Below are 72089 nucleotides of genomic sequence, written 5' to 3' on the forward strand. Positions count from 1 at the left end.
CCTTTTTTTACCCCCTCTCTCCAATTATAGAATCATAGAATCATAGAATCATAGAATTGTTGAGGTTGGAAGGGACCTTTAAGATCATCGAGTCCAACCTTTAGCCTACCCTGACAAGAGCCACTTCTAAACCATGTCCCTAAGTGCCCCATCTACCCTTTTTTTAAACACCTCCAGGGATGGTGAATCCACCACCTCCCTGGGCAGCCTATTCCAATGTTTAATAACCCTTTCAGTGAAAAAATGTTTCCTAATATCTAATCTAAACCTCCCCTGACGTAACTTGAACCCGTTTCCTCTCGTCCTATCACTTGTCACCGGGGAGAAGAGGTCAGCCCCCATCTCTCTACAGCCTCCTTTCAGGTAGTTGTAGAGGGTGATAAGGTCTCCCCTCAGCCTCCTCTTCTCCAGGCTATGTTTATACACCTTTTGGAGAAATGGATAGAGCTTGCAGGTACTTTAAAGTTCCTTCTCTCTTTAGCTGACGTAAAGTGATACTACTTTAAAAAGTCTGGAAAAGCAGAAAGCAGAAGTTCTCAGTTTAGCAGAGGAGAAATTCCTGCTCCAATGGAATGAAAAAAAACTTTCACTGGGTTGCTTCAAAGGGTTGCTGCATACTTCTATATGTCTATATAGAAGTACACGCACCTAAATGGCAGTATTTACGAGGAGAGTTTCCCAGAAGGTACCACTACGTGGGTCTCTGTGAAGTTGTTATTAGCATCCACACACTAAGATACCAAATCAGAAGAAGAAAAAGAAAAAAAGAAAAAAAAATAAAAATAGATCTTTTGTAATTTGCAGTAACGAAGTTATCAAATATGAAGATGATCCAATGACATCAGCATCCACAGGGCATGAGTGACAGGGTGTAAAGATGACACAAAAGAGAAACGCTGTCTGAGGGAGAGTAGGTAATCTGGTTGTGAGAGAAGGGAATTATCTGCATCAAAACTGACCACCATATAGATATGGGAAACATCTGAGGAGAATGGCATAAAGGTAAAAAGAAATTAAAATACCTTGTACAGAGGAATAAAAATCTGAAAAGAGACAGCAAAGGTGAAAAATCTATGTATATATCAAAGATTGCAGACTGTAGTTAAAATGTTTTTTGGATGTGGAAGGGTAATAAATGGATACAAATAAAAGGAAATGTAGTTTAAAAAGTTAGCTTTTATTTTTCCTGAAACCCTCCTCACAACTTTGTCAGAGAAGCTATGAATAACAGAAGATAAATGAATACAATTCAGGTTGAGTTTATTCCCACAAAAGAGTAGATGAACTATGTTCCTGGGAGAATAAGTAACAGAAATTATAGAAATTAATAGTATTCGGTATAGAGCATCTTTTTTTTTTCTTTTTTTTATTAAAAGCATGTCACTCTATTGATCTTATGAAGAAAGTTTATGCTTTGGAAAGAAGAGAAGCAAAACTGGTGAGGAATTTAACACTGTTTTCAAGCAGTGGAGGATCTTCCATTGCTGTGCATTGTCCATCCAGGCTGTGCCACTATCTGGGTACCCATGGCAAGTGCCTTCACCATCAATTGAGCTCTAGATAGTTAAAACACTCCCTAACGTACAGGGCTATCCCACTGCCTTTCCTTCCTGGACTATCCTTTCTGAAGAGTTTATACCCATCCATTGCAGCACTCCAGTGGTATGAGTCATCCCACCATCTTTCTGTGATGGCAATTATATCATACTTTTCCTGATGCACGATGGCTTGTTACCCATGCTGCATGCATTGGTGTAGATGCACTTCAGTTGGGCTATTGATCCCGACATATTTTTTGGGGGAAAAGCCCTAATTCACACATGGCCATTATCAAACACTTCTGTGGTTTCTAACACATCAATAACCCTTGCGTTTTTGCTACTGTATGGATCTCCATCCCCTGCCTCCACTGAGATCGCAGACCAAAGAACCTCGCTAGCACACTGTCCCTCAAATATTGCCGTGCTGCCCCCATGCTTATCTCTATCAAGTCCGGTTTTATCCCTTTCCCCCTTCAAATCTAGTTTAAAGCGCTTTCAGTGAGCCCTGCTAACTCATGTGCAGAGTTCCTTTTCCCCCTTTTAGACAGATGTACCCTGTCTGTTGCCAGCAGGCCTGGTGTCATGTAAACCGACCCACGATCAAAAAAACCCAAAATTCTGCAGGTGACACTGGGCTCAGAGCCAGGTATTGATCTTCTGGCTCTTACTGTTTCTCCCCTCATCATTTCCTGCAACTGGAATCACAGAGGAAAATATTACTTGTGCTCCTGATTCCTTAACCAGTCATCCCAATGCCCTGAAGTCTCTCTTGATTGCCCTTGGACTTCTTGTTGCAACTTCATTGCTGCCTACCCAAGAAATCAATAATCTGAGGGCTGTACCAGGGTAGGAAGCTTTCTCTTCACATCTTTAACCCAGGCCCCAGGGAGGCAGCAGACTTCTCTAAAAAATGGGTCCGGACTCCATATTGGGTTCCCTTTAGAAGGGAGTCTCTTATGACAAGGACCTGTCTTTTTTTCTTTATGGAAGCAGTTTTGATGCAGGGTGTAGGTCAACTTAACCTCAGCGACACCTCCAAGCTAGATGAAACATTGTCCTTGTTATTGCTCAGTTCCACTTGCAGAGCTTCATACCTATTATGCAAAGGCACCTGGGAAGCTGGGGTAGTCACAGAGGGGATGTGCATAGGTGAGATGTTTCCCACCTATGGCTTTTGAGTTGCGATACAGTTTGAAAGGTATTATGTTCAAACCTTTTGCTGGAGCTTTGTCATACAACCATCAAGGCTGCTTTGGTGTGAAGGTTTCATGATACGGCTGTGGGAGGAAGTGAAACAGACTCTGCAGATATAAACATCGCGACATCATCATGAGGTCCAGCTGTAGGGCTTATGTGGCTTTGTTCAGCAAGGAGCAGTATTCTTTTCTGGTATTCTGACACTGCCACAGACATCTTCTGTTTTTGAGGCACTCAGACCATCTCTTGCTCCCAGCTCAGTGAGCTGTACTGTTCTCAGGCATTACATTTTGGTATACAGCTCCAAGTGACTACACTGGGGTTAGAAGAATGGATGAAATAGATACAGTTGCTAAAAACCAGTATGCTTATTTTTGCTTATGTACATACCCAAAATAATCAAACTGATATGTAAAAGAGAAATATTTTCCACTACCTGCAAGGGGAAAAATCCTTCAGGAGATGGCTAATGCCAAATATTTTTCCATGTCTGACATAACAGCAGGATTCTGGCATTGCCCATAGGAAAAAAGACCACATGTCTGTGCACATTCAACACACCCATAGGGAGACACTGTTTTTTTGCAGACTGCCACCTCAGTTATGTTTGGCACATATGTTTTGCACTGGAAAATAGAAAATGTTGGTGGTATACAGCATACTAAACAGAAAGTAGACTTTCTATTGGGAAGGAGTGAAGAAGAGCTTCACTAGCAGCTCATGCAGCTATGGAAAGAGCTGAAGATTTTGAGAAAAGCAAAAAAAAGAAAAAGTAAAACCACCAATTCTGTGTAATTAAAATAGCAAACATGGGGAGAAATTTATATGGCGAGATCTGCAGGTAGATCACAGTAAGTATGAAGAATTTATCGACACATCTGATCCAGCAAACAAGGAGGAAATACAAAGACTCTTTGAAAAATGATGCAGAAAAAATGGTGCCAAAATTAAATCCAACTTAAAGCAGCAAGCTAAGGCTCCTACAGTGCCTAAATAGATATAGGGATATTAAAAGTTTAGATAAGACAAAATGGTACTTAAATAATGCAAATTATTTATTCACCTCCTACATGGAAATTAGCATGTCCCTCTCTGTGCTCTACTCCACATTCTCGTACAACAGTATGGTCAAGTGTAGACTCATCTGCCATGACTGCTAATAAAAGTGAATTTCAATACATTCAGTTACAGAGGAGACTTTGGATGTGATCTGGGTGGAAAAATCTCCTATCATTATGCAAGATCCTTGTCAGTCGAAACTACTGTCACCTTACTGTTGCCAGTGTCTACAAAAGAATGCAAAACAGTACTTTTAGGCTGTAGCTGCAGATGTATGGACTGCAGATTGAGCAAGACTGTAGAGACTTTTGGGTTTGCAGACATAAGTTCAAACTTTTTTGACAAAAAATGCAGTGGAGCAAGTCCACTGCTAGATTTCACAGACAAAATCAAATAAACCTGTCTTGCCTCAGATGAAAAGGGGATTCAAAATGATGGAGCTAGAGCTCTGGGTGAAATCCCACAGAAAATAAAAAAAGCTATAAGCACTGCCAAGTTGAGAAAATATATTCTCAATTTCTATTATCTGTTAAGGAGAACTCTTTATGGCATTTTCCATTACATATTTTCATGATGTTGCTATAACGGCCTGTCATATGTGTAAGGAATGCAACTGCTACAATGGTCCCCCAGTCAAACGTAAGGGACTATGTTAAAGACAGGAAAAATTTGCTTGGATGACCGAGAAATTTTCAGGTTATTTTGTTACTAACATAAAAGAAAACAGAAAAAAAAAAAAAACAAACAGAAAAAAAAGTCAAAGAATATCAAATTAACATCTCTGATGTTGAAGTCACTGGGGACTTGCTGAATTAGAGATTAAGACAGACCCAAAAACTTGTTAAAACTAGGCTCTGAGGCACTGTGTGATTTCATGAGAAGGAAGCTGTCTGCCTCTCTCCTAGGTTGTAAATGGCTGGGATGCCACATTGACTGTCTGTGGATATACGGGGTTGTCACCCTGTGGATGTATACCATGTTGGCATGGCAGATATTTTCTCAAAAATTAAAGAAAACTGGATCTCCTAGTTTACATGAGAGGTTCTCAGGCTGACAATAACCACGGTGCAATAACATAAAGGCATCCCAAACCACGGTACTACTATAACGTGGACTTGCTGCCTCCTGACAACAGTGATACCATTCTTCCATTCCTCCCGCTGAAGTCACAGTTTAGAGCACCTCATGCTATGTCTAAACTGTGGACTGTGCGACTGATATCAAGTTCACACACCTGAGATCACACACCCCAACTATATCCACTCTCCATACTGGAGTGAGAGTTGCATACACATCAGCTCCTCCATGTCCTGGCTTCCGTAGGTGAAAAATCAAGGTGTGAAGGCCTGCTGGAAACCATGATTAGAAAACTGGGAGACTGAGACGGGGCACCAGTGGGAATCTTCAGTGGTCAGTTCTGTTTCAGCCTCAGATCCAGATAAAAGGGCAACAGAGAGAAAATTAAAAAGAATATAGTGGATTGATGTGCCAATTTATATGTCAAGGAAAAGATGGGAGAGAAGCAAGACAGGAACAGAGTAAAACAAACCAAATCAAGTCCATCCAGACGTAAGAAATTTGGCACTACCACTGTTCTTTTTGTTGTAGTCCAAACAGTACTGGGCTCAGATCAGGCAGAGATGAGCAACAACACTGAATATTGTTGGCCAGCTACTGACATTTGTCATAATCCTATTGCAATTGCCCAGAGAGTGCCAACAGCTCGGGCTATATTTATTCATAATAGCACATAATATTAATCCCAAATTTCAGTGAACTTCTACATCACAAACAGGTGTGATGAAAAGCATACAATATCATTAAACAAAACAGAGCATACTAGAGAAAATGCATTGCAACATTCTGAAAGAACCTGCTCTTCCTTCTATTCTTTCCCATTTTCTGTGAGATTGTATCCTCCCAGTTGAATCTCTAAATTAATGATGTATAAAATAACTTTGTGTCATGCTGAATTATAAGAGAAGTGGGTTTTGTTGTGTCCAGTTTGTGAAGGATGAACCAAGGATTTTCACGCTGACTTTTAATAGCTTTTGTCATACCAGCTCTTAATATTTTAAAAATGCCTTCTCTTTCTCCCTCTGTTCTCCCCTGTCGTCATGTTATAGCTTCCTTTTTTCTTTTAAATATATGTTTTGGGCTTTTAATTTTCAGATGTAGCTTTTACAGCTTTGGTACCACCTTGGGAGGAAGAATTACTCAGGTACTGGAGACTTACTCTTTTCCTAACTGCAGCATTGTTTCTTCCATGGAAGAGAACTTGGCCAAACTGACAATTGTACGTCCCTGATTTTCTGTGGATGTCTCCTTTGGTCACTGTTCAGATTTTTCTTCTTGGACAGAGGCACATAAGAAAACAACCCCCGACCACTAATCCTGATGAAGAGTTCAAGTTTTCAATACCAAAAGATAGGCTTGTATCCACATAGGCGGATACATAAAGACAGCTTTCAAGTACATAATGGAGCTCAGGTGTAAAGGATATGCACTTATATAAATATATTCAAACTGAGTTTAACTTCAGTTTAGATATGTCCTTTACTGTCTCACTGAAAACTTGTCTTCTTCAGGGAACAAATCAACAAAAGAAATGACAACGATGCCTCAAAAGAACACCAAGTGTAAATACTGATAATTTTACTTATTTATTTAAATGCATAGATGTTACAAAATAGATCAAAACGATGTACACTTTTTTATAGGTTCAAAGCATTAGAAGTTGAAACAGGGATACAAATTTATATCTCAGGTATAACGTATATAGCATCATATGACAATATGAAAGAAATGTTATATTGATAAGTTCACTGCAAGACGTGTTACACAACAAGCTTTCTTCTCTGAAAAACCAGATATAACCCCACCCATATAATTATCAAAAAAATCTAAACACGAAATGATGAAAATATATAATAAGAGGGGTGAAAGGACATTTCACTGAATAAACACTGAACATTTTTTTTGGCTTGGGTTCAGATAGAAAGCATAGAAATGTCATAATCTTCCAATCCTCAACATCTTCAATCCCCAGAAAAATCTTTCCTTATTGTATACGGAAAAAAGCCACTGTAGATGGTTTGCTTCTTAAATGAACCCTGCCTTTAAGCACCATTTCAAATACGTAAGAGCACCCGACATGAAACAAAGATGTTTTAACTCCTCAGAGCTATTAGATTCCAATATTACCATTCACTCTTAAGGAACAAGTTTGTTTACCTTAAATATTGCATCTAAGCTACTTCCTGACTTACATGATGATCTATTGAAGCTGTAGCAAGCTTGCAGCACAATGAACAGCCCAGTGATTTGAATAACGATTGCTGTTGTGAGCTAAACATATAACCTGAGGGATAGTCCCTCTCTTCTGCTGGCCAAAAAACCTCCTAGCGTAATTTATATGGATTGTCAGTATGAGGGATTTTTAAAGAATTTACAACCTGATTGCCAAATGATAAGGTGCCAAAATCTTTTTCCACTCTGGATTTTGTCTTTTGGCAGAAGACAAGGAGATAATACTATATTGCAACCATTTTAGTCTGGTTTTCTCACACTTCACACTCAGGGGAGCTCAGCAGAGTGGGGATAACTATCAAAAGTTTATGTCTGTTCCACTGACTTGTGCGAATTTAAAAATGCATTGCCTTGTAATATGAGAAAAAAATATCTTTTCTAATAGAAAATAACTATATCCTGAGCAAAACTCAGTAAATGAAGTTTCAGCAGCAAGAAAGTCTTGAAATTACCAATAGTAATGAATTATTTTTTTCTTTTCTTGAATTTACCAGATGGGTCATTGCTATGTTTTTCTTGATTTTAAATTTATTTTCTATTGAAAGAAAGCAGTTTGAGAAAGCTGTGGTTATTTCAGGTTACTATTGACAGAAGTTTAATGTTCTTATGAATCCAAATGGGAAGGTTTGTGCACTTTGAGACCATCAAACCAATTATGATCTGACAACCACAGCATATGAATTTTCTATTCTGCACAGTTTTAAAAAGCACCATAAAAATACTGTGTGCTTGGATTCTAGGAGATCATTTCATTCTAGAAGAGGAAAGCAACAGTTTTTTCTTGAAAACTTAGCACTAATGGGCAAATTTCAACAGTAATTTGGATTTTAAAACTCTTATTTTATTAGGGATCATTAGAATTTTGTATCTGAGTGATGAGGCTTCCCAGCCCTGCTTTTTAAGAACTATATCTGATTTAACACCTCTAAAAGTTCTTCTGACATCTGAATACTTCTATTGTACCACATGCTCAGAAAACTTTATGATAGGTAACCAACAGCAAATACAACAATACAACTGTGATTGTTCTGTACTTACAAATCATGTAAAATTAAGAAACGGAGGAGTTATGCAATGGACATAATTTCTCAAAGAAAAAAGACAGACTAATTCATGTGCCTTTAAAATCAAGGCCAAAATTCTGAAGGAAGCAAACTCAATTTGCATACGTTTGTTTTTAAAAAATCCTAAAACCTTTTGGATTCCTAGGAAATCAAACCAATACATTGGTATTCTCAACCACAAGAGGGCATCCATGCTTGCAACCTGAGCCTTGAAGATCATATATGAACAGAGGTATCTATCTACCTATCTATCCATCTACCTATAGACACAGACAAGGATATAGACATATTTCTTGCTGTTAGGTCCCAGCTGTGGTACAGAACGCATTTGCTCTGGGAGGTTTCTTCTTTCAGAATCACATGGTATTTCCCAGTGTTGGTAGGGGATAGCACGTGAAGTCTAATTCTGCTGTCCATAAAGCTCTCATGGAATCCAACTTCCTCACTCCTGCAAAAGTTATGTTAAACCTCCCGTGGTTTCTACTGAGGCCTGATCCAACTCATTTCAAATTCAGAGGGGAACAAACTGATGTCAGAGAAGCTTCCCAAGGACAAGTGTGCAAGGTCAAGCCTAGATTTTCTGAAGTCATTTCTTACCCCGGAGAGAGAGGATTTGGGATCACTAAAACCTGCTCAGCATCAATCTGAAGTCATGACTGCCGCAGATCTTACTCTCCCCGTAATTCGTTCCACAGGCACTTCACTGTTGTGCTGAGGGGAGGGTGCTGTTTGTTTTGGTTTTGAACAGGAATACATTTTCCTCTCTGATGCACATAAAACTCTCATTAGAGCCTGAAACAACCGTAAAAAAGCAAATCTTTGAAAGCAAATGGTAGTATATGATATGCTTAGCTGAAAAAGATCTCACAAACGCTGGAGTGTCTATGGTAATATTGGAAGTAAACCTCATCTTCCACAAAAATAATGTATAACTTCAGCACCAGAACATATAGGTTAGCACCAAAAGGTATCAATTGCTACCCATCATCTCAAATGTTTAAATGAGGCAAAAAAATCACAAGTAGATATTATAAACAGCTGCACTCAATAATTATGATATCAGTTACTTCATTTTTACTCTTATGCCTCTCACAGTATTTTGACTAAAAATATTTTTAGCCTTGTTTTAATGTGTGTATATTTTCATAACTTTATATTTAGAACAGAACAAAAGTCTGAGCTAATTTCTCTGTCTTTAAAGGCACACCACTCTGCTTGGAAGGAATTAGCACAAATCTTCAGGCTAGAACAGCAGCTGGGGGTCGTTTGCCTCAGCATAACCTTGCACTCATCAAGAATTTCCCTCAGCATGGATCAGAGCAGATATACTGCCAAAGACATCTGAAGCCTTCCACACATTTCAGTACTTTTGTTCTAGCAGCGCTTGGTGTCAGGTAATCAATCAGGCAGCACTGACACTGGCAATCAAAGGAGAGCTTTACTGGCATTGCCATTACCCAACCCAAGAGAAAAAAAGATGATAGAATCTGGGGCGATTCAAATCGCTAATACAGAAAGGCCTTCACTAAACTTCTTATTAAATAAAGTGGAAGGGCAAATTTCGTGTGGTAATCAAATATCTGATGAGCTGTAAACCTCTCTGTCCACTGAAAAATATTCAGCAAGTACTTGAGCGCTTGTGGCTGGTTTTATCAGGAGCTGCTTGTATGAAATAGCTTATACCCAGATCGTTTTTTGCTGCTGTCATTACAGTGTTATTACAATAATTAATCCCTAGCACCATTATGGGATGTTGTGAAAAAACCTGCATACCTGTTTGTTAAAAGCAAAGTTTTCTATATCCACAGAAAACAAAATATTCCACAAAATCAAGGTATTTGTAGCAACTTAAAAAGTAACAGATACGATAACATATATACCCGTTATAATAATTTCAGCTGAATTACAGAATTATAAATTAATTTACAATGTCTACTCCTGTTTGGAAAGTGTACCATACAACATACGTGTTGCAAATTCCAAAGTGCATAGTCATTTACTCTTAGACCTACTGTTGTAGCTCCATGGCTTAACCTGAACTTTTGCTTATGCTCTGCTTCCATTTTTGTATTTAAAAAAAAGTAATAATGAAAATGGCTAGATGCGCTATTTTAACTTTGCAGTCTTTACTTCTGGAGAAGATTTCTTATGCAGAACAAAAATGTATTTGCCCCATGCATCCTTGTCAAAAACTGGGTTGGCTGAGGGCTAGTGACCCACCTAGTAGTATTGTCTCACTGAACTCTTTCAACGTGTAAATAGATGATGCATGGAGGTTGTGTTTCACTCCCAAAACAGGACTGGATTTTACTCAGCCAAAGTTCTTGACTGATTGAGCACTGTCCGAGTCCAAGCCCCTTTGAAACCAAAAGGAAAACCATTTATATTGTAACTGTTAGGATAACAGTTAGTAGAATATTACAAGTGTTGTTCTTTTAAAACATGGACACATTTTAAGACGATACACTTGCCTAGTTATTGTCCTGTCAGATACAGAAGTGTCACTAACCAGAAATGTCTGAAGAGTCACAGATCAGTTGCTGATGTTCTCTGAGGGATCAGATTATGGGTAGAAGGTGAGGGGCTGTTACGTTTCATATGCTGTAGAGCCCATTCCCCACACACAGCTATCTTGCTGGACAAAAAGAATAACTAACGTGAAGAATTTAAACTCTGATCTTTCTTTTTATATTGCCAATACAATACCCCATATTCTGGTGACAGACTGTCTCCAACACCCTCAAACAGGCTGAATTAGTAGTGACTTAAAGACACATACATATGTATCACTAGTGAAACTATCCTCTGTTGTTCTGCTTGCTCTACTCAGTATTGCTTTTCAAAGTTCATAAATTTCAGAGGTCTAAATGTAGCAGTGCAAGCAGACTAAACACATATATTTGAAGTGGAGTACATTCTGCCCTGTAATACAAAGCCAAAACTCGAGGCTATTTCAATGACATAGTAGTTGTGGCAGACATTTGATTTCCTCCTTTTTTCAATCTGTTTTTTTAAGAAAACTACCTGTATAATATTCTAGCTTAAAGTGTAGGTCCTCTTTCTAAACGTTTCAGTAAGCACCCATAAAGGCATTCTCTTTTTGGCAGGAAAGGTATGAATGAACAGATTTGGGGTTTACTAATTCAGGAAATAGTGCAATATATTTTAAAGGACATTGTCAATTGCTCTAGAAATTTCGAACTTTTGTCACAAATCTGTATGAAGTTTTAAAGTTGCCTCATGTCTTTTATTTGGAAATCCTCTTACCTACTTTTACGTCTGATCTCTCCTTGAAAGTTTCACCTGGCTGAGTTTCAGTCAGAGGGGATAGCACATATACTGGCAAACTTAAAGTGTAAAGGACAGTATGGATGTCATGTATTGATATAAGTTGTTTTGTAGCAATATATTTCTTTACCTTCATGTACAAGAATAAATATACTGCTGCAGAGCACCACTGTACCATTATGGCTCTGTTCGCAAACACAGAAAGGTAGAGTTAGGCTGTGTTATTATACCAGTATATTTGAAGTGACGTAGCTTTCTATCTGGTTAAGACTTTAGGCATGTGAGTTAACAGCCACTGCATCTTGGCCAGTGTTGTTCCTCATTCTCTCTAATTTTCCTGTCTGCACACAGGCATTGTTGATGATAGCAGCAGCCGTGTGCTGAACTCTTGAAATGCCATAAACGAATTGATGTTGTGCATGAGGTAGGTAATATCCTGCAGTTTCTCTTGCACATATGTTTTCCTCTGCTTGGAGTCCCGTTAACATTGCAGGTGAAAGCACAGGTGTAAATGGGAGGAACCACTGGGAGCGTGAGGACAATTTGCTGCCTCGCACGTCACACTCCATTTTGAAAGTACAGTATTAAACAATGACCCTTCTCTTTCTGGAGATATTCTTTTTTAAAGGAAGTCGTATTCTATCTTCTAATGCGCTTTTAACAGAACCTAATCTTCAGGAAGCTACACTTGCTAAGGTGAAAATTAGTTTGCTCTCCGTTAACAAAATGTTAATCTAAAAGGGTTAATGTGAGTCTTAAATCCCAAAGTGTTAAAACCAAATTATACTATACTTTGAAAGCTAATTATACAAAAGCATACAAAAAGAAAACATCAGAGTATTATTACAATATCTCTCTATATATAAAATGTGCAAATTTCAATATACAAGCTTCTTGTTACTCATCCTTTTTTTTAAAAAAATAATGTAAACCTTAACTTATTTAAACCAGTATAAGTAGTTTGATGTTACTCCTGGGAAACAAAGGTTGTCGGTACAAGAACCTCCATAGCTTGGAGGACAAGCAGAACACGGAACTCCTACTTTATATGGCGCTTCTCCAATCCAATTTCCCCTGAAAATATAAAAGGAAAAAGAATGCTTAGTAATTTCAGAGAGGAAGAAAAAAAATCATTAAATCATACTTGTTTTGAGTGACTAAAGTTAATGTCTTCAGTGATATCCTATAAATGCCCTGTTACTGAAAACTTACATTAATCATAGAATCATCTATGTTGGAAGGGACCTTAAAGATCATTGAGTCCAACCACTAACCTAACACTGACAAAATATATTAAAAAATATATTTCTGCAGGTTACTGACAAACATTGATCTACTGATTCCCAAAAACCAGCAGAACAATCATGTCACCCCAGGCCAGTGTCTGTGATGAAGTCCCAGTCCTCTCGCTTTTGCTACAGCCAAGTGCCTTTTGACGCTGCAAGCCTAGGACAGAGTATTTTTTACTGGGGGGCTCCATTATGAGAAATTAGCAACATAAACATTGGTGCAAGGTTTTCCTTGAGCACTTTTTTGTCTGGAAGTTATCTTAAAAGCTTAGGTTTGGAAGGTGGAAAAATGAACTGAGTGAAACCTTATTCTCAGGTTGCCTGAGTCCACATTGTGAAGCTCTGACACTGAATTTGGGGTTAGAGAAAAGGGAAGATGAAAACTATTTGTACCAGTGATGTATTAAAAAGAACTGTATTTGGACATTTGTAGGGGTCTCATAGGTGTTAATGGGAGGAGAAAGAGGGCTCCCATCTGGTGAACAGAGCTGAGTAATAGAGCCCCGGGGGAAAGGGGTACAAGTCTGGATAGTGATCATGTGAAAAGAGGTAACTGAAAGATCTAGGAACATCTGAAGAAATGCATCCAGACTTTTAGGTGCTTATATAAACCCCAGCCTTTTAAGGATTCATGTAACACTCGTGATGTAGGCAGAAAGGAAGTTAAAATTAGATTTTTATTTAAATGTTATGTCTCACTGAGCACAGAACTTTCCTCTAGTTTGCATGTGACGTGGTATAGCAGTGAGTAATGCAAGTATTTATGAAAAATTTTCTCATCCCCCACCTCCCAGCCAATAGTATTGGATCAAAAACCCTGGTCTGGGTTGCGCCTTGGAAGAAAGCAGGAATCTCTCAAATAATTTGCTCATTCCTACTTCTCTTCCAAATGGGTACAGCAGACTGAGTGCTCAGGAAATATATTTAGTTTGATAACAGATATGGAAATCCAGAAAGAGTTTGCTGAAAGCTGATTTCTGCTTTATTTGCTATGCAACGTGTGGCTGATTCGTGTGAGTCTGTTAGATAAACAGGTGCAGAGCCTTTCTAAATTTTGTAATTACCCTCCTTAACTTTTTTTCATTATTTCAGAAGCATAGATATTTTTCATCATTACAGCATGGCATCAGGGAAAATTACTGGAGTTCCAAATCCTAAACCTTTACTAAATTCCAATATCAATAACTCGAGTCAGGGCTGTTATATTCACCCCCTTATTCTTCAGAGGAGTTTCTGATGTGCTGGTTACTCAGAAGGATGCAGCCTTTATCAACTGGCAAAGAGACTTTTGAATGTGTGCCAAAGGACTCTAAGCCCAATGTCCTTAAATCAATTTAACTAATTCTTAGGAATATAAACTTAAGCCAGACAAGACCACTCAATATCCTTTTTGTGACTGTGCAAGAAGTAGATGTGAAACTCACGGTTCCACTACCTACGAATCAAAGGTCTACTCAAAGTTTCATCCAGAGAGGAAGCTTGTAAGTCCAGGCTTTGGTTTGCTGTTTGAGAAACAGTGGAAGTTTTAGACTGAGAAAATATAAAAATGTCATTAACACATTGTTAATGTATTAATGATACAGAAACAATGCATCAGTTTTCAATAATGCCTAATGCATTCTTTTCCTACATATGAAGATGAGACATGTATTCTAGGAAGTTTGTAAATTTTAGTATTTGTTTTCAAATGGAGATATATAAAGAACAGTATTTGGGTTTCTCTTATAAACTTTGATTTCACCTAGTCCATGTTGTGGAGCTGAAAGTCAGGTACAGTTTTTGCCGCCTGATACCCCTCACATTCATTTCTTACCACCCTTTTCTAGTAGATATTAAAGACAAAAGGACAGAGAAATCTCCTTGATTTCCAAAGGGTTTTTTTTCCAAGTTTTCTTACTAAATCCTATCTTTTTTTTAAGTTGTAAAATCTTTAAAAATTCTTTTACTCATGTAACAGCTAGGATAATGACATATTCTTGCATATTCTTTACCACAAATGGATCCGTGCCACTGAGAGTTTATGGAAAACATGCTCAATTAATTATACTTACATTCCTATACAGATCTATGGCTTTGCCTAACATTATACAGTCAGAGGAACCAGCCATTTACACTGTCCATGCTGCTTTTGAAGCACTCGTCCAAACCAGACCTCAAACCAAAGCTCTCCCAGAGCCACACTTTATTGATTCATTCTGCACCCAGACGTAAGCTTGGAATGATATCTAGGAAATGCTGGGAGAAAATTAATTTCTTAATTTCAACCTAACACAGTTCTCTGCATCGCTACCTGATTTAGGGCCCCCTGTGAGTGTCTATGACCTATACTCTGAAGGACCCTCATACGGAAGGTAAAATGAGATTTGTAGACACCGAGCTTAGGTAGATGGACTTAGTGGGAAACCTGTGCTATGGAGGCCGTTATGCAGCATGGTCACAAGCAAAGGTACGTTATGGGCAACAACATGTGTTCACAGTAAATCAAGGGCCTGAGCTACAGTGGAATTGCTTACCTGAGGAAGTCTAGCTCACCACAGGTATATATAACAGAGTGAAGAAATGAGGAATTGAAAGTAAAGTGCAGACAGCACAAAGGAGGAAGACAAAAAGAATTTTAATAATAACAACAACAATAACAGAAAACAAGTTTTTGGCTTCATTCCATACACATCAAGTTATTTCCTTTTCTTCCTGGTATACCGAAGTCATGCATTTGCAGTACATTCAGATGTAAAGTTAGAATGAAGGAGCAGCCCGCAGAAAAAGCACAAATAGAAGTCAAGCTGCAGAAAAGGGAATAAGCAGCCCTATGACAGGACCAAAACATGCATAAAGTATAAAAATAAACAATATTAAAAGAAAGCAACTCACTTTGGGGCATAGTTGCATACCAAGTAAACAGCTCGTCGCCAAACAGATCCCCAGACGTTCATATTGTGGCATGTGTGGATTGCGCAGCCTATACGATTGGAAGTGGCCCAAACCATCTGAATAAATATTTATTATTGGTGAAGTCCAAATTGAAAAGAAATATATATATACATTTATTTGAGAGAGAGAGCTATAAATACATCACAGAAAAGTCCAGCTTTGGACGGTAGATATTGAATAGAAGAATGTAATTTATATAACCTGTGTGTAATGGGTGCACATGGGTCCATAACATCGCATGGGGCACCTGGGGTTGCAATCCTGAGGATAAGGGAAAGCATAATCCTTCACCTCATCATACCACGGCTTTACCAGCTGGAGAATAGATCGATACCTGGGTTTGTTTAAAAGACAGAAAGAAAAACAAATCATTTTAGATTTAGGTATTTTGGAACTTTCTGGTGCTAATCCCTCTGATGGAAGTCATCTAAATACACATTTCTCCATGCATCACTAGGGGTGCAGTATTAAGCAATAATACACTTAAGCCAAATGAACACAGATGGATATCAACTACTGCTAGAATACTGGATGACACTTGCAACAATCTAGGATCTGTATCTCAAAAGCTGTTCAAAGGCTAACAAAATAACTGGTTTTTAGGGTATCTGCATACCTTCCAGTTCTTACAGACAGGTTCTGGCCCAAGAATCTCAGTAAGTAGGAAGGTCCATGGTCCCAAATGCATGTAGCAGCCCAAGCCTCTGCAGATTTAGCAAGAGTTTCATCCCAAACCTGACAAAATAAAATATCCTTAGCAGCAGAACTGAAAAAACAAATAGTGACCACAGTGCAAGAACACAAGAAGCAAGTATCTTCAGTCACAAATATACTATCATAACACATCAGATCTGTAACCTAGGCAGAGAGCTCTTGAATTCAGAAAACTGTGGGGTAGGTAGCACGTACAGAATCTAGCAGGATTTGCCCTAACACTGCACAGAAATCCCATCCACATCATGAGAGGAAGCCAAGTATTCAGATCTCTTCCTTATTTCTGGAAAAGCCCTTCCCTGAGCAGGCATTCTCCTGACATTTTCCCTTCCGTGTTGATGAGATCCATGTGTGGAGAGGAGTGAAACATTGGATGGGACTCAGATGGAAGTTAAAGAGAAGGAGGGGCACACAGGGAAGAACAATCCAGCACAGGTATTGCATACTCCACAAAACCCCAACAACACATTTGAAATAGGATCTCAGGAGTATCTATAGCCAGAGAGAGTGTGTGTGGCAGCTTTTCGTATTTGAGACCACAAGGTCAAGAAAAGGGATTCCACAAAGGCAAAGACTATGGATAGTTTCCAGGTGTGGTATGAGTTCCATCATTTTATTCTGCATGGGAGCTGACATTGCTCCCTGCCTGGAATAAAAAGGTAACAGCTCTGTAAGAGACGATTTGACTTCTTAAATTCTCCTCCAATGGTAGGAACATGACAAGTGAACACTGTCTCCTTTATATGCTTTTCCTGCTCACATGCTTGATTTCTGACTCCACTGTTTCCTCCACAGCAAATACATTTGCCTCAGCAATAACAGAGATATCAGCAATAGAACCTACTGCGCTGCTGGAGCTCCAGATAAAGAATATCTCACTATTACAAGTACACACAAATCCTGGTATATCTTTGTGTTTGAGTGATACCCAAATAGGGTCTAGATCCTGGAATTAGAAGTGCATTTTGAATACTCCAAGTGGAGTGTTTTGGTGCAGGACAGTTTTAGTGAACTGCAAGTAGAAAGGCAGGAAAAGAAAGCGGTAAAATTGCCTACCCAGCCCATCACAGCTTTTTAAACAGAAACCCAAACCCATAAATCTTGAGTGGCTATGAAACAAAGTATGCTCTCTGAGTGGTATGAAATAACAGGCAAGGTCAGAAATAAACTTGTCTAAGGATAAGGTGGTCCACATCACAAATATTTTCTGTTCTATGAGCTAATAATGATTTCTAACACTGAATTCATAGTTTTAATTTCTCAAACCTGCAGAGTGAAAAGACTGACCAAAGATCCTGGACTAGGACAGTAATTCATGCCCTGACTCCGTCTGGTAGTTCGTGAAATTTCTCTAAGTGAAAAGGACAAAACTTAGGAAATTGTACGACATCATTGCTATATCATTGAACCAAGCTTTTGCTACTATGGAGTGAGTGAGGTACCTCTAGATTAAAGCTGAAGAAGTGCAACAGAAATCAGTAGGAACCCTAAATACAAATGATCTTCCATTCAAGTGGAAGCACCTTATGGAAAGGAAGATGGATGGTGCATAAAACAGAGGAGATTTACTTTACACCTGTTCGTAAAAGGTCCCAGAAGAACGTCAAAGCAAATTGCCAGTAAAGGGACAAAACAGAGAAGTGTTAGGAAGAACATGCTAAGAAGGAATGGTCTTCAAGCCAGAAAATACTTTGACTTCAGCGCTGAAAAATGAAGGGAGTTTCTAGGAGGAGTTAGAGATAAGTCTATAACTCAGGAAGAGAAGGCTAAGCTGGAGCACTAGGGTACAAGAGAGGGGACCTGGGGCTGCTACGGCACCATCCGAAACCCAGGAAATGCTCTAGGGCCCAAGAGGGAGAAAACCGCGTACAGATATTTGTTCTGCTTTGTATCTCTTACGTTCAATCAATTAGCTGCATGTGGCCAGTGTACAAATAACTCTTTACAATCCCTGCGGTACATCAGTGGTCCCAAAAAGAAGGCTTGAAGAGGAGGCAACAACAGGTACAAGCATAAAAGTGTGCCTAGGAAGTGTGCCTGAGCGCGGGGCCACAGTCGGCATTTGGAGCCTGCCCAGGCCCAGGGTAACGGAGGAGCAGATGGATCCAGCGCGTGGGTCCAAACACAGCTGCCTGGTGTGCAGCCATAAGGGGCAGCTCCGCCAGGACTATGACACCCCATAAACACCCTCCTTTGCTGGGATTAATCATGCTTCTGGCACGAGCGCTCCCTGCCAGGAGGCTGAACATGAGGTTTGCGTGCTTGCTCCCAAGTGACCTGGCTGCAGTCCCACAATAATCTAAATGTGTACTGTATTTGCACAAACAGCACCAAGCTCCTGATTTCCACCCAGCATATTTTCACGTACTAAATTGCCTTGCAAAATAGCATGTTAGGTGTTTGAAAGAAATGTGAAGACTGGATTAGGTTTTCACTATTAATGCCCTCTCTAAAGCAGGCATGGCCCTTGCCTCGGACTGTGAGAGTACTGCTAGTCCATTTTAATTCCTCCTTAGCTTCATTTTTTAGTTCTCAGGAATCATCTGCAGCATTTGATTGGTAAAGTTTTAGGGGGTTGTTTCAAACTCAGTTAAAAAGTTGTGGGTTTGGCAAGTAAGCATTACTATGATATATAGTGTGCTCTGCTTTCCATTATCTATTCACTCTTGACCACTCTCTGGTCATATGAAATTTTTGTCAAACATAAAAAAAGAGAGAGAAAGAGAAATAAAAAAAAAAAGAAAGGAAGAAAATAATAAATAAGGGCAGGGGAGCAAATGCAGCATCTTTTAATTTTCTCCATTCCTTCATTAGCAGGCTGGTGAAAAGCCCTTGTACAGAGTCCCCTCCTGCTATGTAAATAATTTGTATTTCATGGGAGAAGATGAAGTGCTTCACCTTCCTTACTTTATTTTACTTTCCTAGAAGTAAAGGTGGTCTCAGTCCCTCTAGGACTAGCTCTAGATCATCTCCACAAGAAAAGGCAAATAATTAATATAGGCTGAAGCACAAAAATTATTATCTCATAATGACCTAAAATCTAATCTGTAAGACACTGTACTGTTAGTTCACCCCTTTCAAAAGAAGTCTGATCCACGCTTGTACTAATTTGTATGTCAGTTCAGTCCCCTGTTTTGGGCATGTAAGAGAACAGGGAAAAGACATTTAGATTTTTGAACCCTGTTGTACATAGATAAATAGCATATAAAGAAATAGAAAAATATCCTAAAAAGAGAAAACAGAGTAACTTGAAAGCCAGAGGAGCAGTTTCTGTATAAGGAGAAATTAAAAATCTCGAGGTAATTAGCAAAGAGTTTAAAAAAGTACTGCAATAAACAAAATTATAAACTCTGAAATGACGGCCAACCCAGTGTTTCTATTAACCATGTTAGAGAAAGCTGCCTGACATGAACACAAGATTGCAAAAGGGAAAAAGGAGAAAGATTTGCATACTCAGTGGGTCAACATCTGAGGAGGTGACTCATCCTCAAATGCTAATCATGCAAACCCCCGGTGCCAAACTATGCTCATTCTCTCCCCGGGGATAGCAAATCGTCATTTGCTAGGTCCTTAGTAGTTGGGGAAGCAGTCACCTTCCTTCCATCCAGGATAAAGATCCCCCCCCAAGCTCTTTGGATCACTGATTTGGTCCAGCACAGAAAACCTCCCCACTCGTCAACTGGGTCTGACTGAGCTGCGATGGAGTTAAAGCATCTCACCACACTTCCACTGGCAACTTGAAGCAAACACCCTTTGGCCAATTTATTTTTCTTTCCTCAGCCAAAGATTATTTTCCTAGAAAGCTGTCTGACTGTGCTTTCCGCACTGTTCCCTGGAAAACTACACTTCAAAACTACACTTCAACTTGAAAATTGTCAAGCGGACTGAATAGAGGGAACAGGCTAGTGCTTCTACATGGGGAGTTTCAACACCAGAGACCACCTTATGAGCCTTTATGAGGCAGCTCTGGGGTGTTCTCTGCACTCACACGGCACACACTGGTTGAGAGTTAGGAATAAAATCTCAGCATTAATAAAGTCAGCAGGAATTTTGCCAGTGAGCCCATTCACCCAAGATCAAGGGGTTTTGTTTGTTTCACTCTGTAAACAAGTAGTAAAATAAATGCTTTTATTCTAATAATGTATAACAAGCAACGGAGTGTAAAATCAAATCTCTTTAATGTTGAATGTAATTTTTTGAAGCCCAAAAAGCGAGCTTCCTTTCCCAAAGGAAGCCTTTTAATGTTGTGGGTCACAGTTCCCTCGTATCCTCCCTTTCTATAGCTGTTTCTATAGCTGCCTCTCAGTTGTTCTTAGATAATTTGTATGCAGAAGGGATGGAGTTGCCGTTTCATTCTTGGTTGGAACAACTTTGTTGGAACAGGAGGTCCTGGTCACAACTATCCTCTTAGGTATTAAAAAGATGGTGAAGCTGAATAAACATCACGATGAAGAAAAAGAAGAGAAGCAACTACAATATTACAAAGATCTGTCCACAATATTTGTTGAAAAATAATTGGCCGTTCCCTTCCTACAGTGACAACTATGCTTTAATTTGAGGAATGGTGTACAAACCCATTTTTGACTATAATTTGAACTCAGAAACGCAGCTGTTCTGCTCATTCTCATTACAGTCAGAATTTCCTCCTAATACCAATAGCTTTCTCTTGACACCCTATTCAACACATGTCTTCTCCTGTTGCAGAACAGGAGAAAAAGCTGAAAGCAACAAGGTACTTCAGACAGCAACCCCGCTACTTTACCTGTAAATAGAAAACATTGAACAAGTGTATGCAAAACAAATTACACAGAGCTCTCTTAATTCAAATCACTTGTGCTTACTGCAAACTTTCTAAAGGACTGCTACACCACTGGAAACAAACTGCCACCCCAGATACATATACCCTGTGGTAATTTTATTTGAAAAGTAAAAAGTTTCATATTCCTAGTTTTAAGTGCACTACTGCAACATCTATTAGCACAGCTTGAACATGCAAACTTTGCTGAGAACATCTGTGAATGATGAATATATGAAATCATGGTTAAATTACACTGACCAAAACAGAGCAGGTATTCAAAGCAGCGTTCCCAGGGTCTGCAGCCCATCATTGGTGCTAATGAAACATCAGGCCTTGGGATTTTGATGGTATCAAGAACCCATATCATTTGGGACCTGTATCTTTATTAAAGCGGGGGGCGTATATTCACTATAGGCCTTCAGTATGACTAGGTGACATAGTAATGTCAGACCCTCCTTAAGGACCTTCTCTTTTCATGGAGCACCTCTCAGTTTCACTGCACAACAGGCTGGAGTCCTTCTAGTCTGGCTTCATAATATTTGTACTGTGTAATTACATAAAGGTTAGGAAACTAAATCTTTTTCTTGTGTAAGGTCTGATTCAGGACCTCTGGATATCATAGAATCCCAGAATCATAGAATGGTTTGGGTTGGAAGGGACCTTAAAGATCATCTAGTTCCAACCCTCTTGCCAAGGGGCAGGGACACCTCCCACTAAACCAGGTCCCTCAAAGCCCCATCCAACCTGGCCTTGAACACTTCCAGGGATGGGGCATCCACAACTTCTCTGGGCAACCTGTTCCAGTGTCTCACCACCCTCACAGGAAATAATTCCTTCCTAATATCTAATCTAAATCTCCCCTCTTTCAGTTTGAAACCGTACCCCTTGTCCTATTGCTACATTCCCTGATAAAGAGTCCCTCCCCAGCTTTCCTGTAGGCCCCTTTTAAGTACTGGAAGGCTGCTATAAGGTCTCCCTGGAGCCTTCTCTTCTCCAGGCTGAACAACCCCAACTCTCTCAGCCTGTCCTCATAGCATAGGCACTCCAGCCCTTCTTGGCCTTCCTCTGGACTTGCTCCAACAGGTCCATGTCCTTCTTGTGCTGGGGGCTTCAGAGATAGATGTGGTACTCCAGGTGGGGTCTCATGAGAGCGGAGTAGAGGGGCAGAATCACCTCCCTCAACCTGCTGGCCACGCTTCTTTTGATGCAGCCCGGGATGCAGTTGGCCTTCTGGGACACAAGCACACATTGCTTGGTCACGTTGAGCTTCTCATCAACCAACTCCCCCAAGTCAGTGAATATCAGTGAAGCTCATCACATGACTGTATTTTTTCCTTAAATTAACCTGTCTCTGTAAGACAGTTCAAATGCAGCCACCACAACATTTCTGCCTGGAACCAGTACTAAAACACTGGGTTTTAAGCTGACTTTGCAAGATGTCAGTTTGCAGTCCACAGGGCTCTAGGAAGCAGACTGTGTCCCTTAGTGCTCAGCTTGGCCATCCAAAGGATGCCAACACCTGGAGAAAAGGCTACATCAGGTCATTTTCTGAGAGTATTTTCATAGCTGGAAGAGCTAGAAACATAATACAGGATATAGGTGCATTTAATGAACACTAATTTCATAATTTGCTAAAATAGGAGGAAAAGCTCAATCATAAAAGTGGCCATTTATTACTTTAGTTTCTTGGTCATATGCCTCAAGGTTTCTCATTGCTTTAGAGAGAACATTTTAAACATTTTGTAAAAAGAGAGGAAAGAGAAGGTTTCCTTACTCTGTCAAGGCTTTCTCTCATATTATGAGTGGTGCAAAAGAGTTCTGGAATGTTATAGATCATCCAAAGTATCACTAGCTAAGTCAAGAAAAGAAAGGATGAATGTCTTGGAACTTCACACAGATCCTTGATTGATACTTTTCTTAAAAACAGACAATCCCTACTCCTGCAAGTGTAAAAATGTTATATTCCTAAATTGCTTTTAGGTATATCAGAAAATGTTAATTACTTTTTTCCCATTTCTGCAAGAGGATATCTCCTCATTATTTGAAAAATAATCAGAATTTCAACATTTCATAATTTTAAAATGGAAAAATAATCTGTCTGCTTTATAAATATCAAAATGGGCACCCATTTCTATTACATCTCTTCAACACATTGTCAAAGAAAAAAATAAAGACAATTCATAATTTTGACCTTCCATGTTGCTGATACCTATCCTTAGATTTATGATCTGATTGATAAAATCTGCAAAACATGCTGTGATTTGTTTTTTTTTTTCCACAGAAAGCAATTACTGGCTTCTTCCTAAGTCATCAGTAAGATCTGTCAACACTTTTACTCCATTTACTTTCCTTAAGAGTGATGTTACACCACCTTTTTCTGATAACTCACTACTTCAAAAGTAAAAATAAAGTACATGCAGATAAAATGTTTATTTCAGCTTTCTTACAGGTAGAAAAAAGGACTGATGCAAGCAGTAGAATACCTCCCAAGTAAAAGAGATACTTAAACCAGTCATATCTTTAGAGCTGAGAAGGTAAACTGAAAACTAACGTTTTAGTTGCCCCCCCTAAAGCTGCCACGCCTGAGAAAGGATGGCTGATACTGTCATCTGGAATTGCACCCCTTTTTAAGTTGTTCTTAAAGTTCAGAATTTGGAAGAAGAGAAAGTTAAGATACATTATTCCTGGCAAATATGGGGAGTGAGAGAAAAAAATATCAACCTACCCTTTCATAGCCTAGTTCTTCATTATGCAATGTGTGGAGAAAGAGTATTATTCAGATGGGGATGACCATCTAGCCAAGGGTGCTTTTCCATGAGAAAGCTGAAACTTTTATAATTATTTTTTTTCCTGATTTTCAGAGGTAAAAATTAATCTCTTTTCAGATTAATCAGATACCATCGCTGAAGTTCAGAATACAGATTTCCAGTGACAAAAGGAAACACCTGACTCAGTATTGCTCTATCTTTATGTGTGCCTTTTTGTATGAGAAAGATACATCAGTATGGAAGCAATGAACTCTCCTCTTCTCTGCAATTGCTCTGAAATGGTTATTAATGGTAACAGATAGCCAGAATTTGTGATGTAAATACAAAGTGAGCAAAATACACAGTGACACACTGTATTAATACCTTTCTCATTCTATGTGGATATGTTTGGAAGTTTGGATGGAAGGAAGATGGATGTTTGGATGGATGGAAGATGGATGTTTAGAAGTTTGGAAGCATTTAACTTGTCACAAAGAAAACACGAAAAAAAAAGGGAGAAGTAGGAGCACTCCTTCCCTGAGACTGCCATCCGACAGACTGTGTAGCTAGGAGAGATGGGATAACTGTGGAATCCATAAAGATGGGTTTTTAACCTGGATCTGCTCACCATCATCTTAAAGCATTCAAGCAATACAGAACTGTGCTTCCATTCTTCTTTTGCCATCATAATCCTTAATCTTTCCTGGCTCAGTTTTATTGCCAGAAGCAAGGAAGCTCTTGCACAAGAGTACAGGAGAACCTCAGCAGGGCATTGATCTCAATATTAAATACCAGCAGCAGCCCTCAGTACTTTACTGTGGGGGTTTTTAATATGACCTATCAGCAAAGAAAATATTCTGCATATTTCTCAGTGGCAAAGCAAGTACTTTAAGCAAAACATATACAACCTGGTCACTCACTATTCCTTGTGGGAATTCCTTGAATGCCCATCGAGCAAGGGCTACTTGCCCATAATGCCACGACAGTTGCGGTGTGACTGGCCCCTCATCTGGCTGCCATCAACGGCACAGCCGGAGTGACAAGCATCAGGTACAGGTTCGAGCACAAATCCAGAGCTAACAGGTCTTTGTCTAGGTGTTTTAATCACTCTCCTCTTCAACAGCTTCTTTCCACAACTGCACTTACATGATGAGATCGCAAATGAACTGTTGGGATATGCAATTTGAATACAGTTGCATGGCAACACTGTCACGTTTTGCCATAATAGAAAGTGGCAATTTGTCAGTCCTGGCATCTTATTCATCATTAATATAAGTTTACTGTGGACTCGTATTCGTGTCTTCAGATTGTTATTTGGCACCAATGAATCCACAGTGGCTCCTCTGCACTTCAGAAAGGTGCCCAGTAGGACCTTCTTTTAGCAGAGATCAGTCAAAAACCTAACATTTCTACCTCAGGCTTCTGATTTTATTCTCCATTAGCCCTGTGCTTCTGCTTGTTTGCTCAGGTGAAGATCAGAAGGTCTTACTTCCAAAACGTCAGCAAGTGCGAAAGAAGAAAACCTTGATTCAAGCCGTTTCTTCCTGTGAGAAAAACGTTGGGAAGCTGAGGGATGAAATCCGACATCTCCAGCCCATCTGTGCAGCTGCACTCCACAGCTGCTAGCGCAAGTCCCAGAGCGGATTAGCAGATGCAGGCTGCTACCCTGCAACATGCAGGTCTTGTCCTCATGGGTCATTCAGCCGTGCAGCCTTGCGCCGGCTGTACCACTTGCACATGCGGTGGCCCTTCCTCACAAATCCCACACCATCGTGCAGGGCATGCAGGGGACCCTCGCACAGCTTCTCCCCTTCTCTTTTGTACAGTCAAACCTGTAGCATTTTCAGGTTCAGAGACTTTCTGTAGGACCCCCCACCACGTCCACTACACCAAATCTGGCACAAAGCTTAATAAAACAACCCACCAGCCCTTCTGCCTGCACGCTTTTTCAGTGGAGTGACTGAAAGAGCCTCGTCTCTTTGCCCTCACTTTTTTCAATACATACTGTGTGATGAAAACATATGAGCTCATTGGAATTTATAGACAGATTTGGCAAACTGTATATATTTACTTGGGCTCTGAGATCATTTGGACTCTAGGCTTTCTCTCTCTCTCTCTCTCTAAGAATATGAATACTTTTTGCTTTCAGCTGCCACCTGTTAGAAATTTTACTGTGCATACTGTAATCGGTGCCTACCACACGTGCAAGTCTTTTCCTAAATGCATTAGGTGCTAATTAGAAAGTTTACACAGAAAATTGCCAAAGTCTACCCAGTAGAGAAAAAAAAATCTTGATGGGAATCGCAGTTCTGTACTTCATTCTTTTGCAAATAAATAGAGGGTTAATACATCAAGCTGCTTGTCCAATACTCCACTGCAACTCAAAGAAAAATTGTGCAATGTTTTATAGTCAATTTGCCCTCATATAACCAAACCTCCAAACATCTGATTCACGTTTCTGAAGGGCTCAGTATTAGAAGGTCTGTCTTATAGTAATCAGGGCATCACCAGACAGATGTCCAAGAAACCTCATTGCCAAAAATTCTTTTCTTATGAAAATTCAAGTCTATATTTTATACAGAAGTTTATATTCCTGGGTGTCTATATGGTCCAAATTCAAACTCCTATCATTTGAAGCTTGACCACTGCTAATAGTCAATTTGTTTCTTCTAAAGGTTGTCCGCATTTCTTTTCATGTTTGGCACCAGGCTTTTAAACAATAAGAAACAAAGAAAGTTGGTAGGCTGTCAGATTTAATAACAATAAGCTTCCCTGATATGCTATTATTTGTTTAGCTTTTGGAAAAGTTAAATATCAGAGCTACATATCTTAAAATATTCAGTGCTTTCTTAACCTACTGCAAGGCATATTTCAATTGGCAAGAGCTTATCTCAGAAGTGGTAACAAAAAGGACCAAACTTTGTCTAGCTCCATGTCACCCTGACAATTGGTCATAAGTCTGAGGAGGAAGGTGTCTGACCTCTATCATTTTAAATACGATCAGAGCAAATTGCCTTTGCTCAAAACCACAAAATGTGAATGAAAAATGTATTTCTTCTGTGGTGTTTTGTTTCTATTCTATATGAAAAAAAATCCCCATTTTTTACTATTTTTGTTACTAACCACTGAAGTTTTTTATTAAAACAAAAAAATGTTCTTAATTTCTTTAAAAGTTTTCAGAGAAAATACTTATTATTTTCTAAGTAGCTCTAACTGAAAGATATGGCAGCATGACACAAAAGAAAACACATAGCAGCTTCTTCTTTCTGCAGGATAAAAAATAAGAACAATAGTTCTTTATTCTCGGAAGAAGAAAGCTCAGTTTAAGATTCTTTCTCTTAACATGGTTTAACAGGTATCACAGTACAGATAGAGATGTAAAACCAGTTCATTCTCAGATGAGTTCAAACAGACCTCAAACCCCATCCCATGGCACCTGCAGATGTATTCATACGTGGAGGTGCCTGTGCTGAAGACAATATTCTGTGTACAAAAAGCAAACAAGTGGTTATCCTAGGGTTTCCATCTTTTGCTGCCCTTAGGATACAAATTTCCACAGACCTGAATAGACAATTCTTTTCAGATTTTTCTTTTCAGGTACAGAAAGAGGATTAAAATGTTGAGAGGTTTAAGGTTACTATCATCTCCATTCATGTATGAAACAAAATACTGTGTACTTTGGATCAAGACTCTTGTGAAAAATGCCCTGTCTCTGTTTTTAGCCAAGAAGTTCAAGAGGTGCTACATTTAATAATAAAGGAATGTCTAATTCTGAGGGCTCTGGGCAGGCTGCTCTTCTATCTGAGACTTTACTAGGCTGTTTTTTGTTTGCTTAAACTCCTAGAAGGCTTTCTACTAATACTAAATTTAAAAAATGTAAATGTTCTCATCTAAAACACTATCAAGATGGATGTTTTAAAATTCTTATGTATAAAACATTGGAAAGGAGCTCTAATACCAAAGCAAGTTTAACACAGTTATTTTTTATCACAATATTTATCAACAATAGTGTTTTGGGGGAAGTTCTTCAGATTTTTCAAGGAGTGCTTTCCAGGAAAGGTCCTCTATCATTCACTCTGAACATAACTGATGGCTTTTGTAGTTCTTGTAGCTACCATCCACTTTGATTTGACCTTAGGGGAGCACCGGTTTAGCTACTGAGAGTGAATGGGAGTTCCTAGCCTTTTGGAGATGAAACTCCGCTAGAAAAATGAGCAGCATCCTGCATCTCACTGATAGCCAACGAGTAGTATAGTGCTGCATTATTGACAGTGGTTCAGTAGGAAACAGTTAAGTGGATAAACTCACCTGTGAGGCAAAAGAGAGCCAGGCAACTCTATTGTGCCAAAATTAGCAGAAAGTAAACTCCATCTATGCTTGCTTTCTTTCAGCTTACTGACAGTTGCGATGCTTTACCTTCACCGCAGAGAAAGGCTGAGTATGCTGCAAAATGAGTGCTTCCTTTCAAAGTTGTCACGCAGACAGGCATCCCTAACTGTAACCATGAAACCACATCAGTTCTTTCTGTTCTCTTCTAATTTTCCGAGAGGATTGATATTCCAGAATTCATTAGCCCATGTTCTTCAGACACTCCTGGTACTGGATTTTGGCGACATGCTGATGCATGGCTAAACAGAAACGTAAGTGCTAAGAGGGAGAAACTGGAGCCAGCGAACACATTTCACCATTACATCCCTTCTTATTTGTTCTCACCTCACTTGTGAATTCCCAGCATAGAGCAAGCTAAAAGCCATGGCAAACTGGGATAGGTGGACTACACTGGGGAAGCTCTGAACTCCTTGTTATCTCTACTCCCAGAAGACTGGCATCTTAGATACTTGGATTTACTTTATGGTCTGTCATGATGAAAAGCAGATTAAGATCTTTGTACCCTGACTCACCATCTGATTACTTTATTTCAACCTTCACTGTGTATATAGGATTTACAGGAACAGGGCTATTCAACAGCTGCCAGTAAGGCTTCTAGAGTAAATTCTCCATTGCGTTACGGCACTTGTGTCTTTAAACACGCATAGTTAAAATGATGGGCCTAATCTGCTTTGACATTCCAGGGTGCTGTTCACTTATTTAACCAAAGAGCTGTAAATGGAGTGCAACTGTAATGTGCTGCAATATGCAGAAGTATTGTAAGACATGCACATGGAAATTAAGGAAACATTATATACATGCATGCATTTTAATTAATGCCAAGAACACTGTCAGTAAACAGGTAAAGGGTAATGTTTGAAATAAAAACGGAGAGAAATTCGATTGGGCAGTTAAAAAGTGCATATAAAGATTAATTATCTGACTTTTAGAGGGAAATATTTAGGTTAGACATTTGGAAATCATTTCTATCCCTAAGGTAAAATATTTGCCAAGAGATGTGACTGAGACAGCATCACTATATGTGTTCAGAAGTAGACAAGATGAAAACCATATGTATTTAATGCAGAAGGAAGTCCTGCAACAGGGAAGGGATAAACTATATGAATTAAGAGATCCTATCCAACTAATTAGACATAAATCTTGAAGGAACTAGCCCTGCAATCCTTATTCACAGACATGGATGATTTCAGTAGGACTGTGTAGATGAGCCAGGGCAAACGACTCAAGAACAAAATGTCCTCTAAGATTTAGAATGGTTTGTAAGAAATCACACTGACAACAGCAAAAAATAGGTAAACAAGTTGAGAAGCTTATTTATCAGAAATGCTTTTGAATTGGAGAGAAAATCAAATTAAATCACTTTTTCCATGTCCATAGGAAAGGTTTGAGGTATTAAATAGGGCTTTGGAAAACTTGAAGTAGGCTTTTTTTTTTCATTTTGTCTTACCCATCACTTACTGCATATTCACAGAGCATTTTTAAGATCACTTTGACAGAAAGAAAATTTTATCAAGACTTTCAAAGTTAGGAGTGAAATAATAATGCAGTTATTTAGATTTGTGACCACCAAGTGGGCTATTTACTTCCTTCTCTGACCTGACTTTGTAAGTTGTCTGCAGATCTTTGTGGACAGGAAGCAAAGTCTCCAAATTCATCACCTCAGGAAAGAGGGTCACTCCTGGGCCACAGAGTGAACAAATTTCCCCCATGACTCACATGGACTCCCTCACAGGACTACAGTAGCTTCTCTTGGAAAACAATTTAATTTCTTTCAGAACAACAGTTCATTTCCTTTGTCCATTTTATCGCAGCCTTTCATGTGGATTTACTAGAAATGAATAGCCTCAGATTCTCCATTACCTCCCAGCTCCTCTGTCACCCGCTCATGAGAAACTATCTTTATGCTGCCGTGAAATAACTCCAGGGTATGCAAACTAACTCATTTCAGGCTCGTCTGGGAATCTTTTACTATTTGGAGTCCTACAAGGTGACATGTTCGATGTGGGGCAGATTTTCCCAACTATAAAAGTGCATTTACGCAATTACTGAACAAAAAGGAATTGAAACTATATCAGAACATCTTCTATACATCAGCAGGCTCAAGTTTACCTAGAGCATTTTTCTGCGCTTAAAATCTTCACACAGCATTCCACAAACATTCAGCTTCGTGTTTTTGACTGTGCAGTCCTGCCCCACCTATTATACTTCAGACATGCTACCGTCAGCCTACTAATGACTCTGTTGATCAGTACTGGGCTCAGAACGCATCCTTGCAAAGCCAGCAGTGAACTACTCACACTTTGTCTTTTGATATGGCTCTTTAACAAGTTACACCTTAGAGTACTCTTAATGAGATCAGATTTTCTCACTTTGCCTGTGGGAATGCCATGGAGGGCAGTGTTCAATGCTCATTAATGCCCAGCTCTATCAGAGTTTCTGCTTCCGCTCGGTGCATGCAAAGCTGTAAAAAGAGAATGCCTGTATGGAAGCACCTGCTCGACCAGCTTTTGCCTGCACAGTGACATGGCTTACAACAAAGACCATATGGACTTTTATGAAACTGGCCTGAAGTGGGGATGATTGTAGGGAAGGTAAAAATAACATTTGATTTTCATAGAAACAGGTATTTCATTAAGAACATTTTGGGATCCTAAAGATAGTACCAATGCATACTAAATGACATGTTTTATAGAACCAAATTTCAGCTGGCAACGTGTTGCAAATCTTTACTGGCCTACCAAGTAGGTGAGATGTTCTAGCAAGGAGACATAGGCCTCTACAGCACAGAATTAGCATTCAGGGAAAGGGATTTGCTTGTTCACAGACTTCCCCTGGAACTGCAGATTTACATACCTTTCACACTAAGGAGCTGCAGGCGATTCTATACCTCGCTTCTTCTGAATCATGAATTTTATGGAACCTTTCTGCTTTCTCCAGAAAAAGTATGCAAAGCTAAGTGGATGATTTTCACCCTTTGCCAGGCCAAAAGGATGGTGTCATCTTTCTTTCTGCAGGTATGGCACCAGCTTTTAGAGCACAAGCAAAGACTGGAGAATGATAGTCTTAGTTAGGATGAAGAGAGAGTTGGGGTTGTTCAGCCTGGAGAAGAGAAGGCTACGAAGAGACCTTATAGAGGCCTCCCAGTACCTGAAGGAGGCCTACAAGAAAGCTGGGGAGGGGCTGTTTGCAAGGGCATGTAGCGATAGGACGAGGGATAGAGCAGGGCAGGTTTAGATTAGGCATTAGGAAGAAGTTCTTTACAATGAAGTTGGTGAGGCACTGGCACAGGTTGCCCAGAGAGGTGGTGGAGGCCCCATCCCTGGAGACATTCAAGCCCAGGCTGGATGAGGCTCTGAGCAACCTGATCTAGTTAAAGATGTCCCTGCTTACTGCAGGGGGGTTGGACTAGATGGCCTTTAAAGGCCTCTTCCAAACCAACACATTCTATAATTCTATGAAGAAGAATGAAGGATATCATAAGAAGAACGAAATTTAAAAAAAAGAGGCCATTACTTCTACATTATAGGCCTGAAAAGTTGTTTCCTTTCTCTTTCACTTTCCTTCACATACACCCTGAATCTAGTCTTGTACTTGCAGAAAAACTTCCAATTGAAGGCATCAGCAATACCAGAACCAGAACCAAAAGAAGTACTACTATAAAGTGTGACTCATAGGGTGCTAATATCCCAAGAGAAAGATTACTCAAGGTCTCATTGGTATAAGAGACGCTTGTTTCTTTTGCTAGGTACTGATAATAGAACAATGGCTCCCATCATTGCTTTTGACTCCCCAGTTGCCTGCTTACACTAGGGACCACATATAACAGCAGGCTGGAGCAGCACTGACACCCGCTGCTCCCAAAGAGAATTAAAACACTCCCCCAGCTCTGTTATGGCAGTGCTCATCCGAACCTCCCCTGCCTAACGTGTGTGCATTCAAAGCCATTCTTTGAGACCTCTCATCCCAAGTCCTACAGCACACAAACTTTCAAGACAGTAGGGGCAGAAAGAATAATGTCCAAGGAGTTCAAAGTATCTATAAGTGCACTGAACGTGTGAGAAGTAGAGTGCACCAGGGGAAGGAACAGAATGCTTCAAGGTGAAAAGCCCAAAAAAGGTTGAGTGTGGAGAACTGGAATCATAACAACAAGCCCATACAGCTAAACCCCGTGCTCTTACCAGTGGAGAAGAAAAAGCAAATGGAACGGCACAGAAGTGAGAATGTCATACAGCAACTCACGAGAAGAACAGAGCTCCTAACTGTTGTGGACAGGACACTAACAGAATTAGGAAAAAAGAACAAAACAAAATTTAATATGACTGTGGGGAGACAAAAGATGAGAAAACATCTTTTTCTTGTGCTTCCAAACTGCTTAGTCCTTCTCTACTTCAACACACTTACAAGGGACTTCCACAATTTACTGCATCTGTAAGTAATTCCAGCTCTCTAACATGTGACATCCTCTTTAGTCATTGTTAGGGGAAATGGGAAAGGCCATTTTCATCACCACCACTGCACTTTTCCATAGTATTCAGGACAGGAACACACGCGCTGTAAGGTTCTTTCAAGCACAGTGCACGTTGGCTGCTGGTAATGACAATGTGTTTGTTGTCTTATTTATGAAAATGAGTATTGAGTGACACAACATCTTTTATATATAACTGCAGCAACCTTATGTCCCCGTAAGACACAACAGATGCTGTGCCATACACTGAACTATACAGAGACCAAAGAATGGACTAAACAAACTCAAATGGGCATTACTGATACAGGGGTCCCCAGTCTCAGTATGGCTTACAGCACCATGTCACCTTTAAGATCTCCCTACCAAAACCTTTCTGTAGCCACACAGGTAAAAAGTTAAATAGATGCTGCCATGGCTACAAAGCAGATGGCAGAGCAAGCTATGTGGGATGTTGCTCACTGGGGTTTTTTTGCCCTGTAATGGGGACACGCACAGACTGACTAAATTCTGACAGAGAATTGGTGGCAAAGGGGTTGGCTGCCATTTGGGAATCCAAGTTCAAGTTGCGCTTTGGATCATTACCTATGTAGCTTGAGGTGCTGCTCTGAATTCCACTGCACGAAATCACAAAGTACTTTCACACTAGGAAACCAAGAGTGAAAGAAAGCCTCAGACCTTGCCATTGAGACTACTGATGGGGCTGATGCTGACGGGAACACGGGTACCCCTTATGGCTGGATGGTACTGGTAAAAGCAATAGGAAGAAGGGCAAGGAAAGGAATAGCATGTAAGCTGTAAAGACCACAGCTTGAGTCTTGATTTTGTATTAAACCTTGCACTGCACCATTGCAGAGCAAAGCTGCAGCAGAATACCCAACCAATGTGGGTAAAATCTTGGCAGTTTATGCATATGAGCACGTTAAAACAGATTTCATCAAGGCAGCTTGCTTTCTCTTTTGAAGTTCTTTTTTATGGAACAGACTAAGAACACTGCACTTAAAAAACTCATGGGAATATGACGGGGTGCTGGCTTCACTTAAGCAAACTGCAGGAGCACATTTCTAAAACACACAAGCCAAGGAAGGGCATGGTAGGCTGCCATTCCCTCAGACATTACAACAAAGTTTATTTATGCAGAATCAAAGGAAACGTCAGTGGAGAGCACAGCAATGAAAATGATGACTGAGCTTGACTTCTGACCTCTCTGTTTTTTCTGTCTCTGACCTTTCCACTTAACCAAACTTCAAACTCAGCCTACGGTATGGCAACAGGTCTTCATCCTGCAATGTTTTGAGTGCATTCATCATTTTGAGGTGCTGCTGGGATTTGCTAAGCAGCTTATACGATCAAGTCCAGATTTAGGTAACATCTGTGATAGAAAGATGTCCAAATTGTTAGTCATTAGCTGCTAAAAAGGAGGAGCTGTTATTACTGCTCTACCCTTTTTATGTCAAGCTGATGGTGTCCTGTTTCTCAAACCTGTTAGCCGTCTGTTGTCATATGAGAAACTCTGTGACTTTAAGCAGATATTATGGTGCTGACACAATTTGTCTGTGCTTTCAAAACAGTATGAATACCTTAATTAGAAGGTAAAAAAAAACTTTGTTTGGCCAACCTATGTTTAATATTAGAGCTCCACAGTATGCATGCATTCAAAGTTGGAACACAGAATAGCAAACACGCTGCTTTAGCTAGTAGTGCCAAGTATGAAATCACAGTGAATGAATAACTTCTATCATACCTGCAGGGAACAGATAATTCACATAATGAGTATTTGCCAATAAGGGGAAAAGGTGCCTGCCACAAACATAACACTTTGAGCACACTGAAATCCTATGTACTAGAGCAACATTTAAAAGCAGCGTTGTATTTCATGGAAAAATAAAAGTATTAGGTGCACACAAACAATATACAGTAAGTAAAACACATGAGCGTGAGAAAAACAGCGGACCAGATGAATTACTTTGACGACACAGTTTTACCGTATTGTCTCCAAAAGTATTATGCACGAAAGAAATTATAAATTGTCATTGGCTACCTTTTTGCGTACATCAGGACGATGACTTTCAGTGTACTCCACAAAAGCAATGGGACTACTAATGATCAGCACTTTAAAGACGTGTGATCACATACTATTCCTCAGGCCAACAAGCAGTTAGCTCACAACTTCATTTACTTGGGTCCCAGAAGCTTCATTAGGACTATTCACAGAAATGAAAATTCAACAGCGCAAGTAAAAGGTTCAGAGTTCAGGATTTAGCTTTTGCTTGATTAAGTTAATGCTACTTTAAAAATGTAAGGAAAGAACATTTTAGTAAGCAGTAACAGTTAAAAATCATTTGTCTACTTAACTAAACCCTCATAATTTGTTTAAGAAAATGAAATCACTGACTTACAGTTCGTTTTACTCTCAAATAAACAAAGTTCACTTACCATATATTCCATGTTGGAAGCAGGTGGGAAGACTTTGCCTCTGACTTGATTATGGTAATCAAGAATGGCAATCATGTCATTTTGCGAAATGTAGCGCTTCCGCCTGGCTTTGGGAATTTTTGCAGAGTCCAGATGGGCTGCCAAAGCTGTCTCAATGTCAGTGAAATTATTGTCTGACAGGAGTAGGTCAGTGGAGTTGGGTAACACTAATGCACTTGTTTCACAGAGAATGGAAAATAAGAAAGCACAACTGATTGCAGCGATTGCTGTCATTTTGGGGCCAAAGGAGAGAGATAGGCCACAGAGGTACTCTGCTTTAAGTCAGGGCAGTAGAAAACAGATCTGTAGAAGAGAAGATGTCAAAGATGTGATTCTGAACATCTGGGTAGCCAGACAAAGTGAACTGGCAGCCTGTCATCAGAAATATGATTCTGTCTCTCAGCTCAATCACAAAAACAATCCAGTCAGAACACGTTACTGAGCAATTTTCCATAACCATATTATCATTAAGTGATATGTTCTTACTACAAACACACCAAATGAAGCATCATTATACCATGAATTACATGATCAGATCCAGTAGTATTCCTGAAATAGTAACAGTGCTATCACACCAGATCAGTCCATAAACCACACTATAAATCTTAAATGGGGAGTCTGCAAGAAACCTCACAGAATGTTTTTCACTGAAAATGAAAAATACATCCTAGGCTATGCCTACCCTATATGCATGGATTGTTTTGACACAATGTGGCACAGATAAACTAGTAGGCAAAAGAAAACATATAAAGCATGAGAGCAGGACGTCTTAGAAATAGCATTCAAATCTTAACTTCAGCAAAAATGTGATGAGCATTGATAAAACTGCATGCAAAGCAAACTTATTGAGCTGAATGGCTTACCTCTGGATAATACCAAGAAAAAAAAAAAAAAGAATACAGTCTATTGTTCTCCCAGTATATATAGCACTCTCCTATATGATGATCTGAACCTTTGTGAAGGAGTGTCTCTTATTACAAACCCCCAAAGAACAAAACTCTGCTGGTTTTGAAGCTTCTGGCCACAGGAGCTGCTAACAGCTTTTATATGTTGCAGCCTGTATGAGCCAGAGCAGGCAGCTTCTCTAAAGGTCTCTGCTTAGCCAAAAGGCGAGGGGAGGAGCTCTGCAGAGCACACAGGCAGCGATTGGGCGGCATCCCCGGACTGTAGGTGGTTTGGATATTCAGTCACACCCCCAGTTTCTATAGTACAAAGAGGCAACATGCAAGACTCTCTTTTTTTTTTTCGGTACTTCCTACCTTTTTTTTTTTTTTTTTTTTTTTCCCTCCGTGATTGTTTTGTGGGTTTGTTGTTTGGTTTTTTTCCCCCCTCATTTCACGCGCACCGTGCTGGCTTGGCCGACGTTATTTCACGCGGCTCTCGGAGCCCCCAAAGGAGCAGCACGAAGAGAGTTTGCAAAGCGCTGTTGCCCCCAGTCACAGGAAACGGAACCTCTGCCACGCCGTCCCCCCCGACCCCGTCCCGCGGGGCAGGCGGCCCCGGTGCCCCGCCGTGTCCGTGGCTGGCAGCGCGGGGGAAGCAGGCGGGAGGCGGCCGCCGCTCCATCCCTCGCCGAGCACGGCGGATGCTCGGGGCGCCGCTCCTCCCCGCCTGCCCGCTCCCCCTCCGTCCTCCTCTCCCGCCCGCTCCCCCTCAGAGGCACAGACAGACGCGGGACAAAACTCTGGGCAGGTTGTGGCTGACCCGTAGCAGTTACCTGAACGTCCGCCCGTGAGAAACTACCGGAGCAGCAGGACCGAAAGCTCTCGCCAGTGCCTGGGAGACATCTGTTTCACATTAACTAGCATATAGCTGGAATTATTTAGGCACAGAATGGTCCAGCCACTCACACAGCAGAGCTGAGGGCACAGCACTGAGGCCATGACGAAAGCTCGCAGAGAGAAGCAGCCGCGGCCAGCAATTGTGTACTGGGGACAGGGGATGGGAGCAACACAATGTCAGGCTGATCCCCCACCAGGGCTAAGCGACCTGGGGCAACCCGTAAAATGAGGTGCTTAAAAATGGAATTGCAATGTTTTGCGACGTCATAAAGGACAGAGGAGAGAGAAACACAAACGGTTTGTTGTTACACCAAAACTTATCGAGGGCTCAAAAGTTTCAGTAGCTCTATTAGAGAAGCAATATGGGAATTAAGTATTAAGGAAGCGAAGTCCAGTAGTTAGAGCACGGGGCTGGCAGCCAACACTCACGCTCTCCTTTTGGCTCTGCTACTCACTCGCTGTGTGGCCTAACCCAAGCCATTTAATCTCTGTGTGCAATCTCTACAATGGTATAATAGTCTTTTACAGACATGTTGTAAGGCTCAAATAACTGGTGTTTGGTAATGTACTTTGTGTTGAAAGGTGTTAAGTAAGTATAAAGTATCATCACTAGTTATATTACTATACGTACATCCAGCCTGTCCAAAACTGCCGCTTACAATGCAGCTGCAGGTATTCCTTTACGTGACTATACATGAAACTTTAACACATCATTTGCCTTTGCAGGACTAGATGTTGGATGATTCGTTTAATCCAATTTTCTTTCTTCTGAAATGAAGCGCATATTTGTTTATGTTAATGTCAAGAACTGCCCTCCCATTGTTTGAATACAACGGGAAGAATTCTCAGCTCCTTTGAATTGCCGCAGGTCCTTTGATTTCATCTGGGCTGCAATAAGTTATCAAAGGGAAGACACCAGCTTAACATCTCAGGAAGTTCAGAGGGTAGATTTTACTAGTTAGTCACATTTTAGATTGCTGTAATTATTTCCTCATACTCAACCTGTGGCAGTACTTGGAGGCTGTTATGACGTAGAGCTCTACAGCTATTGTAAAATAGCCATTACATTCACAGCTATAAAACTGAGCAGTACTTGCCTAAGAACAGGCCAGTTTATGAGATTACTTTTATTTCCATTGCTTGTGGTTATTGCCTAATTATTTGTTTCCATGTCTAACAGGCAGTCAGTGTAACTACTCATCTAACTGTATCAAAAAAGGTTATGAGCAATACTAACATGTACAATAGCAAAAAGTATATTGTCAACATGAAAGATCTTACGGCACGAGAGTGCCTTGACCCAGCCTCTTGCACTGATAAGTTCTCAAAAAAAAAAGCAGTGGCAAATAGTGAAAGAGCAATAGTAACTCTCAAGCTTGACAATTAAGGTACTTTACACAATCACCTGCCTGTGTGCATTCAGTTTTCTTCTGAAAGAAATGAGTCAATGACCTGACATGCAGTGAAAAATAGCAAGCAAGACTAAGGAAGCCACACTAAAGTCCTCATGAAGGTCCGTGCCAAGAAGAAGAATGGATAAAATGAGGAAGAACGAAGAAAAGAAGCATCAAAGATGTCTGCAAGCTTGTAAGGAGAAAAATGAAAAGTGGATGGAACCATCTGCAATATGCACAAAAAGAACTATTTCCTGACTCTTCAGCCCACTCAGAAAATTCTGACAAAGAGAGAACAATCAGACCAGTGACAAAAGACGATTACAGGCCAGAGAGAGACATTAGTGAGACCATGGAATGAGTCAAAATATCTGTAAACCTAATTAAGAACAGAATGTGCCAGCCGGGGCAGCCACAACACGGTTACTGAGCAGCCTGAAAAAAAAAAAAGGCAATAATTCTTGTACTTAATGTCGGCAAATGTTACCAATGAAGAAAGTTATACAATCAAGAAGGAGAAAGAATGTAGAAGAAATGAAGAAAGAAAAATAACTCAGTTTATCTTCTGAAAGACTCTCTCTGTCCTGGGAAATGGACTATATTTTAAGGTTTGACTAGAAAAGGCCTACTTTTTCACAGAAACAGTGTTCACACATAAGAAAAAAGCAGAAATGGCAATACAACTTATTAGCATAAAATCTATATTTTATCTGGGAGGTAGGCTGTACAGAGGCATGGGACAAAGAGAACAGGATATAAGTAGGATATAAGTTTATTAAATGCACCGTCTTTGTCTTCATTGCACAATAAAAGTGATGATTCACAACACTCTTAGTTCTTCTGCAGTGTATTCCTTGGATTAAAAATAAAAATTCTGATCTTCTAATCATCCATTACTCAACAAAGTAGCATGAACTTTATCATTTTGACTGACATTTATTTTAGTAAATTAATTATGACTGTATAAAAGCCAAACTGTCATAATTTAAGAAGAGCGTTTTTGCACCAAATTAATGTTATGCTGGTTGCTAACATTACACAATTAAACTTGAAACATTTAGTATAACTTTCTTTTTTCCTAACTACCTTAGAAATACCTGCCTGGGATTCCAGATACTTTTGATATTATAAATTTAATGCCAGACAATTCATTCATAGAATTAAAACCCAAAGTGCCTGTTTTTCCCTGTTCCGTATCTCCAGGCACAGTAAAGATCAAGAAGTCTCATACGTTCAAGTTTATGCCTTGTATTTTTGATAATTCATCAGACTGATATCCATCATACAGAGACAATGAAGCATTGAGAAGCTAAGTAGCATGCCTATAGTTACTCAAGAATCATGTGGAGAGCGGTACTTTGACCTGAGCTCTGCCAAGTCCTAGACTACAGATCTACTTTACCTCTGGGTCATCGTGGAAAAGAAGTTTCCTACTGTATCTCAAGGAAAAAGAAAAAAGAAAAAAAAGAAAGGAGGCCTTTAAAGAAGGGATTTTTAGCACAGGTGAAGTGAGAATAGGAAGCATAAATTCCTCACTCAAGAATGCTTTGGCGTTATCTACTTCCTTCTGGCAGTATGGCGACGGAAATGTCATCAGCTACAGCAGTGTCATAAGTGAAGTCTCAAATCACAAGCCAATCAGGACTATAGCAGTAGTTTTCAGTTTAAGATCGTAACAACTAACTATAGGTGTCCAAAGAGCTATCTAAGCTCCTGAAAAAATAATGGCAGCTGAGGAACAGTGGAGCCTAGAAACGACTTCAACTCACCAAGGTAGATTTTATGTAGCCCAGGCGTAGACTTCTAGTTTCATTTAAGATGCAAGTTGAACCAGGGGAGGTTTAGGATGGATATTAGAAAAATTTTCTTCACAGAAAGGGTTATCAAACATTGTAACAGGCTGCCCAGGGAAGTGATTGAATCACTGTCCCTGGCGGTATTTAAAAGATGGGTAGATGTGGTGCCTGGGGACATCTTTTAGTGGTGGTTTTGGTAGTGTTAGGTTACTGGTTGGACTCTATGATCTTAAAGGCCCCTTCTGACCTAGATGATTCTATGTCCAGGCATTTGAGGTGTCTGCTTCACAGATATGACATGGGACTTAAGAAGATCTGTGTCTTTTTGAAGTACAAAAGGTGGCCAGATGAGGACATCTCAAGTTGCATGAGACGCCCACCCTGGCAGGTTGCTTGAATAACTCTTTTAACATCAGTGACTGTATTGACCATATCTTTGTTGACTACACTGGGGGCTTAAGCACTCTACTTATATATAGACACTAATTTTGGTGTCCTCATCTTGAACTGAATCCTATCCAGTATACCAACGCATAGTAGATCCAAATTCCACCCAGAAATCAAAGCTTTAGACAAAGAAGATAGAACAAGTATAATATGGAAAACCATATTCTCAGTATTAAACATTTCTCCTGAATTTCCAAACAAGTTTAAAATATAACTTCCATCAAGCACAAGTATTAATATTCTTAATATACTGTGGAGCCAATGGCACAGGATTGGGCAGCAACAGCAAAAAAATTGGCATATGTAAGGCCCATGAAACAATTTGCTCAGGTTTATCTATTGTTACTGGAAGTGTATCAACGGCCTAGAAAAGAATTAGAAGAAAATGAGGAACAATTATTTATAATGGGAGGAAATGCTAATTACATGTAGCAAGAACTCTACTTTGCCAAGAAATTACTGCTGAATAAAGTGGATGCTAAAGAGCTGTGCCAGGCATAATATAACATTTCTTAGAAATGAGGTAATTAGCACACTTTGAGGCACTGATAAAATCAGTATTCTTCCCACTAATATATCAGGAGAAACCACTGGCCGTGGAGAAGAGAAGCAGAAGGGTTAAGAATTTACGAGGTTAAGTGTACTTGTCACATTAAGCACACATTTTCCAGACTTTCTTTTGGTTATTGTGTCACATTTCACTACTCTGGGCATTGCTATGGTGTTCTTTTAGGAATCTTATCATAACCAGCATAATGAAAATAGATGAATGCATCAGTGCTTAACTTCTTTGGACAGATAAATTATAAAACAAAATCTCCCTAACCGTCAGCGTAGTGTCTGCAGGGCTTGTCTTGTGGGCTCGTCATGACCAAACCTAAACATTTTTTTGTGTTCTCTCATAGCTCTTTGATAATGTAGTCCCTTTATATGGTGCTTTAAGCATCTTTATAATTGAAAATGCAGTTGAAAAATCCAGTGTATACCACTACTAAAAAAGGCAACATTTCTCATTCCAAGTGCAGAAGTTCATGTTGCCTTCCTGCTGGATTGAAGCATCCTTTTTAGAACTTTGAAGAATACTGAAGTCAAAAAGAATAATATTTAGGGGGGCGTTCAACATCTTTCAACTGCAAACCAGGTCCTGATTCTAACATTGTGTCATTTTCAAAACTTTTAATATTTCTTTTTTTAATAGAAAGATATGTAGCAACTTGGCACCACTTTTGAAGAATGGGTGTGTATATTCTGCAGTATTTTTACTGACCTTTAGAGGATTCATTTTCCTTCATATGCACTTCTGTAAGTAAAAGAACCTTCTAAATGATGTTTGACCTGCATGTGCCCAAATGAACTTTGCTTAAGGAAATTAAATTTAAACCTGAAGAAGTTTCTAAATATTTACTCTGAAGGCAATAAGGTTGACCAGTTCACTGTATTGGAAGCAGAAAAAGTAACATCAATTTCTGGATGAGTTGCTGACCTTCTTTATGACTCTGGGCAATGTAGTTTACTGCTTACAACTTCAGGCAAGTGTCTAAATATGTATCTCTAAATGCTTTCCTGTCTTTTTTCTACCATCTCATCTATTTGTATGAAACAGATAAACTTTTAAGGCCTGGAGTAGAATGTAGTAGTGTGTGAGTATTGCAATTTTTAACCTTTTGTGTGTGTATGTGATAGAGGATCTGCTTAGATCTCTCTCTCTCTCACCTTCACAAGCTTTTTATTTTTATGTTGCTAACTTGTTCAGCATTACAAGACACTCTGACACTAGTTTCCCACAGATCACCATCTGAGGACATCAAGGAAGAACCAGTTTCTCAAAACATGCAAGATGAATCGTGAGTCATTAAATGCGTAATAGCTAATAAACTAAACATTTCAATGCATTAAAAATTCCCCAGAAATGCAATTTAAAAATAAAAAAAAAGGTAAGCAGAAGGCATTTTTATAGATATAGATAGATATAGATATAGATATAGATATAGATATAGATATATACTGTTGGGCCAAAGATATGAGGAGGATTTATTATTCCAGAAAAGTGAAATGGCATAAGGCAGTTATCAGACCATTCTACAGATATTTTAGGAAAACAGAACTCCTAGAGGGAAAGAGCGTTTTGAAAGATATCAGTTTCCTATGAAAACTCAAAGAGAGGATAAAACGTTTCAAACATTTATAACAGATTTGAGACTGTTGAGTTAAACATGTAATTTTGAGGTTTTATGGAATCCCTAATTCAAGACTAAATTGTCATAAGAATCAGAGACCCAAAATGGAGAATGAGACTGCTAGGAGAATGTGACTTTAACGTAAATGATAACCACTAAAATATGCAAAACTGAAGTTAACAGACACAATAGTTTGCAGAGTAGTTTCCAGGCTCTTCTGGATCTTCTGATACCTTCTTCTAATATCTTTGGGGACTTTTACAAAGTCTTCTAGGAACTTTGGATTGAGTGAAGTTGCTGGGAAAAGGTAGCTACCCCACACTTTTTCTTCTACCAAATCTAGCAGCTTCTAAATACTTCAGTCAGCTCTTTATGGCCAAAAGGTGCACACATCTTTTGTCTTCAGGAGTGTCAAGCAGCCATTCAACTAGTGCTAGGAAGAGATCCACATAACTGTCAGGCCCTGACTGCAGCTCCTAGAACAGCAGTTTGTGCAGCTGGGTGAGCATAGGGAGGCTGGTAACTGAAGAGAATATGGCACTGGTAACAGCTATAGGGTGCTGTCCCCAGCCCTATCTGGAGCAGCTGCCTCTGGTACAACAGAAGCCTTGACCAAGGCAGAGTTCTGGAGGGAGGATGTGGCCATCCACATCCTAGCCTACAGGCTGACATGGTGGGAGACTGTCCTTGCTTGCAGGAGCCACGCGCTCATTGAGGAGTCAGGTCACCACATTAAGGAGATGTGGGACAACGAACAGACTGCACAGCATCTGGGAAGATGACAGAGACCCAGCAGAGATGAGAGGCTGAACCCCAACTGCACAGGAGGGGAAGCCCAACTACATTTGGCTGATTGGAAGTGGAGAAGGTGGAGAACATTGGAAAAATGATAGGCTGGAGGAATGTGCCAACAGGAACTCAGCAAGGACAATTGCCAATTCCTTCAGCTGGGAAGAAACCCTTGATACAAGCTGGGCCTGCTGGGATACCGTCAGGGAGCAGCTCTGTGGAGAAGGACCTGGGGGTTTGGTAGTCAAAATGAACATGAGCCAGCAGTGTGTCCTTGCATCAAAGGCTGACAGCTTCCTGGGATGTATTAAAAGAAGCAATTATTCTCTTTTACTTGGCAGTTTTTAGACAGCATCCAACATACTGTAGTGCATCCAGTTTCCACACACACACCCCACCCAATACAAGAAAGACACCAATAGGCTGGACTGACTTCAGCAGAGGGCCACCAAGATGATCAAGGGTGCAGCATTTTCCCTCAGAAGAGGCTAAGAGTAGGCCTTGTTCAGCCTGGAGGAGAGATGGCTTTGGGGGAGACCTGACAGCAGTCTGGCAGAATCTGTGAGGAGGTAACAGAGCAGATGGAGCCAGTATCTTCACAGTGGTGCACAGCAGAAGAACAAGAGAAATGGATATAAATTGAAACAAGAGGTTCAGTCAGAATATGTTAAGAAGCTTTTCCGTCATGTCCAGAAACAGAACAGGTTGCCCAGGAAGTCTGCATAATCCCTGTTCTCGGGGACTTTTAAAGACCCAACTGGGCAAAGCCCTAAGCAATGTAGTCTGAGCTCAGAGCTGACCCTGCTTTCCAACCTCAGTTATTCTCTGACTGCAGAGAAACGCCAGATTAATTTCTTGAAAGAAAAGCAGGACCATACTGCTGTAGACTGGACTTGCAAAGCATAACCCCACAGGAATATCCAGCATCAAGTCAAAGCTTCAAAGAGACGGTAAGACAAAACCAAAATTAGTCAGGAAGCAACTCTTCTTTTCAAGAAACAACAGACTGCATATACTATTGAAGCAAGTATGGTTCTAAACTGTGTCCTGCTTTTGAATAGAGGTTTTATTTTGGAGAAGTCTTCACTGCAGCTGTAAAGAAATAAGATTAGAAATGCTCTAAACGTGAAAATGACATTTGCAATACTGGACAGAATTGAATGCAGCAGTAGCCAATGTCATCTATTCTGCAACAGTCAAGAATTATTGCACAGATAGTTAGTTACCTCCTGAGATTGGAACAACCCTTTGATGAAGCCGTTATTCATTAGAAGTGAGATACACAGGCACATATCACTGCCACGTATGAAATTAAAAAAAAAAGTTTGAAAAAAATTCCAAATCCTCATACACAGGTAAAATTTAGTCATTCTTTACTAAATGTAAAGGTATATCAAAATCTTAGAAAGACAAGGCTTATAATTGTTTCAGAAGATCTAACTGACAGGTTTATAAGAAAAAAGGTCAGGAAGATAGGGAGCAAAAAGTGTGGTTAAAGGCAAGTAAAACTGATTAAACTTAGAAAGTGAAAAGCCAAAACAACAGATGCCATAGAAGAAATTCTAAAAAAATGTCAAAGTTCAACCTTTGTACAAATTTGGAAAAAACTTCACAATGAATAAATATTTGTTTAAGTACATGATAAAGAAAAGCTAGACTGGGAATCAGTGTGGAATGATAGCTTCTTGGAAGATTCGTGTCCTTCATGACGTATGATCATAAGGCCAGAACTTGGCTTATGTGTTCAGTAACTACAGGATTTTGTGATCCAAATCCTTCTTCGCCTTCCATGTCCATGGAGCTGCCTTCACCACACTTATACGCTAACATCCTTCAATTTCTGAGCTGACTTAAGATGGAGCCTTCCAGCAGTGGAACAAGCTCACCCTCAGAAAGGAAGGGAGAGCTGGGTCCATGACTCTGCTCTACCCTTTAAGAAAAACATTCATGGCTATTGAGCTTTTACTGACACTCACCATTACTGTTTGTTTTGCTAAAGAAGGTCAAAGATATTGACTTTGTCTGACTTTGAACTTCATCTCAACCCTATGATATATGACACTAGAACCCAGGGGAAAGAATCTTCTATCTACAGAAGGCTTCTTCCCATTTTAGGAAGAACTTGTTAACTCTCTTTGTACTTAGGTCAAGTTACTCTGATTTCTAACATGATTTCATGTTTTGGTTCCCAAAACCTTTGAAGAGTCTGCTATGCGATTCTTTTAGTGCTATGTTTTAGACTGAGTGAAATTATTTGCTCACAATGTGGTATAGTTTAGCTTTGTCCATAGGCAAAGTAGTCAAGTGACATTAAAACTCGTTCATTTGAACCACTCCAAATTTGAAACACCACTCCCATTTTACTAGTTATCAATGCGAAAATATAGACTGTTTATCCAGCTACAATTATATTCAGTGAAGTTGCCATCTAAAAGACTTTTTTATAGAGGAAAAAGCAACACTGCAGGTTTTGTTTGAGTCCTGTGTCTATAATTTAGCGTGCTGTGCATGCAACAGAGATGGTGAGAAATGTGAACACATATTTTACAGAATACCCTATTCCCTGTGATAAAGAAGAGATTCATGTAAATAGGGTAATTTTTCTTCACTCTGAAGAAAATCAGGTAGTTTTTCTTCATTATTCCTCCTTCTACGGAATGATTAGTAATCAAAAAGTTTTTTCATTTTTTTGTCCACTTCTGAGGTGATATTGTCATTCAGTCATTCACGCATAAGGATAAGATAAACAATCACAGGCCTTTCAGATGAGGAATCCCCCTTTGTAGACGTGTGAAGGATAGCTGTCTGCAGCTTAGGCTCTATGCACTTTTCCCCATTCGTTTCATCTGCTTCGCTATGGTTCAACAGTCATTGTAAAGTGAAAAATATAACAATGTTCAGCAAGGTATCGGATTTACATCTGAAGAAACATGAGTCTCATACTCTCCTTTTCCTGCTTATGGTTATATGTTGTCTTCTCTTAAGAAATGCCGTTATAAGCGTTTCAAGCAAGTCCAACCCTAACGATATGGAGAGAAAGAGAAAGCCATTAGCATCAGACATAAGTTTGATGTTGGTTACCTCTGGAATTTTTGCTTTACATGAATTTGTTCCTTAGTGTTGACGTTTTTGGTGCAGAAACCCCAATCACTTTGGATCCTGGGTAAATCAACTTTTTTCATTTGTTTCGTATTTTCTATATAAACTGAAACATGCAGCCCATGGACCAAATGTGGTTCACAAAATGTTTTTTTAAACAATATGTAAAAGCCCTTACTTTCAACAAAGAGGTGGAAAGTACACCGTGTAAAAATCAAGCAACGTGTAATGCTGCATTCGAACTAAGAGTTCTTTCATATTAAAGAACTTTCACATCTGTTTCTATGTTTCTTATTAAAATTGATAGAAGAAATGAAGCTCAGTCCCACGATGTGCTTGGAAAACTGCAATGAACTAGCTCCATTTTAGCCAAGGCATGTGGGATCCACTGGCTCCTAGGAAGTTTGCAGCATCTTGATGTGGACATTCATTAGAGAAGAAGGATAAATGACACTTTTTAGTTGTCAGTGAGCCACTGACTGGAAGGACTCTGGAGAAACTGTGCCTTATGAGTCAGACAGGATGGGTAAAAGGCACTTCCTACCGCTGAACAGAAATGGTGGCAACGGTTTTATCAAGATTGATCCTGAATTTAAATCTTGGTCTTGGGCAAAGGTGTATTTTGTATTGTTGATTTGTTACCCCTAATTTTGTAGCACTTATTCCTTTGAAATCTTTAAAGATTTGAAGAGAGATGTACTTCTGGTATTTATATCACCTGAATTAAAAATATTGTTACTGGAAGGGTAACTCTTTAACTTCTTCATTTTGAGATCACTCCTGTCATCAGTAGTTTTCCCCTGAACACATCTGCATTCAATTTGGAAAAAACTGGCAAAGACTAAAGGAGACACCTTCAACTCCTGTCAATCTTCTATGTCCTGTTAGATTATTTACACTTTTATGAATACAGGCAATACAATGGCCTCTTTGACCTCAAGCAAAGATCTCTGACAAAGATCTCTGGTAATACAACTAGACAAAATATTTTAAAAAAGGGGAATGGTGGTGTTGAGTTTGTTTTTACAGCAGGTTTGCCAAGTGATGCAAATGCAAATTGGAATTCCACATTCTGTATTAACAAGAGACAGAGCACAATATTATTCTTTGATGCCCTTCTGAATGCTTGTTTCCAGCTGTATACAACAATGCTGATCTTTTGGTAAGAAAATTACATTCCTTTCTTGATCAAAGTTCAAATTCATAAAATATAATTAATTCTGATGTTAAAATCCTTTAATTTATTAAAACAAAGCCATTGTTTTATCAGACATTTTGATATAGTGCTAATCAGAGTGATTTCACAAAATTATTTTAAGCACTCACATAAATGACTAAGTTCAACTAAAGTGGAGGTAGGAACAGCTCATATGAAATCAATTAAGTTCCACTGATTACACCGGGGTTTCATTTGGCCTCTGTGTTTGCATGGTTACTGTGTGTGTTCTTTTTATTAATTTGCTAATAACTATTTTATACTGCATAATGACCCTAATCTAGGAAGATTACAAAGTCTTTTACAAGCTATATACAGGAATAGTTTTTTCTCAGCACTGAAAAGCTGCCATTCTTATTTCAGTCATCCTCCTGCTGGGATTTTTGGTCCCTGAAATCAGACACTTCTAGTGACTGCAAAACCCTGGGCTTTCAATAGCCAACACCGCACATGTTAAAGAACACAGTGATATAAAGAAACATGGAAGGGCACATCTAGGCTACCTAAGAAGGCTGAAATTTATGTTGGCATATTAAATAAGTGAAGTAGTTCAACCCATATATAACAGCTTCCATTTGTACCTGGGGCTACACCTTGAATCTCCTTGATTACAACCGACATAACCCCTTAATGAGCTGCTCTTATACACTTGTTATGTCTTACAGAAAATCTTTTCTCCTCTGAAAGAAAAATTAGAGCAAGTATTTCCTGAAATTCCAGAAAAAAATAACTGATAATTAGTGATGCAGAAGTTAAAGAATCAGTGATGCTGTGACCTGCTGAGAGACACCACTTGCTCGTCTTGTACTCATAATGAATGCTAAAGCCATAGGCACCATTCATGATCTCAAAATGTTCTAGCACACCTCCAAGGCTAGCTGAAATTGTAACTTAATTTGTACCTATATAAAACAAATGGTTTTGGTTTCTCATGGACTTTCACCCTCAAGAGATGTTTAAGACTGGAAAGGAATACTGAAGTTTGGATGATATGATCTATCCCAAAGTATGTGAAGAACTTCAACCTGTGTTTCAACAGAAGTCTTTGAAAAGGAGAGTCTTGGATCAGAAAATTTCACCTTAAAAATGTTTTACAACTTGACTTTACCAGTTTTTCAAAATATGCAAAAGTGATGGATCACAGTCAGTGTCAATACACTAGAGAGAAAACTAGAGAGAATTTGCTTTATTTAAGGAAATTTCATATTCTTCATTAACTGAGAGGGACTTTCAGTAATGAAAGGCATTATCACAAACTGAAATATGTTGTCTTACCCTAATAGCACAAAACAGTTCTGGCAAAAAGGAATGAAGGAAACTTTTCGGAGGGAAAGAAATAATGCATCTTAGTCAGTCTTAAAAGAGTACTCTCAATGGGTGTGTTCCAAATATTTTAACCGTACAAATCATTTCACCTGCAATTTTGTTTGCAATTTCAGTTAGCTATAATAAAATCATAGAATCATTGAATGTTAGAATTGGGAGACACCTTAAAGATCATCTATTTCTAACCCCCCTTCCATGGGCAGGGACACCAGGGACAATCAAAACCCCATCCCAACCCCCAAAACCCCTTGAACACTTCCAGGGATGGGGCATCCACAGCTCCCCTGGGCAACCTTTTCCAGTGTCTTATCACCCTCAGAGGAAAGAATTTCTTCCTAATATGTTACCTAAGTCTAACTTCTCTCAGTTTAAAACTGCTACCCCTCAACCTATCACTATGCTCCCTGATAAAGCATCCCTCCCCATCCTGCTCGTAGGACCCCTTTAGCTACTGGAAGGCTGCTATAAGGTCTCTCCGGAGCCTTCTCTTCTCCAGGCTGAACAACTCCACCTCTCTCAGCCTGTCCTCATAGGAGAGGTGTTCCAGCCCTCTGATCGTTTTTGGGGCCTTCTCTGAACCCACTCCAAAAGGTCCATGTCTTTCCTGTGCTGAGGGCTCCAGAGCTAGACCCAGTACTCCAGGTGGGGTCTCATGAGAGCAGAGTAGATGGGCAGAATCACCTCCCTCGACCTGCTGGTCTTGCTTCTTTTGATGACGTCCAGGATGCGGTTGGCTTTCTGGGCTGCAAGTGCACATTGCTGGGTCATGTTGAGCTTCTCATCAACCAACACCTCCAAGTTCTTCTCCTCTGGGGTGCTCTCAATCTGTTCTCTTCCCAGCCTGTATTTATGCTTGGGATTGCCCTGACCCATGTGCAGGACCTTGGACTTGGCCTTGTTGAACTTCATGTGGTTTGCACAGGCCCGTCTCTCAAGCCTGTCAAAGTCTCTGGATTGCACCCCTTCTCTCCAGCATGTTGACAGCACCACACAGCTTGGTGTCATTGGCAAACATGCTGAGGGTGGACTCAATCCTGTTGTTTATGGTGCCAATAAAGATGGTAAACAGCACTGGTCCCAGTACCCTGAGGAACGCTACTCGTTACTGCTCACTGCTTGGACATCGAGCCGTTGACCGCAACTCTTTGAGTGGGACCATCCAGCCAATTCCTTATCCATCAACTGGTCCATCAGTCAAATCCATGTTCTCTCCACTTTAGAGACAAGGATGTTGTGCAGGACAGTGTCAAATGCTTTGCACACGTTCAAGTAGATGTTGTCAGTTGCTCTTCCCTTATCCACCAACACTGTAACACTATCGTAGAAGGCCACCAAATTTGTCAGGCAGTATTTGCCCTTAGTGAAGCCACATTGGCTGTCACCAATCACCTCCTTATTTTCCATGTGCCTTAGCGGAGTTTCTAGGAGGATTCTGCTCTATGATCTTGCCAGGCACAGAGGTGAGACTGACTGGCCTTTAGATCCCCAGGTCTTCGTTTTTCCCTTTTTAAAAGTGAGGGTTATATTTCCTCTTTTCCAGTCAGTGGGAACTTCACTGGACTGCCACAACTTCTCAAATATGACAGATAGTGGCTTAGCAACTTCATGCACCAATTCCCTCAGGACCCGTGGATGAATCTCATCAGGTCCCATGAATTTCTACACTTCAGGCTCCTGAGATGGTCTTGAACCCGGTCTTCTCCTACAGTGGGTGATTACTTATTCCTCCCGTCACTGCTTTTGCCTTCTGCTACTCAAGTGGTGTGGCAAGAGCACTTGCCGGTGAAGACAAAAAAGTCAGTGAGTACCTTAGGCTTCTCCATATCCACTATCAAAGGTGTCTACATCACCTGAGTCACACTGAAAATTAGTGAGACTAAAATTCCTAAGTCAGACACCAGTATAAATCATAGCAACCAGATTTGCCAGAAAGTCAGATATTGGTCAGCAGCTACTTGCAGGTGCAAACTCCAGATACGAATAGGAAGATGAACATCTTATTTTCATTAGACTGCTAAATTCAAGTACAAATCCACCACCATTATCTTGAACTGATTTTTCATCTCTTTGTGCCAAAGCCAGCTGCGCCCTTGTCAGCACAAAGTACTTACATCAGAACACAGCAGAAAAAGAAGCCAAAAACAAACAAAAAAAACCCCCAGTAGATTAAAAACTAGAGCATTTCCTGTCAATCATCAGGGGAAATACAAGAAGGCTGCATACAAGCATGCGAGTTAGAATACAGTTAAAACCTCCAGGAAAATACCTCCGCTCTTCTGCAGAGCTCTGTGTGATCTTTAATGACTATACTTAGTCAAGTACTCCATTTCAAATTTTATAGGAAAATCTGATCCTCCAAAATGATGCTGGGTCAATGATTCATTACTGACTTACAAGAATAAATGTGACCAGCTAAATCACCATTTCATGTTCTACTTAATGTTACTTTGGACCTTTTTCATGCCTGTGCACTTTCTCTAGCAGTGAGTTATATGGTGACCATACAGGTTCCTTTAATTACTTTAAATTCTAGGGTTACAAGTTGCTGAGCAGCCCATTTTAGAGTCAAGGGCCTTATTTCTCAACAAGTAGGCACAAAACTGGTAGATTGTGCTGCGTCAGCTTAAAGATGGTACATTTAAGGACGTCTGAGGATGAGTGAAATCGCTACTGATGGGAACGATTAAGCTCTGACTGCTGTGTTTATAATCATTGTACTGTGCCATCAGTGAATTGTGGTGCCATAAATGTAGTGCCACAGAAAATAAGATTTCATGGGTATTTTTCTTACAACTTTTTGCATTCCAAAGCATCATCTGAAATTATGTTCATATTCAAAAAAGCATTTCTAGATTTTCAGCATGATTCTGTAAGGCTATAAAAATTAAAATGCTGCAGCATAGGTGCAGAACAGGATGGGCTGGCAACAGTGCAAAAACTTACATAGCAAAAATGCAAAAATAAGTTTTGCATTGTCTGTCTTTGCAGTTTTAATGTTTTCCGTTAAGAAAATAATCTGTACAAGCAAACACAGACTACTCCAATATATGCTGTAACATCTTAGCTTCCAGGATATTAAAAAAGGTCCAATTTTCACAGAATAGTCTTCAGTCAACTCAAAGATTAAAAAGTAAAAGTGAAAACATGGTACTCCAACCACATACAAATAGTGTCTTCCTGGTACAGGCCTCAGTTTTTATCAGTCAGGATCTGATCTTGCCTCCACCTCCACTCCATGGAGCAGATCGTCAACCAGGCTAAATTAGCAGTTCCAAAAGATTTTCCACTAAAAATACTACTGCTCTCTCCCAGTCATGCTCACCAGACATTATCCCAAAAGTGGTTACTGTCTCAGTGTAACCAGTGGTAGCAGAATTTTGCTCTAAGAACGGAACAGTGAAGACCATATGTTAATGATGCCACCTGGGATACACTGAAGTCAAAGGATGTCTGTTGTTAAATGTGACCATAGTTTGATTCCAGATATTTGTGGTAAATCTAGATATTGTACAAGGCAAAGAAGATGGAAGCCATTCATTCCCTTGTTCATTCTCAAATTTGCTTAATTTCTCCCTCTCAACATTTTTAAAGAAACTTATCAGCCCTGACAAAACAGAAGCCACCATCACTGCAAGCCTTAGATCCCTGCAACAAAAGATTTGTTAATCAAATTGTGTTAAACAAAAGGTTTGTCTCAGAAAGTCACTCTATATTTGCAAGACTGTTTAATGCAATGTAAGTGCTGGTACACAGAATGGTGTCCTTGTTCATAAAGTAAATGCACGCAACTGTCCAGAAATCCTTGCCAGCTTTATATATTGCCAAGAGAGATGCACTTCAACAGATCATCATTTATATTAGCAGCTGGACAAATGAAAGCAGTATGACGCATGAACTGGCTTAAGGAGAAGCGCCAACCTTTTACTAAGATTAACTGGAAATACCCCTTGTCATTTCATCCTAAAATGTTTCTAAATAGGTAATTTGAAATAATTAAAGGGTATTAACGAGCTGAAAAAGAGATAAATATCATTTGTCACACCAAATTTTGTGCTGAAAATTATTTCTTCTGTTCTTTCATGTTTCCGCCTCTCTTTGAACTGGATGAAACCTCTTTCACCAAGCTCATCATTTTACCTTACTGAACTACAGTGCTGTTGCTTTCACACCTGGGTTAGCATCAGTAAGAAACAGGTCTTTTATTCTTGTTTTGGCACTTAATTGCAACTTTGCTGCTTCAAAGGCTGAAAAATACTTGAGAAGATAGTTCAAACACACTCTGTAATGAGCTTAGCACATGTATTTACTAAAATCTGAAAAAACAATTATCCAAAACAAATACCAGCACTTGGGGCCATATTCAGATGTAAATTACATCAGCATTAAGTAGAGTAAATCGTTTGAAAATGATGGTACTACACTAACATTGCCAAGTTACAACTGGGATAAGGTTTGGTACATTCAATGTCCATCCACCAGGAGAAACTGAGTGGCAAAAGTAGTCTGGAGTGAAGGTTTCCAAAGCTGGGTATCACTGTGACACAAATGACATTTAATTTTATGCTGAATGGTATTTTAAATGACTGCTAAATTTTCTTATTTAAAACTACCTACTAAAACCTAGGGAATTATTATGGAAGAAAAATTTCCCATCAACATCTGGGTATTTTTAACTGGTCCATCTTTTTGGTTGTTCATTTACTATAGTGAGCTCATCACAAAATTACCACATCCAACCCAAGTAATGTTAGCTCCGTACAAAAGAAACTACTGGATGCCACTGCCACTGTCAAAGTCTGCATCTCAGGTGAATTTTGTTGCTATTCTGCAACTTAGAGTGTACAGGTAGCAGGCAATAATAACCACAGCTGTGAAAAGTCACCATTAAATGACCATTAACCTGAGGGAAATGCATCCTCAAACCGATATTATATTTATCAAACAGTTCATGAATCTTCTGAGGGAACCTGAGACCTATTTCAAAGGACTCTTTCTGCAATTTGTGTTTTAATTTCAAGTATGCTTTCCTTAAAAGTTTGCTCTTTACAGTGATTTTCAGTTAAGATGTTCAGACATTATTGCTTTCTGAAATTGTAAAGAAAATGCAGACTTTGAGAAGCTTTCTGGAAACAGCTAAGAGAAGGTTCACAAATCCCTAGGACTTACGCTGTTAATGTTCATTTCTTAATATTTCTCTTCAGAGGAAAATCTATTTACATGGGACCTAAAGATTTAAGTCCTTTAAACTTAAGATAAAAGCATACAGGAACAGAAAACTAATTGCATGTGTAATGAATTACGTCTATGTAGCAGAAATGTTGAGTTTATACAAGCTATCAGGGAATACTACAGTAAAAATGACACCATCCCCAATTTTTACAGCATAACTTTGCTGCAAACGATAGTATGAGACTCCATGCTTATTAAATACCAATGACTTCTGAAGCAAGTACACTGCTTTCCCAGGCAGAAATACTGTCTCTAACCGGCACTCTAGATACTCCCTGGATTCTAGATGGACTCTTCAATTTATTCTGATTGTCTCCCAGCATCATCACTGGTAATGAAACTTTTTATGTGAAATTCAGTGATCAGAGGCACTTTTGCACCACTTCAGTTTTGTTGTAGGAAAGCAAGGGGTAAATGTAAGATTTCCTTTAAAAAGTGCCCAAACTGCTGCTTATTATAATTACACAAAATAGGATCCTTGCAATCTCAAACTTGGTGAGGAAAAGATAGAACCAAATGTGCAGCTCTATCTTTCATATTTTTCTGGCTCTGGAGAAAATAAAGTGTATCAAAATGTTATTTTTGTCAATAAACCAAGTAGAAATGATTCAAAATGCAAACACAGGAATCAGACCTATGACTAAGGCACCATTTTTAAACTCAAAGAAAGATAGTATTTTAATTTAAACTTTATTACTTTATTGCTATTTTTCATCTGCACCGGATGCAAGGTTCTCCTGGGGACTGGTCCAAAAACAAGGCAGTGAAACCCCCCTGAGAACTAACCTTATCATCACTGTCTTTTACGCACCTCACTAAATTCTGCCAGAACAAGACACATCTTTTTGACCTTAAAACCATAGGGCTCTAAATATTATTTTACCATGAGGGAAGGATGAATGAGAAAAAATATCATATATCATATCAACATGGGGTCGGTATATCACCCAAGTTCAGTGTTTATTTATATATCTATACTAGGAGCTTAGAAGGAGATTGACGTAAGGTAACACAGTCTGGTGAGGCTCTTTGCCCTGGCTCCCCTTGCTAGTAAATGGAGAGATAATAGCTTTTCGTAAGAGGAATCTAGTTTATCATCAGTGATTTGAGAAGGAACCTTTTTGAAATTCCCCCGTCGCCTCAGTCTCACGAGTCTCCCACTATATTCAGTACAGAAAGACAGATCTTTGCAGCTGCAGCAACTGGGCCTTTCATCAGCAGTCACGTTCTCTCCTTCTGCTGATCCCATTTAAGGGTGAGACTCAGAAGCCCACCCTATCCTTTGCTGCTCTGTTTCTGAAAGACCAATGGGCAAGTGGCCTGGAAGCAGTCAGTCTCCCCAGCACAAACCGTGGCATATACTCACAATCCTTCTGGTCACAAGACCAAATGAAGACAATTTGAGAATATTAGTAAGAGATGAATCCTGCTAAGACCTCTTTGCATTGGCAAATTTCTTCCTAGTCTGCTACTTTGCTTTTCTACATTATTGTTATTACAGATTAATCCAAAAGAGCCCTTTTCACGAACAGTTCTTATTGGGCTCTCGCTGGAGGGCTTATTTTAGCCAGTACCAAAAGATGAGGTATTTGCATATACAAATAAAATACAGCTTCAAACACTGTTTCCTTTGTATTTTATAACTGTATCTAAAGGACCTTACACTTTTTGTGTGAGAACGTCGGCATAAGTATTTTGGTATATCACATTACATTAAAGGATTACTGTTATTTAATATCTCTTTGGCACCTAACATGTTAAATAACATAAAAGTAATTGACCTGAGATGACATATAACACTTGGATTACCAAGTTAAGCCAGCGAAAGAACTGTGAATAAGAATGTGGTAGCATTTCTTGTCCTCTGGATAATGTTGTGGAAAGATTATGTCCATATGAAAGACATAGAGTTCTTTATTAACATTTTTCCCCTCGCTGTTCAAAGATGGGATCGTTATTTAAATCCTGAGTGCTAGAAGTATGAAAAACCTACTGTACCTTACCCTAGGTTATGAGAAAGCCTATGACACAGAGCAAAAATGGTGAATTCTACCTTCTCTCTCATTCTTGAGAGCACTTTGGAGAACTGTGTCCAGAGAGCGCTTGGATGTTTTGGCCATCTGGTGGCAATCTTACGGAATTATAGGCTAAGGAGGGGAAAGCAGGGAAAAAAATGGGCCCAAATGTTTTGCCATTTAAATCACCAACGTTCCTGAAAAATCCCTGCTTTAAAAAGAAAAACAAAACAAAAAAATCAGTTCTGTTGCAAACTCCAGACTAGCACAGGCTGGAAAGATAATTTCATCCAAGATTATCATCTCCTGCCAAACAAGAAAGGCAACTGAAAATATTTGGAATATATTTTTGTGTCTTCAAAGGTAGAGTTTGGGTTTTGATCTGTATTTATATGAACTAGACTTGTGGATAAAGAAGATAAAGGAATCAGATCTCTAGTCCAAGATTGTCTCAAGGGCTGACTGATTTCCAGACGTCTAGCTAAGGGATCACACAACATTTTCTCTCCACTTATAATTTTCCCCTCTCTCTTCTAAAAAGTTCGTTCAATTTTTTTAAAAAAGTGAGAAGAAAGGAAGTCGTAATATTTTGAGTTTTATTTGGAAGTTTGGTAATAAGATCAACTCTAGGGTATTCCAGGCTTATGTATGTTTGGTTTGGCTCCATACTGGCAGGGGCACAGGCATTTTCGTCATGCAGTGCACTAGCCACTCCAGAAACATTATTAAACTATTTCCTTAAAGCCCAGGGTAGCCGTCACTGTACGATGTGACCCACTGAGTTATCTGGCAGCAGCTAGAGAATTAACCTAGGACCTGCCACCAGACATGATCTCTAAGGCAACCTCTACAAAAGTTCCTTGCGGAGCTCTAAGAAGTGTGTGACCTTCATAAAATAAAGCTCAGACTTTTTCTCCTTTGCTTTGATGCAGGCCATTTCTTTCTTTTTTCATTTCAGGCCCTTATACTACCACACCTCACATCAAACTTTGAGCTCATATACAGACAGAGCACATATACCAGAGCACATATACCATATATACCACATATACCACATATACCACTGGCAGGGTCTTCCAAATTGAAATAAAGCTGTAGAAATTTGCATGGTTACACCAATTTATTTATTAATGCCCTAATGACCAACTGTGGGATGGGATTTTATAGATTTCCCCTTACTGAAACTCCCCCTTTAGGGGAATTTAACTCCTCTCTACTACTTCTGTGCACTGTGGGCCAGTTTGCATAATTCTGCCAAATCATGTATCACATTTATTCTGCAGCCTATCCGAAATCTGAGCATCATGCTTGCTGCCTGGAATAGGGTTTTCTGCATGCTGACTGGCAGCATTATGGACTGGAGACAGTGGGGAAATGGTGTGTTCTTCTATTTAGCATGGCCCTGGCCAAGGCACATTTTCTTCCTGCAATTTAACAGAAGACCCACAGGAACAGCTATCCTACCTTCCTTCTAAAATTCTATACGCGTCCTGTGCTCACCTGCACTTCTGTCCTCTGTGAGACAAACTTTTCTCATGCTCACAACGTCCCCCATCACCGATTCACCACTCCACAGGATGTCCCCAACACTGATTTTCCATGTGGCAGATTTTCATTCTTCTCTTTGAGCACTCAAAGACTGCTTTTAGCAGAGGTGGTGATCTCTTAGAGTGCAGCTTTAGTTGTTAGGACAGTATGGGAGAGATTTAGAAGCTGACATAAAATTTGACCTGGCAACGTGCTCTGTGCTCTTAGCTCCCAGGGGCCCTGTTGGATCAGGTTCTTTGAATGGTAGCTCAGGAGTCAAACTCAAAAGTAATTTAATATTTATCTCTCTTAGACACCTTTGAAACTCCTAGTCTTGAACATGGACTAGTTACTAAAATATAAATGTTTTTTAAAAAGTTTGAGAGTAGCTGTTTGTACAAGCCATAGTCCACAAGCCCGTTACAACTCATTGAACTTCATCTTAAAGCTAACTCTGTAAGGTGTCTTTCACCCTTCACGCTTTTCTCTCTACAAATCTTCCGTGCTGCTTCAAAATGAGAACACACATTGGACATTTTCTCTGTAACATTTGGCTGTCCGTCAGAGTGAGAGCAACATTAGGTGTAAATCACAAGAGCACTTGTTCCAATTTAAATATTATTTTTGTATTTGGTCTTAGACTATTCCCTCATATATCAGCTGTTCTCATGCGGACCAGCACAAGAACATCTGTTTAAAAACAATCTGTTTATTTTATTACATCTCCCAAAGTTGTGCTTGCGAAGGCATACAACAACACTGGGAAAGGGAGAAGCAGCCTTCTTATTTCTTTGAGTTCACATGTATGACTTCTTAGTTTAATGAAACAAAGCCAGCCTAATCAGCTCACACTGCCATTTTGTTCATGTGTTGTTTCAAAGCAAACCAAAGGAAAGAGAATCTAAGGACGAGAACATGCCGTTTCTCAATATTACCAGGCCCAGGAAAAATGTGCAGCTAACTAAACACTCTGTTTAATGAACTACTTTTATACTTTGCTATTATTTTTATATAATGAAGCAGGTTGGTTGTGTTTCCTTTTTAGGTTTGGGTTGGTTTTTTTTTGGAAGTAGCACCGTTTAGGTTTGTATTTGAATAACTAAATAAAATTCCACTTAGGATGTATGTTAAAAAATATTGGCTTCAGTGTTCTTTTCATTGCTGATACATTCACAGTTAAATAACTGATAAATCACAGGAGTCGTCAGTGCTGAAATGTTACTGATACAATTCTGTAACTAATTATTGCTGCCATGTAAAAAAATATTTAACGTATGCATGAATCTTCTTGTGTGGCAATTTCAAAAAGCTTTATTCTTTAAGTTGTACAGTAGTCCTGAGAATTAATCAAGTAAATCTCTTTTCACCTCGCCAGGAAGGGGAACTAAACTCTAGATAAGTTAGTACCTACATACCAGACATGTAGTGCCCTCCACGTGTGAGACTGTTCACATCTCAGTTACACAGAAAACAAACTGACCTGTTGTTGTTCAGCAACTGAGACCTGAACAGTAACAGCTCATGTTGTTTTCTGTGGCCAGGATTTAGATCTTGGACTTCTTGGTCAAAAGAAACATTGCATCAAATCAAGTATCACCCATTGCATGAGTCTATAAAGTGTTTCCAAAAGGCTCAGGCTGAGTCAATAGAGCAGGGAATGTTAGACAGTTTTGCTGTTTCTCCAGTGTCTACAGCGATAAAAATAGATTACAGAAATATGCTGGCTGTAACAGAGCCTAATTTTATTTTCAGGAAATGCTTTGGAAGCAAATAAATGCCCTTACAATACAAGAACAAACGTCTTGTTTTCTATACATATTTATTTGCTATTCCACTCACATTCTTACTTCCTCACAGTGCGATTGGTATTACCGTGTCCAGAGCCTTTAGCGTAGCTGCGCTTTCAGACCAGGGGTTCTCAAGCTATGGTACATGTGCCACGAAGGAAGCACAGGTTTCAAAGCCCGTGGCATGGGCTGCAGCGGCAGCAAGGGTCTTTACTTCTGTGTAAGGTCTCAACTGGGTTGCATTGCTTACACCTGCTGCTCTACGTGCTAGTGACTCTTCCTGCTCCTCAGAGCCTGCAGGAAGATGGCCATCACCAGTCTTATACTTTTGGCTTAGGACTAGAGAAGAAGACCAGCCAGGGGCGAGTAAGGGAATAAGAGGCAGGGGGTTAGTGGATTGGCCATTACATGGACTCAGGGTCTCCTGATTTGGAGAGGAGAGAGAAATAGGAATTGTGAGTGGGAATAAAGGCATGGAGTTGAATTTTTTCTCACATTCAGGTCACTTAAATGCCTTTTTTAATGATCTTGTGTTAATGTGTTCTCTGCAACAGAAAAAAAAATAACAACAGAGGGATACTCAAGGACTCAGAAATACTAGATCACTTTGTTAATGTGCTAAAAAACATGAACGCTGTATCAGTCCAAAATAAACTATTTTTATTGAAAATTTATTTTTATTGAAAATGTGTTTTCAGAACACAGCTTTTGGTTGAAGTTTATAAAAATATGGATCACCCCCTTTGTGGAAGAAATATTTTTCAAGAAGGAATCCTCTCTAAACAAACAAAGATTATTTGAGATAGTTCCTGCAAGTCAGGACATACGTTACATGCCAGCTTTTGGGATGGGGAGTTAAATGGGTTCTTTTGGAAGGCACCTGCAAAGTCAGCCCAAAGGCACAAAACATGACAAGAGTTTTTAGTGGTACTGCACAGACTGCTGGTGAGGCCGCTACATGCTGCAGTTTTTAATCCTTGTTTAGTTAAACTGGACAGTGTCTATTAATGTCATATAACCATATATGCACATGCTACCTACCTCATTATTTTTCCTTTTATTTTTTTCGTGAAACATTGCAGTGAGGAAACATAGCAACAAAGTACTTTCTGGCCCATCAGTGTATGTCTTCTGATGGATCATGATTGCTCAAGGGGTTTGAATGTTTTGACATCAAAAGAAGTGTCTTGTGAGACCCCACCTGGAGTACTGCGTCCAGCTGTGCGGCTCTCAGCATAAGACATGGACTTGCTCAAGCAGGCTCAGAGGAGGCCACAAAGATGATCAGAGGGCTGGAGCCGCTCCCCTGTGAGAACAGGCTGAGAGAGTTGGGGTTGTTCAGCCTGGAGACAAGAAGGCTCTGGGAAGACCTTATAGCAGCCTTCCAGTACTTAAAGGGGGCCTACAGGGGAGATGGGGAGGGACTCTTTATCAGGGAGTGTAGTGACAGGATGAGGGGTGACGGTTTTAAACTGAAAGAGGGGAGATTTAGATTAAATGTTAGGAATAAATTCTTTACACTGAGGGTGGTGAGATGAAGGGAACAAAGGAAAGAGAAATGAAAGCTGGAGGAAGGGAAAGCTCCAATGGTATATGGATAGTGTGGCAACTAGAAGATCTTTATGATGAGAAGAGATATCTTGAGAAATTTATGAAACCTATTTGTTAAGATAAGAAAAAGATAAGAAAAAGGACAGAAGAGGTGAACCATCACTGGGATTTACTGATTGGGGTGGGAGGTTGGAGAAGGAATTTTACTGGTCTTGAGCTCACAGAAATTTAGAAGCCAAGACTGAGTATGGCTATGGAGAAGAATCATTACAATATTATTACAGAGCAATGCCTCTATAAACTGGAATAGTGTGGGAGACTGCTTTCACAGATATAGATCGGAAAACAAATGCTATTACTCACGATGAGACCTTAAAAATGTGATAGCTTACACAAAATTACTGAGACAACAAAGAATCATATTACAGACCTACTCTGAAGACATTGTAAAACAGTAAAATAAGAAAATAACATTGCAAGGAGTTCTGAGAATTGTGCCTATGATCATTGACAGATTCAGTTTAAAATAAATGAAAAAAATGACCACCTCTATTCCAATGGCACAAATCTGATTAAAAAAGGGAAATCCCAGTTAATTAAGTCATCTGGACTGAACTCAAGACTTGTATATAGGGGAAGGCTTTAGGCAAAGGTTCATAACCATCTAGAACATGCTTCCATTTGAAAAAAAACCCACAATATACAATGAAGAGCTTCAGACCTGACTGGATGAATAAACAAAAAGGATATTAGGAGTAAGCAGAGAGCTGCAAGGAATGGAAAAAAGGACTGAACAGCCAAGAAATCATCTCTTAGAGGTCAAGAAGTCTAGGGATGAAATAAGAATAGCCAAAAGTCAATCTGAGCTAGACCTTTAAAGGATATTAAAATAAATAGGAAAGAAAGGCACTTTGGGAATATAAATAAAAACAGAATAAATAAATAAAATAAAAAAAGGAAGGGCCAGGGTTGAGATTAAAGATAATCCAGATATGGCCCCCATACTAAATTAATAGTTTGACTCAGCTTTCAATAAGACTAATTACTTCAATATGAAATGGAAGAGGTAAACTGAATAACAGAAATTAAGATACAAAAGTTATCAGAACGGAACTTGATTTAGAATTCAGACATCTTAATACACTCAAGATTAGATGACTGGATAATCACCCATTTCAAAAATTCGAGATAATTAGCAGATAGGGCAGGAATTTCAAAAGAATGAGATTGTGGATGAAAGCATAACATTAGAGAATAGAAAATTTTGCACCTATATGAAAGGTAGGAAAAAAGATGTTGCCCAGGCAGCTACACATAAGTCAAACCTTGATATTTTGTAAGGAAATAGACAATTAATGTAGCGGAAAGCAAAAATACAATAAAATAACACTCAAGTTAAAAAGTAGAATTGAGCTTATAAAAGTTATGTTAAGCTAAACCATCCTGTTATCTTTCTTTGCTGGTATAAACTGGATTCTTAATGAAACAAATACTGTAGCTCAAATATAACTATGCTTGCATAAAGTACATGGTATAATGTCCTATGGGAAATTATGAGCTGAAATGAAGTTGCTGAACTACTAGAGGAGGTAAGGATTTTGGTGAAAGGGAAGACCAAGGATAGAAAATATTTATTGAAAATAAATAGCGAAAAAATCTAAAAGTACTGCGAATACCTATATTAGACAACGTAAAATGTGTATAGACTTTCACAAAGATTGCTGTTGGGACAAGATTAATTCATTCATGCTCTTGACAGAAGTGTATGTTAATGCAGTGTAGTCGCTGATGAAAAGTTGGATGACTTTGTGGATAGGAGAATATGGAAGGAAAAAAAAATCAACAGTCCAAAATAAGTGCATTAGGGATTAATAACAGAACATCCAGCATGAAGTTACTGAAAACAATACCAAGAAGGAACTGCTTTCAGATGTGGCAATGAAAAAGATGTAGGAAGTAAAGTAGTCAACAGACAGCAGGAAAATAATACTATATACAGTCCTCTTTTATGGAATGCTGCAAAAAAAAGTCTTGTTATCTACATCCACAAAAGATCAAATCAGAAGAAATGCAAAAAGCTGATGGGTCAGAAAATCTATACTGAGAAAGGATAATCAAATCTTCTGACCTGCTTACATTTAGCAAAATCAGTGTCAGAAACTTCACATAGAACAGATCAGAGTTATGGAAGTATGCAATAATTTGAAGCGTATTCCAGGCTATCATCTGCTTCTCATGCAAGTTTATCAGTGAAAACACCCAATTTTTTTGCTTTCACAACTCCCACTCTCATGTTTGAACACATTGAAGAAGTGTTTTTTTCTTAAGTATCACCACTTTTTGGTTTAGAGTATGATTTTCTAAATGAGCAAGTAACTGAGCCATCAGACATTGCTCTTAAATCCTGAAGATGCTTCTGGAAATCTGTTCATTGCTATTGTAATGTCTAATTTCACTTTTACAGTTGACAGCTCACTCCTGGTTTTGAGGGCGGCTGTTGTCATGGAAAGTCAAAGTCTTAGGCAGAAATGGAACTCCTTGCATTGTCTGTGGAGTGCTTTTAGTGTTGAATTTCAGCATCAAACTTTGAACAAAGGGGTGTATTTAGTAGCAATGGAAACCCAGTGCAAATAAGATGTACTCTTTCCAAAACTAGGTATGACTTATATGGACTAACTGGAAATCATATCACAGAGGGGATGTTTTTTTAGTCCAGATGAGGAGCTATGTTTTTTAAGAAATTTCTTTACAAAATAAAAGAGAAATAATTATGAAGCACATTCATTAATTTTGTAAGAATTTTTCTTAATCAATACATTTACATTAATTTTACATTAAGGCTTTAATTGGTCTTTTTCATGTTTGTAGTAATACAAATTCTAACTACTTGCAGAATCCCTACTAGATCCATTCAACATGCAGGATACTTTTGTGACTCTTCCTCTTTACTCACAGAAGCTTCTGGATTAGCCATTTGCTGCAAACACAATCTACAGGCTTCCATAGCCCCTTCTTCTTTTTTTTTTTTTTAAATTAAATGAGCATTAAAAACTATTTTCAGGGCACTATACACAAAATCTGCAAACTTCTGACCCCAAAGTGTTGAGCAGTTGAGTGAGAATGACTTACACTAAATGAAACGTAGCTCCCATTCTAGCCAAATAAAAAAGGGGGGAAAAGCTTTTCAGTAGAGTCTGGAGCTTTTCTGAAGAAGATTTCTAACAAGAATTTTATAGCAATTTACACTTATGTCTTAGTAATTCTTACCACATGTGTGGAAAAAAAGCAACTTAAAAATAAGTTAAAATTAAGTAATAGTCCCCGTAAATGATTGATAATAATGTGGTAGCGAAAGACACTTTATATAAATAAGCATGGTGTTAAAGATGTCTACAACCTGTCCTCTGAGTAGCAAGAAGTACGCAAACCATATAAGCATAAGCCAGAAATAATGGAGAAAGTGCAGATGAGAGGATGAGAATTCCCATAGCTGCTCCCTTCCAATCTGTCTTTTCTGACACAAGCTATCCAGACTTTTGTTGATTTTTCTGATAATTATTCCAGTGAGAAGGCAGAAAAAATATGGAAAGCCACCAGGACAGATCTAAATATTCCTATAATACTTTAAACCACCTCTCAAAGGATCAAACTATAAATCTATATTTCAGGGGTTCTTAAACCTAAGAGCCAAACTCTGCTACTTCTTAATGACTACTTTACACAAAGCTCTGAAAAAGTCCAGCGATGCAAGATGAGAATTCTCTTACATTACCATGCCTTAAACTCATGCTAACAGCCACCGAAACGAAGAGTATTACATAGCTAAATGGGTGTTGCCCAGAGAAACTCAATGTAACTGCAGTAGAAAGGAATCCTCCAAAGCCTCGTCTGCATTTCCTTTAATCTCCCGTCCCTGCGTAAGAGCATCACTGTTTATTTTGTAAACAGCAAGGATAAATGCATTTGTGTAAGGATCTTACCACTAATTACTATAAAACCCTATTAATTTTAAATGCTATGCTACTCAAATTACTTCTGACCAAAATTGAAATAGTTGTGTAGTTTACAAATAAAAATTCTGCCCACTGCTGCAGGAGGTTTTCTTTTATTATCCTCTGCATTGAGAGAAGCAGTACCAGTGTGCAGACCAATTTGGAGGTCTTGATTTGAGTTTAGGTTTTTCCCATTTTCCCCAACCTTTCTGACTGACCTCAAGTTAAAAGATCTCTACTACAGTTTGGCTGGCTGCTTTTCTTAGGAACTACCTTACCTCTTATACGATACTTTTTCTTCTCAAATTCTTCCACCCTTGTTTTACAGATTTTTTTTAGATTTTTTTTTTCCCCTTCTTGCTTCCTACCTTATGCAGAATTTGCTGGAAGCTTTTGTGGTAGCTAACTAGACACAGACAGTCATGCTCAGACAAAATAACAAATGACTTGGACTTTCATCCCAAGGCTGTAGTAGAGGGAATTTGAGCTGGATTTTTTCTAGGGTAGAAGGAGATGGAGCAAAGCTTCCTGTTTATACTCTTAAATGTCTTCTACACGGAGATTGTAGGAAAAAATAAAATGAGTTGTAAAAACTGTAACGTTGCATAGTTCTTAGCCACTTTTTACCTGACAATCTCACAGGATAGCTATATCAGCATAAGCTATTTGAAGTCTTTTTGTAAGAGATGTTCAATTGGCAATAAAGCACTTTTTTTAAAAAGTGACAATGAATAAGCAAAGAAAATGGAGAATTGTGCATCCTTTGGTGTATTCAAATACTGGTTTAGGAGATATATTTTAACAAAACACAGTTTACAGGAGAACACAGGGTAACAGAGAACTTTGTATTTTGTAATGTACAGAAGGTGACATTATACAACCAAGGGGTCTGTTTTGGAGTTACAGTTTATGATTTCGTGAAAGAGAGAGGCAAGTTAAAATGCAGGGTGCTCAGTGTCTTTCCCTTCCATCCTGTTTTTCCTCCTCCCCAAATCCACACTTAGAATAATTCCCTTCCAGTCTCTCCGAGGCGAGCAAATGAGTTCAGCCTTCACCAGTTAAAAATTTTAATGTATAAGGTTGATAATAATTGTTTCACATTTTTGCTGCCATTCCACTTTGGACTCCCATCCACTGACTTTGCAGTTAACAAGGTTTCCCACCACACCATGATAAATTCTGGGTACTCTCTGGAGCTCTCAACAATCCAGTATCAATGAACTTTTAGTGATCGGTCATCCACTGTTATGTGCAGGCAAGTGTTTTCGAAAAGCGATAAGACCGTATCCCATCTCTGAAAAATACTTCAGTAGGATCTTTAAATATCTAACATCTTCATGTTAATCTTATTTGGCTATCCTATGTAGAAGTTTAGTAGAAAAAGAAAAAATATTAGTGCACTGATTATATTCAACATTTTTTAATACAACTCATCCAAAATGATAAATTTGTGGGGGAAAAGCATTTATTTGTTTTTCTGGGCTTTTCTTAAATGTATGATGAAGTTGATTATATGACAGTTGATTAAATAAGACAGAAATCATAACAAACTGAGTGGAAAAATATCAATAATATATGACCATGTCCAGCTTCAAATAATCATGGCACGGTTCTATTCATGATTGTTTCAGGGAACCAGGGAAGAGCTATATCCCAAAAGTTTGCATTTTTTCATCTTTTTTTTTTTTTAAATTTGGGCTGGTTTTTGTTTGTTTGGGGTGGGGTTTCGTTTTTTTGTTGTTGGATCTAGGCTTCATGCATGCGTTTGTCACTTGGTTTTCAGATACATGTTGTCTTCAGTTCTACATCCTGGTTATACTCGAGACGGAAACAGAATTCCTCTGCCTCCTATTTGAGCTACATTCTCACCTACGGTGCAACTGACTTCCAGACCTGTAGATCGGGAAACGGCATTGGGGCATTATAGTAAACATAACTAAATACTCTGTGATTAATGGGGCTTTCAGGTACAAATTCTCTTGTATGCTGTCTCTCCAAGTTCTATACTTATTTTAGTAGTAAGATATCACGTCAACTCAAAGCATACCTAATCACAGGAGTGAGTATAATTACTATACTCAAAATAATACATTTACAAACTGGAATATTTATGGGGTTTGCATCAAATATTAGCATACCTTTCCAGTTTTCTTACATGGGAACATTGACCTTAAAAAACCCACTGAATTACGGATTTCACCTTTAGGGACCGGGGCCTTTATTCCAGGTATTCATATACCTTCATGTTATTTGTTATGATTATATAATTGAGCCTGAAGTCGCACAACCAGAAACTTTGGCAAAAATGTGATTAGTCCAATGAGAACTTCCATTTTCCCACTTCTGCAAATGTCATTGCATTGCTCCAGCCTCAGGACTATATTAATCGCACAAAGAAGTAAATAAATGAAAAATAGCAAAACGTGTTGGCTTATACAAATTGAAAGCACTAATGAAACAAATACATCTTTTACTTCTGGTTTGTGTTTGTTGGGGGATACGGCGGGTCCGTAGACTCTTTGACAGAAGAGATTGCAGTGTACCCATAAGAAGGCCGCAAGTTGCGTCATGTAAGGACAATGTAACAAAAAGGAGAAAGAAGAAGATCGCTTCAGAGAACAAGGAGAGTTAGGCTGTGAGAAAGCCAGATTTTGAGCAATGTGAACAGGATTTCAATAACCAATCGTATTGTAGCTATGAGCGCGTGTGCTATGTAACCTAACCAATTGAAAGCGTAGAAAGAATGTGTGAACGGAGCATGAACAAAAGATTAGATATATAAGAAAGCCAAGTTTGTAATAAAGGGAGAGCTTAACTTCACTCTTCAGGGAGAGTCTTCTTGTTTGTCTGTCCCGACTAAAATGACATGTGTTCATGCATTAATCACATTAAGTTTATGACAAACATAAAACCACAGCCCTGGGACAAGGAAGGTGTACTGGTTTTGGCTGGGATAAAGTTAATTTTTTTCATAGTAGCTTGTATGGTGCTATGTTTTGGATTTATGATGAAAATAGTGTTGATAACACACAGATGTTTTTAGTTATTGCTGAGCAGTGCTTGCACAGCATCAAGGCCCTTTGGGCACAAGAATTTGGGAGGGGACGCAGCTGGGACAGCTGACCCCAGCTGACCAAAGTGGCATCCTGTACCACAAGACATCATGCTCAGCAATAAAAGCTGGGGTAAAGAAGGAGGAGGTGGGTGACATTCAGAGTTATAACATCTGGCTTCCCAAGTCACTGTTATGTGTGATGAAGCCCTGCTTTCCTGCAGATGCCTGAAAACACCTGGGAAGTAATGACTGAATTCCTGATTTTGTTTTGCTTGTGCATGCAGCTTTTGCTTTACCTATTAAACTGTCTCTGTCTCAACCCACAGTTTTTCTCACTTTTACCCTTCTGATTCTTTCTTCCATTTCACTGGAGGGGAGTGAGCGAGTTGCTGCGTGAGGCTGAGCTGCCCTACAGGGTTAAACCACAACAGAAGGGTACATCCTGGAATGTGTTTATATTTCCAAAAAAGGTTTGCATTTTTGTAGCACTGAGTCCTACAAAACGCTGAGTCCTGACACCTTTGTTTTCATTATATAACAATGCTTACCCATGACTAATTTAGCTTCCCAAGTCTGACTTCAAGATATATTTTAGTCGGGAATGCCTTACAATCTACCCTACACTTGTAATTTAAGTAGAAGGGCTTTTTCCTACATGATTATTTGGTCCCCCTTTCTAAATGACATGATTGCACTGACCATCAGTCTCAGTAACAATATCTGTCTAATCAGGAACATCCTGCAGCTGATTACATCTACATTAATACATTAAAGACAACCCAGGCACAGGCTTGAACACTGACCAGAATTCATCCACACAGTTCAGTTTTTTGCGTTCTCCCACGCTTAGTTTGGTTTATGGCAAATACATCTCACACAGACAAAGCACAGACACGATGTAGAGGGCAGCACAAACCTGCGACTGTAGCCAACAGTCGGTGTGGAAAAAAACACCCTGTTTTGGGGGAAGAGAGGCTGGCCACATGGATGGAAGCTGTGCCATGCCACTCGTCCTTTGGGACAGAGGATGGACCTTAGCTCATTTTATTGTCCACTATAGAGTAGCCTATTGAGCACTTACTCCACCTGGACTACGCAACCCAAAAAGTTGCTTTTAGAGGCACATGTGAGACATCCCATTTTAAAAATCTAAAATGCCATTTTTCCAGATCCCATTTAGTAGCTTCATAAGATAACAGAAATAGAATTTAATATTACAAAAGCAGCTCTCAGAAGACAAAATAAAAGGACTCAGAGTAGCTCAGAATGCAGGGCTTTATCCTCTAATTCAGCCTGTGGAATTAAAACTTCTGTTTTTTACAACTAGAGGAGAAGTGATAAGATCAAGAATTTATTATAGTAACTAGGAAGCAGCAAGGAAGTTATAAAAATTGTAAAGATGTCTTACTGGATCTAAATGGTGGAGCTATTAGTGATTAAAAAACCAGATGTGTCTAGATGAAAGAATTGACTGTTATTACACATGAATGAGATGAGGGAGAGGAGTAGATAACCATTAATAGACTGTGTTTTTTTCCAGCCTAGAAACATCTGGGAAATAAAGGTGGTATCTGCTAATATAGTTCTACATAAAGCTGGGCAGTTTATTATTTTTCAGTTTTCACAGAATTGCTACTTAATTGTTTGTCATTTTGACTGTAATTAATGTGAAAGCTTCTATTTAGTGCTGAAAATATAAGATTATTGCATAATCATTACCACATATTGGCATATGGTTTTATCTGATACAGCATGTATAAAGTTGAAGGATGTGTCAATGTAAAAGAAAAGGAACAGGCTGCAGAAGTGAAAGCAAATAATTTTTCTCTGAAACAAACCATAAACATTTTCAAGATAGCAATTTTCATCACCACTTAAGGCACAAAATATCAATTTATTTAGGTTCCTCAAGACAAAATCTACATTTGACTTTTATTTAGGACTCTGTGAGTCCTATTAGTTTTGAACAATATTTAATAGTTAAAAAAAAAAAAAAATCACCTTTTTTTTTTCAGGCATGTGTAGAAGGGAGTTCTTCAATGGAATAGATTTCTTTGTAAAATTAACCCAGAGTAGAGTGCTGGTTTTGTGTTTTGTTTTTTTTTTCCCAGAAATTATGATGTTCCTACTAGTAATCTTTTTACATACCCGTATTTCATGGTGTTGTATGAAAGGAGAGAAGTTCTGCAATGGATATCTTATCAGCTATTCTATGAGAAACTTAAGAGCACAATACAAGGAGAAAAAGACAGGCAACAAAGTTTCTATTAAAATCTCTAGCAGCAATGAATTCTACATCAGAGACAAGGGATTCATTCAGTATTCTGCTCTCAGTGCTGGGCACTTGGTCTCTGAATCAGTAAGAGGTAAACAATATAAAAATAAAAGAGCTGCTATTCAAGAATACTTAAAGTATTATGAGCTTTGAAACAGCACATGAAGAGAAAACGCTTTCTAATAAAATTTGCTAGTAACTTTTGGTTTGGCCACCCTCTGTACTACTTGAAAAGGTCAGGAATGGCAGTGTTAGAAGGAAAGAAATTTGCAGAATTCACAAATAGCTTTGCCATCCAGATGAAAGCACTTACCTTATGTGCTCCCTGTCCATCTTCATGGTTGCAAACTACAAAAGTTTAAAAGCTCTCAAACTGAAAAATTTTAATTTCTGTCAGAATTAAGATTTAACTCAAAAGTTTCCCGTTCAGGAAATGTGAAGGGTTTGTTGGGATTTTAATTAACCCAGAAACATGCTGATAGTTAATCTGCTACATACTATGGGTCTTTTGTGCCAAAAGAGCTCGTCGAGTCTTACTTTTGGCTAACTTAAACAGAATCAAGTTCAGCTAGACTTGGAAGTCAATGCTGCAGTCTGGTGCAGCTACATGGCCAGCTACATTCATAACAATGGTAATATACTAGATGTTTTGATTAACTATCGTCATTTCAGAGTAAGCAGGTAGAATATTCTCAAGAAAAAAAATTAAAGGAAAATACACCAATATCATGAGTTGTTTGCCATCAGGGATGGATCTGTATGTCTTGGCAGATTTTTAAAAATCCAGTGAATCCAGGTATAGAAGCATTTGGGTACCCACTGGAAAGAAGACCAAAAAAAGGAATAGATTGTTAAGTATTGAAGATATTTTCAAAGCACATACATATGAAAATCAAAAGGATTTTCAGGAAGAATATTATTTTTTAATTTTGCTTCATAGAAATATGAAAATACAGAGTACAGATGGTTCTGAAATCAACTTGAAAAGACTACTTCTGCTCATTTAACAATTCAGATGAAGTGCAAGAGAAAATAGTTTTCAAGTGGTTTTCCTTCCCTCTGCTGTGCATGCTTAGCTTGATGTGTTTGCTCTAATTAACCAAGGTTTATTCTGTTCCTTGGTAGCAAAAACCAGTCTGAAATCTGGGTTAACACATCATTCACTGGAGCAGTAAGAGTTTTGGACAGGATCCAGATCCAATACGTTTCGAGCACCCAATGCACTATATTTATACGGAATATAGGCACCAAAGTCTACAACAACAATCCAGGAAGTCAATGCTACAGTGAACATCTATGTACATATCTCATTTATCAACTCCAACTTAAATCTCAAGTGCTAAGACTACCAAGGCTTCTGTGCCCATACA

General features: G+C 39.1%; 1 protein-coding gene across 1 annotated transcript; it reads right to left on the reverse strand.

The window, feature by feature from the left end:
- Positions 1 to 6480: 6480 nt before the first annotated feature.
- PI15 (peptidase inhibitor 15) lies at positions 6481 to 36236 on the reverse strand. The gene is made up of 6 exons (XM_054193426.1): positions 36127 to 36236; positions 35225 to 35566; positions 16295 to 16413; positions 15880 to 16012; positions 15619 to 15734; positions 6481 to 12532 (listed from the first exon to the last, which is right to left on the reverse strand). Exons 2-6 carry the CDS (start codon positions 35495 to 35497, stop codon positions 12397 to 12399), a joined length of 777 nt encoding a protein of 258 aa, XP_054049401.1. The 5' UTR covers positions 35498 to 35566; positions 36127 to 36236; the 3' UTR covers positions 6481 to 12396.
- Positions 36237 to 72089: the final 35853 nt, after the last annotated feature.

The sequence above is a fragment of the Rissa tridactyla genome, chromosome 2 (assembly GCF_028500815.1).
Source record: "Rissa tridactyla isolate bRisTri1 chromosome 2, bRisTri1.patW.cur.20221130, whole genome shotgun sequence".
In the NCBI taxonomy this organism is placed as follows: Eukaryota; Metazoa; Chordata; class Aves; order Charadriiformes; family Laridae; genus Rissa; species Rissa tridactyla.

Excerpts from the sequence above, each read along its gene's own strand:
- PI15 (XM_054193426.1), bottom strand. The coding sequence starts at position 35,497 with ATGACAGCAATCGCTGCAATCAGTTGTGCTTTCTTATTTTCCATTCTC. Across the intron at positions 15,735-15,879 it reads TGTGCACCCATTACACACAG|ATGGTTTGGGCCACTTCCAA; the intron begins GTTATATAAATT and ends ATATTTATTCAG. Across the intron at positions 12,533-15,618 it reads GTATGCAACTATGCCCCAAA|GGGAAATTGGATTGGAGAAG; the intron begins GTGAGTTGCTTT and ends TTATATTTTCAG.